This window comes from Macaca fascicularis, chromosome 5 (genome assembly GCF_037993035.2).
Source record: "Macaca fascicularis isolate 582-1 chromosome 5, T2T-MFA8v1.1".
Lineage (NCBI taxonomy): Eukaryota > Metazoa > Chordata > Mammalia > Primates > Cercopithecidae > Macaca > Macaca fascicularis.
The window spans coordinates 10615087-10687175 of record NC_088379.1 but is presented as its reverse complement, the minus strand read 5'-3'; the positions used below and the strand labels follow the sequence as shown (position 1 = coordinate 10687175).

The 72089-nt window shown below is 39.9% G+C and overlaps 1 long non-coding RNA gene across 1 annotated transcript; it reads right to left on the bottom strand.

Annotated features, from left to right (window-relative positions):
* Positions 1-19777: 19777 nt before the first annotated feature.
* Positions 19778-64927, bottom strand: LOC102142744 (uncharacterized). Its single transcript, XR_012434667.1, has 5 exons — positions 63304-64927; positions 55533-55697; positions 54542-54645; positions 45870-45988; positions 19778-21054 (listed from the first exon to the last, which is right to left on the bottom strand). It is a non-coding gene; the product is annotated as an uncharacterized lncRNA (long non-coding RNA).
* Between the last annotated feature and the right edge of the window lie 7162 nt (positions 64928-72089).

Genomic DNA, 72089 nt, shown 5'->3' with positions numbered 1-72089 from the left:
TTCCCTGGGCCAGGCTAGGGCTTCATAGACACAATTTCATTCAGATCTCACAACAGCCCTGTGGGGTGGAATTTCCAATTCACACTTTGCCTGCGAGGAGTTGAGATGGGAGATGGTAAGTGATTTGCCACGTTCACAGCTAGAAAGCATTGCTTCCGAGACATGGAAGCCCACCTTCTCCCTACACAGCCCCTGTGTGTTTGTGAGCCCCTAGACACCTCCTCTTTGTCCCTTTCATCGTGCAGCAATAAAACCTGCCAAAGGATGACTTAATGCCAGTAATAACCACCTCCCCACTGCAGGGGCCTCTGCAGTTTACCCAGCTCCTTCACACTCATTTTCTTCTGCCCTCTGCGAGCCAGTTCGCACCCTCCCTGCATTTCATTTTCACAGGCATGGCAGGTACAGGATGTGATAAATACTCTGAACAAGGAAACATTTAGCCTAAGCCAACAATTATCGGCAGCATCTATGACGAATGACTTAATATAACCCTGAAAAGCACAATGTGATGACTAATTTGTGGTTAAAGGTAGTTGGAAATTTACTTCGTAAAAAATTACATGGAAGTAATGTGAAGTAACCCGATTAACTTTGAAAGAGAGAACAAAAAAAGAAAAGGTGGGGGGGCAAAAAAATACACACATAATGATTTACTCCTCTTTGCAGAGGTAGCAATAAAGATAAGAATTACAATCCCAAGAGCAGTTTGAGAGGGAGTGAACATGTTTCATTTTGCATACTGGATGCAGAACACGGATCAGAGCAGGAAATGTTTAAGTAAAAAGCTCTGGGGCTCCATGGACTTAAGCAGACCCTTTGTTTTAGATGGGAAAGGAATCTTTGGCTATCTAGTCTCTACAGTTACCTGATGAAGAAACTGAGGCATACATACAGGATCTTATTTGGGGTCCATTGAGTCAGGGCCTTCTCCTCGGCAGGGAGGAAAACGCAGCATGTTTCCAGAGAAGGATGCAAACTCGGAGGTCCTGCTGGCCTGAGCTCACTGGCTTCCTCTGGGCCACTTGGGACAAATCATCTAACCTCTTTGAGACTGACATGTTTTATAAGAAGACCATTGTAATCCCAGCACTGTGGGAGGCCGAGATGGGCGGATCACAAGGTCAGGAGATCGAGACCATCCTGGCTAACACGGTGAAACCCCGTCTTTACTAAAAATACAAAAAATTAGCCGGGCGTGGTGGCGGGCGCCTGTAGTCGCAGCTACTCGGGAGGCTGAGGCAGGAGAATGGCGTGAACCCGGGAGGCGGAGCTTGCAGTGAGCCGAGATCGTGCCACCGCACTCCAGCCTGGGCGACAGAGCGAGACTCCATCTGAACAACCAAAAAAAAAAAAAAAAAAAAAAAGAGAAAAAAAAAGAAGACCATGAATGACAATACCAACTTCCTAGTGTTGTAAGAGTTAAGTGGCTTATTGCATGTAAAATACCCAACACAATGCCTGGCATACAGTAGGTTCACCAAAAAATGTTCATTCCTTTCTTCCTCCGCCTAGTTGTTGTCTTTCCCCGTGGAAGTCATGAAAGCCATATCAAGCCTTTCTTAGTTCTCTAACCAATTCCACACCTCAGGAAAAAAAAAAAAAAAAAAAGATTGACATTAACCTCATGTTTCATTTCTTAGACTGCTGTAGCAAACTATCACAAACTCGGGGGCTGAAAAGAGTGGAAATGTTTTGTTTCACAGTTCCGGATGCCAGACGTTTGAAATCAAGGTGTCATTAGGGTTGGTTTCTTCTGGAGGAGGCAAGGGAGAATCTGTTCCATGCCTCACTCCTAGCTTCCAGTGGCTGTGAGCAATCTTGGCATTCTCTGGCTTGTCAATGCATCACTACAATCTCCACCTCCCTCACCTGACCTTCTCCTCTGTGTCTATATGTCTGTGTCTCAAATGCCCTCTCCTTTCTTTCATAAGGATACCAGCTACTGGATTTAGAGGCTATCCTAAATCCAGGACAACTTAATCCTGAGATTTTGAAATTAATCCCATCTACAAAAACACTATTTCCTTTTTTCTTCTTTTTTTTTTTCTTTTTCAGATAGAGTCTCACCCTCTGTCACCCAGGCTAGAGTGCAGTGGCACAATCTTGGCTCACTCCAACATCTGCCTCCCAGGTTCAAGCAATTCTTCTGCCTCAGCCTCCCGAGTAGCTGGGACTACAAGTGTACACCACCATGCCCGGCTAACTTTTGTATTTTTAGTAGAGACAGCGTTTCACCATATTGTCCAGGCTGGTCTCGAACTCCTGACCTCGTCATCTGCTCACCTCTGCCTCCCAAAGTGTTGGGATTACAGGCGTGAGCCACCGTGCCTGGCCCCAAAACACTATTTCTAAGTAAGTTCACATTTACAGGTACCAGGGGTTAGGACTTAGACATATCTTTTTGGGGAAGGGACACAATACAAGCTACTAAAGAGAGAAAACAACTTGTGTCTCTTGGGGACCCTCTGATTTCTCATACCTAGTACAGTGCTTGTAACCTACTAAGTTTTCATTAAATGTATGTGGAATACATGAACACTGTCACTTTAAGACTTCCCCTCTGTGATCCCACATTCTTGCCAGATGGCCCCTCCAACCCTGAGAGCTGCAGCTTTCCCAACCACCTGATCATCCCACTGTCTGTACTATCATCGAAGCTCCACAGGAAGCCAGGCCCCTGGAAGGCACAGCTCAGCAGGACTGTGTGACTGTCCCCAGACAAGCTGCATGGCAAGGTGCCTACATGCTGTTCAGAAAAGCAGAGCAGGCCTTGTTTCTGCTGAGCTCCATGGTGACAAATGTCAGTGACAATGCTGTCTGCTTAGGTGACCTTCCTTCCCACAGGGACATTGGACATAGTACATTCATGATTACTAATGCCTCTGCCTCTCTACACCTTAACTTTGCTTATGAGTGTTCTTACTCTCCTGAATCTTTTTCTCCCTCCCCTTCCTATGGTGTCTTTATCCCAACTATCAAATTCATCCCACTCTAAATACCTTCCTTAACAATAACTCCCCAAATAACCCAATCTACTTTCTAGCTAAATATATACTTTCCTAAAGTTCCTATTTATTCTTTAAAAGATTTAACACAATAGTAAATAATGACGAGTTTAATTACTTGTATAATGCTCGGCTTCCTGAACTATCTATAAGTTACATGAGGCAGATCTTTGTCCATTGTATAAATAGAATGCATCTCCAATGCCTGGAACTAGAAGATGCTGAATGTGTGGAATCGACCACTTGAATCTGCATGCCACACTTTTTGTCTTAGCCTTTAGTCCTCTCATTCACACTTCAATTTTCCAATTCCCCCTTCATTCACTGTAAAGTATGTTCATGAGCTACATTATTGTACACAACAAACTTGGTTTCCCAATATCCAGTTCATCATTAAGTCCTATTCATGGAACTATCAAATAGCCATTGGCTTCATCTTTCCACACTAGTAGGTGGATCCTTCCTCCCTGTATTTGTTTGCTACAGCTGCCATAACAAAGAGAAGTGGCTTTAACAACGTAACGTGGCCCTAACAAAGATGGTGGCTTTAACAACATAACTTGTTTTCTGGAGGCTAGAAGTCTGAGGTCAAGGTGTAGGCAGGTTTGCTTTCTTCTGAGGCCTTTCTCCTTGGCTTCTAGATAAATGTATTCTCTCTGTGTCTTTATAATGTCTTCCATCTGTGTATATCCATGTCCTAATCTGATCTTCTCACAAGGAAACCAGCCATATTAGATTAGGGAGCACACTAATGACCTCATTTTAACTTAATTCCCTCTTTAGAAGCACTATCTCCAAATACAGTCACATTCTGTAGTACTGGAGGCTAGGACTCAAGATACAAATCCTGGTGGGTGACAAATTCATCCCTTCAGACTTCAGTTCAAACAGTACTTCCTTGGAGAGGTTTGCACTGATATTTCAAATGAGGTCAGACTTCCCCATTACAGCCTCTTATAGCAGCCTACACTGTAAATTCATGGCATTTACCATAGTGATAATTTCATATGTGTGTGTATGCAAATATTCTATTTATGTGTATCCCTCTACTAGATTATAAACTCCATGAGGGCAATGGTTGTGTCTGGTTTTTCTTGTCATTAATAGGTCCAGTGCCCAACATTATCACTTCTTACCATTCACTCTTTATTATCTTCATCCTTTCAATTTCTAGGATGCCACAGTTCCTTTTTTTCTCTTTCTACTCCTCAAGACTGTTCAGGATTCTTCACTCTCCTCCTGCTTTTGACCTACCTCTTGGATATTGTTTCTTTGAGATTCTATCTTGATCACTTTCTCTTCTTGCTCAATGAGCTCTATCTGGGAAATTGTCAACACTCTCAAGGCTTTAGTAAATATCCTGTTCTCTTATGACTTCCAAATTTCTTTTTCTAGTGTGGTTCTGCCTTCATTGATTCATTCCTGTATTCCCTACTACCTACAAGTTATTTTAACCTTACCCACGCCTCAAAAACATGTTCAACAAAGCAATTACATTTACCTTTAAATCTACTCTACCTCTATTTCTTGGCTTACTGAATGGCATCAATGTACACCCAGTTGCTCCAACAATAATATATAGTACAGGATCCCATTACAAATGTAACAGATAAGAATATAAAGATTATCCAATCCAATTTCTCTCCAACATCTCAAACTCAACTCCGTTGACTCCTGTGTATTCCTTGGTTCATTTCTTAAATCAGACACTTACTATTTCTCTGTAGCCACAAGAATATTTAACTAATAAAAATCCAAATCACTTTTCTGCCTAAAACCTTCTCTTGGGACCCCATCCCAACAGGATACACATCTGTCTGTTTAGCCTGACTCACAGAACCCTACATGAGCCAAAACACACTTATCTCTTTACACTGATTTCTTACTAACTTTCCGATTTTTCTGCATATCCTGTTGTTTGGCTAGCCTAATTTCTCATCTGCCTTTGAAAAGGCCAGACTTCTCCACATTCCTGTATATACCTCTCAGACCTCACTTTAGAAGTGTGGATTTGCGGAGGAAGCCATTAGCTGTCACTCTTCTTGAGAATATCTCAGCTGCAGAAAACTGCCTTGCCCAAGGTCACACCTCCTTCCACGGACAGCCTGCATTCATTGCTGATCAACAATTCTAATGGGCCTTTTCAGCTCCAGAGCTCCTTTTAGTGTTGGCTAAAGACTTTTATGGGGCTGTATTGCTGCTCACTTTCTCCCTCTGCATATTCCTACTTCTGTACTTTTCTCCACAGGTGTGGATCCCAAGGGAACTCCTGGATAAAACTTCTACTCTCTAATCTCCATCTCAAAGTCAGCTTCCTTGGGAACCAATCTGTGACAATGGATATTTGCAGATGTACCCTCTGCTTGAATAGCACTTCTGAACATTCTTTTCCTGCCCAAATTCTTTGCATTCGTCACATCCCAAGTCATATGTCACGTAGGTACTGCTGACAAAGTGAGTCACATTCTATTCTCTCCCACTACAGCACGTTTCACTTTTCCCTGATTCCAACACATATTACACTGCATTATAATTATTACTCAGATATTTTCATTTTCTTCTCTAGTAATTTTATACTCTTTAAGAATGTGGTATTAATTATCCATTGCCGTGTAAAGAATTGCCACAATCTTGTTGGCTTAATACAAATAACACTATTTAATATTCTTTTGCAGCTCTGTAGGTCAGATATTTGGGGGAGCTTAACTAGCCTTTTTGCTCAGGGTCTCCAAAGACTTAAATCAAGATGTCAGTCAGCCTGGCTCTTCACTAGAGGTTTTGGGAAGAATCCACTTCCAACTCATGTAAGTTGTTGGCATAATCTAGTTCCTTTTGGTTGTAGGACTGATTTCCCTATTTCCCCACAGCTATCAGTGGAAGTCAGTCTTGGGTCCTAAAAGCTGTCTGCTCTCCTTCTCACATGGCTTCCTCCAGCTTCAAAGCAAACAATAGTGCATCTGCCCCTTCTTGTGCTTTGAAACTCTCTGGCTCCCATTTTTGTCTCCTTTTTCTTCACCAGTCAGAGAAAATTCTTTGCTTTTTAGGTCTCATGTGACTGGATCAGGTCCAGATCAGGCCCACTAAGATATTATCTATTTTATAATGTCAACTGTGTCATACAACACCATCACGGGTGTGGTATTTCACATTCACAGTCATCACTTCTAGGAAGTAGAGCATGGATTCCTGGTGGAAGTTCTTACGACCGCCTACTGCAGATAGAAAGAGCATCTTATTCACAGAGTATGTTCGTCAGTGCTCAGCAGAGCTTCTTATATAAAAAATATTGATGCTCATGTCCACTCTTAGGTTTAACTGACTTCAGTTTCCATGAATATGACACTATTAACTCTCTGGTCTTAGTTGCATGCATAGCCAAAAAGCAAAACAAAACAAAGCAAATAAGCCACAACAAAAAGCACCTCAAATTGCAAATAAGGAAATAAAATAACAGTAAGGAAGCAGAAACTAGACTGAAGGGCTCTTGTGATGAGCATTGACCCACAGGAGAAAAGATAAAAAATAAAAGGGAATTGTCATGAAAAGAAAGAAAACCCTGTTGAATAATCTAAGTGCAGTTTTTCAGTTTTGCATATTTTATAGTTGAGTCTATCAATCTCCAAGGTCAAAAAGTGACCAAAGTTGTTTTACTATTAAAATGCCTTGATAAGATTAATTTTAAACAGCAGTCTGGTTTGGAGCAGCAGAAATGCAATGCTCACTAGTTTGCCCCTAGAGTGTACTGTGATGAGCTGGCACTTTTGATTTGGGGATGGAGTCATTCACTTGATTCTATTTATGTATTTGTTTATGTAAATCATTGCAGTGTTTTCAGGATTGCTTTCTGTCTACATATATGCCAATGACTCTAATACTTTTTGGTAATTACAGCTTCCTCCCTTTCTCCTGCTGATTGCAGCCATTGCTTCCCTTTGTGCTTAGATGCACAAAGTGATGACAAAGGTGGACAATTGTTTCTGGCTACAGTTCACTGAATAAAACTCTTCCAATTGATTCAGAGCGCTGATGTCAAGCAAGAACCTATACTTCTTGACACTGCATTTTTTCCCAGTGAATAATAAATCACTGTGCTTCCACCAACAGATTCTTTCCCTCTGCCTTTCTCTTTTTCTCTACCATTAGTCATGCTGGTAGAGCTCACCGCCTGCCATTTGGCATGCCTCTGCAAGTGCTCTTACCCATGTAGAGGTGGGTTTGGTTTCACTGAAGTTGGGGACATTGCTGTGCTTACTTGGGTCTGAAACCCACCAGCTGTAATCTTTTTAAAAGTATTTTTTGACTGTTCATACTTATTACAATCTGTTTTATTCTTGGTGCAAATTTTTCAAGCATTTCTATTATTACATTTTTGAACTTCAGGTAACAGAAATATGCTTCAGAATAAAAGATACAAGTAGAAAATATACAGTGGGTAATCTTGAAGGGAGAACTAGTGTTAGCTAATTGACTTGTGTATGATTCATATACCATAGCTCCTTTAAATAGCCCAAGAAATCTAATAGTGAAAAGTATGCCTTGTGCTCTTTAAATAGGTGGAAAAGTTAGACTAAGAAAACAGAAGCAACTTGCCTAGGTTGCTAACCCACTAAGTGAAAGATCTTAGACTCGAAATAATGAGTGTCTGATTGTAATGCCCTCAACATTTTCCCATTTATGTTTCAACTTCCTACTTGATTATGCTATTTTATTTCATCTATGTATTCAACATTCAAAGAATCCCTACTATGACCCCGACACTGTGCTGGCAGCAAAGTATTCACACAGGCAAAGACACAGTACTGTCCCACAGATGCTCATAGACTACCATAATCAATGTCCATGCAAATAAATAATTATGATGCAACTTCTTCAAAGTATTGTAATAAAAATAGTTTTGATGTAGGTCTATCTAGAGCTACTCTTCCAATGCAGTAGCCACTACTCCTGTGTGGTTATTTACATTTCAATTTGAAAAAATTGAAAGTATTTTATAAATAAATGTAAGAATTCACCTTCTCAGTTGCAGTAACCACATTTCAAGGGTTTGATATTCACATATGGTTTGTGGCTACTGGATTGGACAACACAGAACATTTCTATCACTGCATAAAGTTCTTTTGTACAAGGCTAGTCCAGATGATGAGTTAGAAAAAACCTTACAGAAAGTAGCTCTTGAGCTGAGACTTGAAGACTAAATTAGAGTTTCCAGGCAAACCAGCAGAGCCAGGAGATTCCAGGCTGAGGAAAGAAAATGTGCCAAGGCAAGGAGATAGCACAAGAAGGTACAGACTGTCCAGAAAGATGCAAACAAATCAGATCAATTTAAAATTTTTGAAGGGTGAGCTGGCATAGGCAGCACAACATGGATTGACTGGAAGATGGGGGACTCTTCACTAATAATTTCCTAGGTCACTGTATGGGATATGTATGTCATAGGATGGAGTGCAGATTTTCTCTTATAGACCAATAGTTTTCCAGCCTTTTTAGTTATATAACCTTTTGTTTTACTTATCTAATAATATATCATTAGGAACTTCTATACAACAGGCAGATACAAATAGAAATGCTCAGTTCAAACAGGGCAGAAGTCTTTCCACTCAGGAACTTGTGGACCTCGGAGACACCCTCATTCCACCCTAGTGTTCTGAAAAGCTAGTGGGGACTCTAGAGCCACTGGAGAATTTTGACCATGAGGCAGGTGATCTGAAGCTGTGTATTTGGAAGCTCATTCTGCTCCAATGTGACAGACTGCTGGATGGAGATAGGACAGAAGTAGGGATGGATGAGTACAAAAGCAGGAAATAGATGAAGAAAAAGATAGTTAAGTATTGTTTTTAAATAGGGGGAGAAAGGACAATGTAAGGATCTGAAAGAATCTGGAATACAAGGCAAAGAACAAACATTCACTAACAGTCTTCTTTTTTTTTTTTTCATGGGCAATTTGGCAGCTGTTGGTATCATTTTTTACGATGTGGGATTCTAGAGGGACATTTTACTTATTGGATGATTGGTTTAAATTCTCTATTCTTCAAAAAATAGCAGGGCAGGGAGGGTGATGGTTTACATTTAGGCCTTGAGTTACTGCTCTGTCATTCTGTCAAAGCCTGAGGGAATATCAAAAAAGCCCTTCTATTCACTTCAATGAATAATGTATGTCGTATTTCTTTATTCTTCCCCATAGCAAACACCAATCAGAAACATCAGAAACAAACAGACCACAGAAAACCAGAGTCAAAACCGGCATTTTGTCAACTGATTAGATAGCAGTTAGTTTAATGCTAACATTAATCAGGGTCTGATTACTCCATTGTGAGGAGCAAGGACTTTGTGCAAAGATTAATACACAAGATCTGGTTCAGAATATCTCTGCAGAAACCCCCATGCAGTAATTAAGAAGAACACAAAATGAAGGTTATTGATCCGTTATGTTATTGAGAAACAACATAATTGATATGTTAAATCTTAATTGTTCATTCCAAAGTAAAAGAGACAGTTCTCACAGATCATTAGTAACAAGGTTTTTTTTTTTTTTTCCTCTGTTGTTTTTATCATTTAAAACAAAATATTGAGTTCGTATGTTACCCTACTTCAAATAAGCATTGATTTAATTGTCAAGAAATCTTCATTTGTAAGTATTTAAAATTATCATTCTTTGGACAAATCTGAGGCAATAGAATTCAGACTTTGGAGTCAGACAGATTCTACTCATCTGGCTTTGGGGAATCAAGTATGTCATTCAACCTGTCTGGGCCTCAGAAATCTCTTTTATAAAGTGGCAGTGATAACGGCCTCCTCACCAATTTGTTAGAGGGATTCAGGGAGAAAGTCAGTGTCTCAGAGCCAGTCTAGCACACTGCCTAGCAGCGAAGACAATGGATCAAAACTGCTGTCTTTCAAACCCAGCTTTGCCACTGATTAGCTGTGCAATCTTAGAAACATTACTTAACCTCTCTCTGTGCCAATGTCCACGTCTCTAAAGAGGAATAATAGTAATAGGCATTTCTGACAGTGTTCTTGTGAGGATTAAATAAATGAAGTGTTTGGAAGGTGGTCATGAAAATTATGAACACTAGATAACTGTTCATGTATTGCTATTATTTGGAAGTGTTTAGGAACATAGCTGATTCTTAATAGATATCAATTGCAGCATTTCCCCCTTTACAGCTGGATGGTCAATGATTTAAACCAGAGCCCTTGCCTTTTTTTGTATATATGTGGAAATGAACAGGAAAGGAGACAAATTAAAGCAAGGTCTCGTGTCTGTTTGCCTTGTGCAATGGTGTAATCTCAGCTCACTGCAACCTCCGCCTCCCAGGTTCAAGCAATTCTCCTGCCTCAACCTCCCAAGTAGCTGGGATTACAGGCAGCTGCCACCATGCCCAGCTAATTCTTTTTTTTTTTTTTTTTTTTTTTTGTATTTTTAGTAGAGACGGCATTTCACCACATTGGCCAGGCTGGTCTTGAACTCCTGACCTCAGGTGATCCACCCACCTCAGCCTCCCAAAGTGCTGGGATTACAGGTGTGAGCCACGGCGCCCGGTCTACCTTGTTCATTTTACATGGAGCTTCCAGGAAGCATCCTTTTGCCTAATTTCTTAATGTGAAAAGATAACATAGGAAATATGAAGAAAGCTTAATGGAGAAAGACAAAGATAAATAATTGAGAAATAAAGACTCAAGGAGAAATAGATTGCTCTAATCAGGAAACAGATTCCAATTCATATCTTGACAAAAATTTGAGGGCAACTTGCCTTCAAAAAATCAGAATAGGATGTTGGAAAAAAGAAACTGTAAGATAACAAGACATCTTGGGGGTTAAAAAATACTACATGTAAAATTAAAGGGAAAAAATACATGGGCTAAAGGTAAAGTCAAAGAAATTGCACAGAACTTAGAAACAAAAAGATAGAGAAGAATGTAAGAGAAGAGACAAATCCAGTGGTCCCAACATTGAATAAAAGGAATCCTGGACAAGAGTAATAGGGACAAGGCAGGGAAGGATATTACCAAAGATATAATACAAGAAAAGTGTCTAGAATTGAAGAAAATGGAAATCTTCAAATAGAAAATGTCCCAACCACAAGATACAGCCATACTTCCACTAGAATAGTTAATATTTAAAAATAAATATGGAAAAATGGAAAATACTAACTGCTGATGAATATTCAGACAAACTTACACTTTCATGCACTGCAAGTAGAAATATGAAACAATATAGCCTCTTTGGAAAAAATAATTGTCAATACCTTATAAACATAAACAAGCGATTACCAGATGACCCTAGAGTCTCACTCCTAGTTATTTGCTCAAGAAAAGTCAAAATATCTGGCCACACAAACACCTGTAAATAAAAGTTTATAGCATCTTTATATGATATCAAGAAGCAACTCAAAGGACTATCAAATCATCAGCTGGTGATTGGATAAACAAATTTGGGTACATACCAACAACAGAATACTACAGTAATAATAAGAAACAAGCCATTGATATATTCAACAACATGAATAAATCTCGAAAGTATTATGTGACAGACGTGAGACACCAAGGTCTATATACTGTTTGAGTCTATTTATGTGACGTTCTGGCAAAGACAAAATAAAGAGATGGAAATAAGGTCAGTGGTTGTCAGAAATTGGAGATGAGGAGTTGAGATCAATTAAGAAGGAGCAAGAGGGAACTACTGGTGTTGCTAGAAATATTCTGTTTCATCAGATGATGATGAATACATGATAGTATACCTTTGTGAAAACTTAAACTGTACTTCAAATGAGTAGATTCAATTATTTGTTAACCCTTCAGCAAATATGATGTCAGTAAAAAGGAAAAGGCCCACTACGTGCCAAACAAGATGATTTTTTGAAAGCTCTCATTAGATATGTCATTTAAAAAATTCAGGCCAGGTGCAGTGGCTTACGTCTATAATACCAGCACTTTGAGAGACTGAGGCGGGCGGATTACCTGAGGTCAGGAATTCGAGACCATCCTGGCCAATATGTTGAAACCCTGTCTCTACTAAAAACACAAAAATTAGCTGGGCATGGTGGTGGATGCCTGTAATCCCAGCTGCTCTGGAGGCTAGCACAGAAGAATTGCTTGAACCCAGGAGGCGGAGGTTGCAGTGAGCTGAGATGGCACCACTGCACTCCAGCCTGGGTGACAGGGCGAGACCCCATGTCAAAAAAAAAAAAAAAAAAATTAGAACACTAATGATCAAACAAAGGACCCATAGTCTTCTGGAGAGGTCAGGATATCTTCAAATACATCAGGAACACTGGATGCCCGAAAACAACAGAATGGATTTCTGAGATGTAAGGGCAAAACAGTTTCCAACCCAGAATTTTATACACAGCCAAATTGTCAGGGCAGATAAGAATGAAGTTTATTTCTCACATACACTGTTAGGAAGTTCCTTGAGAACGTACTCTAGCATACAAGAAAATAAAAACAAGAAAACATGACCACCAGAAAGTGGTAAAACCAACACAGGGCAGTAGAAATGGGAAGTCTAGAGAATATTGTTAACAAAGCCATTTTACAGGGCAAATAGTCTGTATTGGGTTAAAAGAATGAAAAGAATGATCACCCCCTAAAAAGGCATAAATCAGAGCAGATAGTAAGGTTGGAAATGTAGAAAGAAGGGGCATAAGTAGGCTGGGCGCAGTGGCTCTGGCCTGTAAACCCAGCGCTTTGGGAGGCCGAGGTAGGCGGATCACTTGAGGTCAGGAGTTTGAGACCAGCCTGGCTAACATGGCAAAACACCGTCTCTAATAAAAATACTATATATATATATATATATATATATATATATATATATATATAGCCAGGCGTGGTGGCGAGCAGCTATAATCCCAACAACCCAGGAGGCTGAGGTACAAGAATTGCCTCAACCCCAGGATGCAGAGGTTGCAGTGAGCCGAGATTGTGTAACTGCCCTCCAGCCTGGGTGACAGAGCAAGAGTCTCTCTCTCTCTCTCTCTCTCTCTCAGAAAGCACAATTTGCAAGAAAATTTTAAAAAAAGAAAAGAAAACCTTGCAAGAAAACAAAACTGAATAAGAAAATTGTGATCCATATTTGAAGCTATCATTGAAATATTGGAAGAGAAACTCAGCAGGCTTCAGGAAGCACATTCCAGCGGGTTTCAAGCACACCTCCATGTCTATATCTGAGCATAATGTCGGGGGACAGGCAGGGTCAAAGAGGTTTCCCTTCATACTGGCAAACACAGAACGATGCTGACATCACTACATGCAAATCACACAGATTCGCTGAGAAAACTCACTGAAGTTGAAAATGAAACAGCAGAATTACATATTTGTGAAAAAAATCAAATTTGAGCATTTGGTGTAAAGAATTGATCGGATGTGTAAGATTTAATGTTTTCCTTTTATTATCAAAATGTAAATCCGGCACATAAAATTAACAAGTAATTGTGTGGAATTAAAACAGATTTGTTGGATATGATATAAACTCTAAGCATAAACATTTACCTGTTTCCCCACTATCTTCATCATTCAAGTGAAATTGTTAGCAGGAAGATATGCCAGGTTTATCTCTGGGACTGAACTATCAGCCTCCCCAGCCCTCCCTACCTCTGTATACAACACTGTACCTCTTAGTGTTACGGAGTTTGAGATGACTCTCTTAACAGGATCTTCATTTACTGATATTACTCGCTGACAGCTGGCTCTGATTCTGTGAATACATAATGTTCTTAAAAAATTGCTAGCTGGGCTTCAAGATATTATATTATCCTACCAGAATAAATATTATTTTAAGATCAGAGGAAGGTTCTTGTTCTTTATTAAATTCCTTATTAAACATTTAGTGTTCATAAATTTGTTTAATATAGTTGCTGCCTCAGCATTCATTTTTAGGCCTGATGTAATTTATTTGAAACCCAGGCATGCCATGTCACCATGTAACCTCTGACCTAGTTATAATTTCCCCTCCCCTATGTGACTGATAGATTCTGCTTGTTCCTCATCCCAGTGATGCAAAAACCCTGCATACCCACAGCTGCTGACTATGAGCAATCTAATTGTGAACCTCAGAGTCACGTAAATAAGTTCCTCCTTTCACACATATTCTCTTTAAACTAGCCAGTCCACAACCTCGTTGGAAAAACCTAAGGGATAATGCCAATAGACCTTAATGGGGGCATAGTCCCACAGGTTGGGTCCTGTGCTGGTCCCCTGCTGGTTGAGCTTTTCACCTTCTCTGAACTTCCCATCAGCACCCGTAACCTCTCTGGGACATGTACAAAATATATACTCTTTCTATTTCATGCATTTTGGCTTCACTTTCTCATTATATCTCACCTGAAACACACACTCAAACCTAACATTTCCCCTATCATGGCTCTCCTGGAGAGTTGCTATCTTGACTTGGGGGTCACTCTCAAGAGAGAGCCCTCAAGACCAAACTCCAAAATATCATTACAACACTATTCTATTGGAAAGCAAAATTCTGATCGACTTAAGTAGCCTTGGTGGTCTATGGTAACTTTCCCGTACATCTGGATCAAATACATTATGTCCCTCGATCCACTTGAATAGTATGTATCCAAATATTCATCTCAGGTAAGAAAAATGGAGGTGAAATGTGCTTAAAGTTCCCCAGTTCACTTATACAGTGGTATATCAGTCATTCAGCAATGCTTTATCAAGCATCTAACGTGTCAGTCACAGTGCTACATAATGGAGACATGATAGTGAACAGCTCATTATGTGATCAGATTTTGTTGATGAAAACTCATAGTTGGCTACAAGACAAATACATTAGAGGGCCAAATGGCAGCTATTAGAAGGCAATTGGATGTTTAATTGAGAGAGAATGGAAATGTGTAAAATCAACACGACTTGATGCTTGGGGAGAGGAAGAAGGAGGTATCAAAGACGTCTCCCACATTTCTAAATTCTTATTTGGATGATGTTCTAAGGACAGCTTCTGATAACAATCATGTTGGGGTACTGAAAATAATTTTTTTTCAGGAAATCCCTGGAAAGCCTCTCATTAGGATGGGGAATTGCCGCAAGCACTTGGCTTATCTCAAGAGTTTGCATGCTCGTAAATTCATTCAACTCCAAGACTCACTAATTACACCCTCATATTTTAAGCTTATTATGGAAGAAATTCAAACCACATGGGCGTCTGTCTACAAGCCAAAATTTGCTCAAGATAAGCCAATAGTAATAACTTAACTTCAGGCCTCGTGGCTCTTGAACATATTTAAACCTTGATGACTTAAGAGAGAAGGAGGCTAATAAATAGCTCAGAGTTCTTTCCAGATGGAAAACAAAGATTTCCCTTTTCCTGATTTCCCCTTAAACTTGTCATTATTTGGCAGAAATGGTCAAAATAAATGCACCATGCTGCAAAGCAGCCAACACATAAGAGACCAGATAGCAGCAAGACGAATCCACTTGTCTAGGCAGACATATGCTCTGAGCACAGATGTTCAAGAAATGAAGGGTGTGCACTTGTGATAATGTATTGCATCATTTCTTTGACCCCAAGATAAAAGCAAACAAAAGAAGCAAAATGTGCCACTCATCAAGCTATAAAAATGAAACCTGCCACACGAGCTCTGATCTATCGCATGAATTCTCCTTACCAGAAAGATGGAGTATTTTCATCAGAATGCCAGCTATTCATTCCTTCTTCTGCCTACACATCTTTTTGAAAGAGGAATGTGGCCAGGGAATAGGAAAGAAAGGGTTTTAATTTAATTTAATTTAGCTAATCCATCAGACCACATTTACAGACCTATACCAACCTCCCTAAAGCCTGGGAAAGAGGGAACACCAACCAGCCTCTATTGCAACAACTTTGGATGTATCCCTTTACTTTCTGCTCATAGCAGCTCTACAGGGGTGCAGTTATCTTTCTTATATTCAGATGAAGGAGTTTACCAAGGTCATGTAACTTACCCAAGGACACATAGCTAGGATCGAAATCCAAATCTAACTCTGAAGTTCATATGGTCCTCTAATTCTCATTCATTCTCAGAAGTAGACAGTCTATAAAATACAAAGCTGTATGGTTATAGTATATGTAAATAAACAATGTAAAATGATACAATGTAGCTCACATTTAAATACTGGGTCAGGTAATGCTTTGCATCATACTATAGGGTTTCATAGGTGAAAACACAGGAATGTGAAGGGGGAGATGTACGTGTTTTGGTATCAGACCACAGTCTGTCACAGCTCTCACTCTTGCATGCTGTGCTACCCAGAGCAAATCTCCTAAGCTCATAGCTGCAGGTTCCTTATCTAAAAGATGTAGTTTTCTCATCTCATAGAGTTTTTGTGAGGATTAAATGAGATGATGTGGTTAAATTACCTGACAATATGTCTGGTACACAGTATCTGTCCCCAAAATGCCAACTTCATGTTACTTCAAGTTAGAGACACTGTGCCATAGACAAATAAAAGAGAGATTCATTAACCAAGTTAACATTCGAATGGCAAGTTTCAAAAGTTCTCATGATGAATGTATTTATAAACCAACCTATAGGTATGTATATGTCATACATATTTGAGTTTTTGTATTTGTTAAAAAATAGTTCCTTTTGAAACCTTGTGATAATTACATCTATCAGAGACCTACTTACCCAGTCCTCTGCTAGGGAAAAAAAATGTAATTTCTTATTAATGTCACCAACACAATGGTTGAAGCACGCATGTACATTTGCAGCCCAGCTCCCATGAAGATGAGTGTAAATGCAGCAATTAGTAGCATGTTGCACTAGGCTTCAAAATCTTACCTGCCATTCTTATGAGCACAAGACCAATACTCAGACACAGTTGTGCAGAGAACAAGGTCATCTCTGGTTAAATAAAAATTAGTTTCCATTAAAAAGGTGAGAAACTGTAATTATATAAAATTTACAATACGTAGGAAAAAGTACAAAATGATTCCCCAAAGATATTGCCTCTCTATAATGGTTGCTATGCAGAGATTGTTTATATTATTATAATTTTATTAAATGGACCCTGCCATTTTACTCAGCGTTTTCCTTCAACATCACAAGGTAATTTTTAGCAGAATGGTTGAGTCTGTGAAGACAGACTGTGATATCCAGGCTTCTCTACTAACCAGCTCTGTGTCCATGAGCTGATCACTCAGCTTCTTTAAGCCTCAAGCCTTCTCATAGGAAGTGAGGATAATAACAGTAACTACCTAATTATAGGGCTGTGTGAGGATAAAGTGAGATGATCCATGTAAAACTCTCAGAGTGCTGGGTAGAGAGTAAGAAATCAATAAGATTAGTATTATTTATAACTGGTAAGATGTTTTCAACTGAAAATGACACAAAAAAATTTCAATTGACTTCAGCAAATGGAAGCACATTTACTTTCAAAATGGTAGCCTAGACATAGACCTGACCAGAGGCTCAATCACTGGGGAAACTCTTGCTCTGATACAAGTTACGCACGTGGAGTGACAGGACAGCTGCAGGGATGCCAGTGCTAGCCCATTGCTTCACGGCTCCAAGGCGGCCTAGAGTGAGAACTTACTGCCCTCAGTGCCAGTTCACAAGTCCCAGGATTTTCATGATTGGATGGACCTGGGCCATTTACTTATCCAAAACAATGACTGTTGCTGAAGATATTTGCTGCTTTGATTGGCTGGTTGTGGTAGACTAAGTAATGATACCCCAAAGGTATGAATGTCCTATTCCCCAGAATCTGTTACCTTATGACAAAAGGGATTTTGCAGATATTATTATATTAAGGATTTTGAGATGGAACTATTATCCAATGTGACTACAAGGGTTCTTATAGCAGAAAAGCAAAAGAGTTAGAGGTCGCAGTACAAAAAGCACTGTGACAGTGGAATCTGAGATTGGAGTGATGTGGCCACAAACCCAGGGCTGCCAGAAGCTTGTGCAGGCTGGAAGTGGCAAGGAACATATTCTCCTTCCAGAGTCTCCAAAAGGAACTAGCCCTGCCTGCTGATGTTTCGATTTTAGTCTCATGAAAACCGCTTTGTACTTCTGACCTCCAGAACTGTAAATCACTAAATTTGTGTTAATTTGCCACAGCTGCAGCAAGAAAGCTAATACACCAGTCTGTGTCACAGTTTTCACCCACACTGTGCTCAGACTACATGATTGAAAATGAAGGAGACATGAATGCCCAGGAGGAAAACAGAAATTCTGTTATTAGAAGAGAATGAATACTGGGGGCAAAAGTCCACAATGTTCAACCTATCAATATTGGTTTTGTTGCGGCTACTTTTTGCTGTTTTTTTTTTTAATTTTTTTTTTTTTTTGTAAATTCTGCATATACACCATTATGGTAGCTGAATGAATTCTTGAGTAGCTTTGCCATAGTGTGTTTACTTATTCTTCTGCACTTACACGTTGGATCCTTGAAAGGAGTTGTCTTTCTTTGTTCACCCTGGACATGCATGATGTGGGGATAATAACACAGTGCGGAGAGATCAGCATAATAAGAGAGTGGTATGTGATTTTCCTATTGATCACTTCACAAAGAAGGTATATGCCAGTAGTAAAGAACTCGATCTTACAAATGCAAAACAGTGAATTATGACATATTAAATGCTAAATTTTCCTCTTTCACTTGTTCATCTTGAGGACCTCACTTTTCCTCCTTTGACTCTTGAATTCATAGTCTATGAAGCAGCTGGAGTTGAACAAATGGAGTGAGCTCAAAGCTGTCTTCTAGCTCCATTATTACATGGAACTAGATTGCAAGGGAAGCACATGGTCTACTTTGGGGCACAGGGAGATTTTGCGGAGGTGTGTTGAAGGGTTCTGGACTCAGGCATAATAAGACAATATTACAAAGAGAGATGATTAAGAGATCAGAAGGACTAAACCGCAGGGCCAGCGGCACTACCACCTAGACTTCTCTTCTGTGTGATGTAGCAACAGTGGAATTGAATTCTTGGCCAGTATAGTAGAGGAAGTTTTCAGTGAGAAAATGGTCTGGAGAAAACTGTTATTTTTCTGGAGTAGTAGTGATAGTGGTATATTAAAATTGCAAACAGAATAGTCTCAGAGCTTTTCTGATCCAAATTCATTCTGATAGTCTCTTATAAAGGGGTTTTGATAATCTGACAAAAACTTCACGGGCGATTTTGATTATCCCCATTTCCCGAGGTCATGTGGCCCAGAGAGCCCCATCTCTGCCTGTTGAAAACCGGCGTCCAGCTTACATTTAACTTCCTTTGTGGTTCTCCATCTTGATTCTGAATACCAGTCTCTGAACCGATTTTTCATATGTAGGGACCCGGTGGACAATGGAGAAAGGAGAAGAACTACCCCTGTCACCCCACTTTTCATCTATGGCCTTTTTGGGGACCAGAGCACAGGCAGAGCTCTATGATTATCTATAATTAAGATCACTTTTCCATCCCTGAAGCAACCTCAGACTGAGCGGCTTAGGCTACAGAGGCTGTCTGAAGTCTCAGAGGTACAATTTCAACTTCTCCAGTAAAATACATTGAAGAGAGAAGTCAAATTCTGCAACTCAAACCTGCTGTCTCTCATAGTGAGATTCTGGCCACTACAAAATATGGCAAAATTCAGGAACTCAATTTTCTCTGACATCCCAGCATCAGGTCCTGACAGGACAAGCTGTTTAATTATCTGTCTGGCAAAGCGGGACAAATATTTTTGTTGAGTTAGTGATGGTCAGTGGTGGTAGATGCTTTATCTACAGAAATGTCTATCATCTAGTCTCATTTTGGGCTGTTGACCAGCTATTTTCTAGGCTGCTGTAAAAATAAAACCATCTTTATTTTTTGTGGTACTATTTTTACTATTTATTAACCAAACCAAGCATGCAAATCACTGGAGATTTAGTGATTCAGCAAATGATAATAGAACCCTAAATAACAAGAGTGATGGGGGCACAGTAAATCTCTGCTTTATCTAAGACATTCACTTTTGAAACAAGAAATGATTTAAAAATTAGAAGACTGTGGCATGATTTTTACAAGAAAAGGAATAATTAGAAGAGCTATATTTATTACTCCATGTCAAGAATTATGCTACGTATTTCACATTCATTGTATTATTTAATCTTCACAACAAAACTTAGAACTATGTAGATTTTATGGAATTGGAAAAATGAAGGAAAAAAGCCAGAGTTCATTCAGTAAAATGATTTTTACTACCTATTCTAGTTTATATATGAAAAGTAAAAAGCCTCCCTCTGCCTTTTCTGGTACAACCATGACCTGTCTCTCGGTTTAAAGAATATTTGCATTCCCAAGCAAATATTCTAGGCTTCTTTCGTGACAGAGTTGAGGAAATGATGGTGTCTAGAATAGAGACTTAGTCATAACCACAAATCACTGTCTACCCAGCCACATGCTTCTCTGGTACATTTGGATTGTGTGATTTTGGACTTATTTTTCCCCACTGACAGAAACCTACATCAAATTGACAAAAGCCAGTGGTATTGTTAAGACCATAACGCCAATGAATAAAGAACTTAGTGAAAGCATCTTGGGGCACTTGACAGCTGAATCACCCAACAGGAAATATGCAGAGCTCTGTTGGCTTTTAAAAAATTGGAACAAGGGGTTTAGAAATGGTGTCAGGATACCTACTCTATCTCTATCTTTCCTTGGTTCTTCGGTCTCTACATCATACTCTATGGTCTGGCTTACTCCATGTAGCAGAAAACTTGTCTTCCCATGCCTGGAGAAAAACTGACTCACATGCATTCTGGTCTCAGGTTTAGAAATTGGCTCACCTTATGTTGGGTGCCCATCATCTAAAGTCAGAGAAATAGCTCTGTAAGATCGGGGTACCTCCAACACAAACAACACAAATGAAGTAGAAAGATAAAATGTTCCAGAATAGGGGGACTGCTGATCCAACAACACCTTTGACATGCTGTGGGAGGGCACTATGGAGGTTCACAGCCAAGAGGTGAGGGAGAAGCTTCTGGTAAGTCGAATGCAAACATTCCGGTGCTGCATTTTCAAACTCGAAGTAGGTTATTGTCAAGACCTCCGAGCTTGCATGCATTCATTTATTCATTTCTTAGACATTTCCTGGTGCTGAAATAGAAGGAAAAACAATAATAAGATATGATTTCTATCCTCAGCATTTACTGCCTCCCTGGAGAAATAGACAACTATACTAATGATGTCAGCATTGTGAGCCCAATGTATTAACGAAGGCTCACGAAGGGTGGTGTTTTTCATGCTGTATGTTGAGACCCACTGGCAGGTCATTAAATCAATTTACTGGGCTGCAGACAGCATGTTTTAAAGGAATAAAATAGGCCAGAATATATCAGGGTGCGTTGTACTGCAGTGAAGATACAAGAGTTTGGTAAAACAATTGTGTTCTGATTGCACAGGAGGCTCTGTATATGCGGGTTTGTGTACCAGGTCATGTTGTAAAAGGCGTTTCTGACTTCAGGTCATCATCAAAAATCTTCAAATGTCATCAGTATAGTGTGAGTAGGAGCACAGAGGAGAGACATCTAGATGAGATTAGTAGGAGGTAGGAGAGGAAATGTTTTCAAAGAAGAGAGCTCTCATGCTGAAACTTGGGCAGTCATTCCAAGAGAAAGAACAGCTTGTGAAAAAGGCCCTGAAGAGTGAGAAAGGAGGGAAGATTGATAAAGACCTGTGGCTGGAGAGTAGCAGAAGGAGCCTGCAATGGGTCAGGCATAGGGCTTGAGTCCCTCAGTCTGCCCATGCAGGAGGAAGGACTGATGCTGAAGAATAGGGAAGTGGGGCACATACTTATCATGAAAGGTAGAACGTGATAAGGATAATTAGGATAAAATGCTATGCAGCTTTAGAGTAGTCCAAGAATACCTACCGTTCCTTAGAGAACCAGAGATAGCTTTATTGAGGAGGGAACATTTGTGAGTTATCTGCAAATACTTTGAGTTTGGCTCAGGAATCAACTATGTAGTGTTGGTGTGGCTGCTATGGTGAGTCAGGTAAGTAGGAGAGGCAGACATTCCAATAAAGTTTTAGAACAAAAGAAAAGGGGGAGCTATCAAATTGGTACACAGCTACCCAAACCAATTGTAGTGCTTCTTTAACGGAGTTCTAGGTACAATGTCAAATAAAGTTTAATTCACTATTTGACATTGTCCTACATGCACAGTGGAGGACCACATCCACAATCCGGCTGCCAGAACTTATATCCCCCTACTTTCTCTGTGAATTCAGCCTAGTTGCCTAGTCTCTCTGTGCTGGGGCATCCATATGGCCACAAGTGGTATCTGTAGCAGCCAATGAAGTGTGCTGTTCAGATTTTCATTTAAGAACAAACTTGCCTTTTAGTTGCAAGCAGGGCCATTTGCAACCAGGCTTCAGCTGCAGAGTGTTTGGAGTCTACTGCAGAGTTCGAGCTGACACGAAGATTTGTCAGAAGCCCCAAATCAGTGACAGAGCACAGCAAGAGCATTAGGGATTGGCCATGTTTATCCAAAGTGGAGCTCTGCAAAAATGCCACCTTTTTCCTTGGGTTGCCCAAAATCTTATCAGAGCCGTATCAAAATTGGAGGCTAACTCTACCAATCCTGCCTCCTGCAGACTCTTCTGTTTCAAGCTATCAGATCTGCTTTGTGGTCTGAAGCCTTTCCTCATGCAACTCCACTTCCTTCCCCTTTGTCTGTCACAGGCAAAATGTCCCAAGAAGCCTCTTGCCCTCCTAACAGTGTCTGAGCATCTGCTTCCCTGAATGAACACAATACCTAAATGTTGGGCAGCCCCAGGTCTCAGTCCTTGAACTGCTACTCTTTCAACTCTCGTTTCCTGGATGAGTCAGCTCAGTTTCTAGGGTTTTTAATACCATTCTTACATTGAGCATTGCCAAATTTGTGTCTCCAGCCTAAGCAGTCGGCTGAACTCCAGACACATATATCCAACCCGTATTTACCACCTCCACTGGATATTTAATAGGAAACTCAGACCTAATGAGTCCAAGTCCAATCTCTTGTTCTTTTCTCCCAAATATGTCCTTCCTTCAATCTTAAGCATTTTAGTAAATAGCAACTCCATATTCCTGGTTGCTCAGGGCAAAAATTCTGGTGTCATCCTTGATTTCTCTTGTTCTCTCATAACCCACATCCAATCCATCAGCAAATCCTGTGAGCTCCACATAAAAATACATACTGAACCTGAGCAGTTCTCATCATCTCCACCAATAAAATACTGTTTCAAGCCACCATGCCCTCTTACCTGGATTATTGTAATAGCTTCCTATTGAAACTTCTTAGTTCTTCCCTTTTCCCACTCAAGCTATCCTCTTTACAGAAGCCAGAATATCCTTTTAAAATGTATACCATATCATTTTCTGCACAAAATCTTCCAACAACATCTGTCACTCAAAATAAAGCCTTAATCCTCAAAATAGCCAACAAGGTCTTATATGATCTGGCCCCTTCTTCACAATTGCTTTTTGTTCACTCACTGATTTTAACCACACTGGTTTCATTGCTATTCCCTAACTACTCCAATATGCTCCTATGTCAGAATTTTGCACATGCTACTGTCTTTGCCTACAATATTCTTCCCTAAGATATCTGAATGGTTCTCCATCCTACCTCCTTCAGAATTCTGCTCACATGCACCCTATAAGTGAAGCCTTCTGCTGTGGTCTGAATATCTGCATCCCCCCAAAATGCCTATGCTGAAATCTAATCCCCGAAGTGATGGTATTAGGAGGTGGGAATTTTAAGAGGTGATTAGTAGGTCATGAGGGTGGAGCCCTCATGAATGAGATTAGTGCCCTTATAAAAGAGGCCCCAGAGAGCTGCTTTGTTCCTTCCACCATGTGAGGACAGTGACTATGCCACCATGTGGCAGTGAGAAGGCACTAGCTATGATCAGAAAGCGAGTCCCTCACCAGACTTCGAATCTGCTGGCACCTTCATCTTGGAATCTCCAGCCTCCAGAACAGTGAGAAATAAATGTCTGTTGTGTGTAAGCCACATGATTTATGGGTTATAATAGCCCAAACAGACTAAGACACTTTCCCTGAACTCTGTGCAATATTGCACTTCCTAGAACTCTTTTTCTCTTCTCTACTGACACTTGTTTATAACATTCTTAACATCTAATAAAATTGGCATGTTCAGTTTTTCTCATTTCTCTCCTCTTCTCTACTAGAATGTAATTTCCAGTATAATTTATACGTATTTTATTCCCTATTGTATCCCTGATGCTGAGTTCAATATCTTACACATGGTATGAAGCCAGTAAATGTCAGGTATATAAATTAATAAATTAGGATAATAAGAGTGCCAACCTGGTATATGGGTCATGACTCTCAGATAGTTGATGCAAATTACTTAACACAGTGCCTGGCACATAGTAAGTACTCAACAACTATGAGCTTGTGTTAACCTTAGTAATTATTCCTCGTCATGAATATATGTAAAGTAGACATTTAAATGGTAATGTCCATTCTCTGGACAAAACTTGACAGCAATGATTTGGGGTAGGGGCCCCAGAGTCCAGGCATCTCTCTATGAAATAATTTGTTCAAATTCTTTTACAGAAAACCTTAGGAGGAAGCAACCCATGCAGATGAAAGTAACTAAACTTAATCTACAAAATTAGAACTCTAAGTAGTTTACCATTTTTTGGCGGGGGGGACAGAGTCTCGTTTTGTCGCCCAGGCTGGAGTGCAGTGGTGCAATCTCGGCTCACTGCAAGCTCTGCCTCCCGGGTTCACGCCATTCTCCTGCCTCAGCCTCCTGAGTAGCTGGGACTACAGGCGTGTGCCACCACGCCCGGATAATTTTTTTCTTTTTTTTTTTTTTTTTAGTACAGATGGGGTTTCACCGTGGTCTCCATCTCCTGACCTTGTGATCTGCCCCCCTTGGCCTCCCAAAGTGCTGGGATTAAAGGTGTGAGTCACCACGCCCGGCCAGTTTACCATATTTTTAACAAATGCATTGTACTATACTACTGTACAGTAGATTTCTAGTGTAAATGCCAATCTCTTCCTCAATAGTGTGAGAAACTTTCGCCAGAGGTAATTGAAAGACAAGACTCTGGTTTGGTTTGCCTGGATTTCTCCTCTTTCATTGCCTAAGACTGACAACTGTGACTACTTTTTTTTTAACAGATGTTTTCAGAGTGTCTATTATGTCAATACAACGTCCTAAGCAAGGGAAATTTAACAGCTAACAAGATGATAGGCTTGGTTCCTACCTTCATAAAGCTTATAGTTTATCAGAGAAGAGGGGCAATTAAAAAGAGTCAACAAGCGCTATAATAGTGAAAGTTCAGGATGCACGTGAGAGAAACTAACTTAGCTGGAAGCTGGGAAGAAAGACGGGAGAATATTTGTCTTTGTTTCCCAGCAGAAGTGACATTGGAGAAGAGTGTGAAGTTACCCTGGTAAAATTTTTTACTAGAAGTTATTTTAATATTAGTAATACATGCTGCACCCTGGTTCGATAAGGAGCTTGAGTTATTCACAGAGTTTTTCCTTTCATCTTCACAGGTGTACTTTGGAGCAAACTTGCATGCAATTATTGATTACCACTTTGAATTGTAATTAATTAGAGCTATTAAAAACATATATACATAAATATACATATGCATATATATATATACACACACACACACAAACATATGTGTGTTTGAGCGTATTTGTAAGCCGTTATAATTTATCCATATAAAATTGTTTACTTTTATTTTAGGTTCGGGTGTACAAGTAAAGGTTTGTTATACAGGTAAACTCATGTCATGGGGGTTTGTTGTACAGATTATTTAATCACCCGGGTATTAAGCCTAGTACCCAATAGTTATTTTTTCTGCTCCTCTCCTTTCTCCCACCGTCTCCACTCAAGTAGACCCTAGTGTCTGTTGTTCCATTCTTTGTATTCATGAGTTCCTACCATTTAGCTTTGAATTATAAGTGAGAACATGTAGTATTTGGTTTTCTGTTCCTGCATGCATTTGCTGAGGATAATAGCCTCCAGCTCCATTCATGTTTCCACAAAAGATATAATCTCATTCTTTTTTAATGGCTGCATAGTATTCCATAGTGTATGTGTACCAAATTTTATTTATCCAATTTGTTACTGATGGATAAACAATAGGTTGATTCCATGTCTTTGCTATTGTGAAAAGTGCTGCAAAAACATTTGTGTGGATGTCTTTATGGTAGAATGATTTGTATTTCTCTGGGTATAGACCCAGTAATGAGATTGCTGGGTAAAATGGTAGTTCTGCTTTTAGTTCTTTGAGTAATCACCATACTGCTTTCCACAATGGTTGAACTAATTTACACTCCACCAAGAGTGTATGCATGTTTTTTTCCACAAACTTGTCAGCATCTGTTATTTTTTGACTTTTTAATAACAGCCATTCTGACTGGTGTGAGATGGTATCTCACTGTGGTTTCGATTTGAGTTTATCTTATGATCAGTGATATTGAGCTTTTTTCATATGCTTGTTGGCCACATGTGTGTCTTCTTTTGAAAAGTGTCCGTTCATGTCACTTGTTCACTTTTTAATGGGGTTGTTAGTTTTTCTCTTGTAAATTTTTTAAAGTTTCTTACAGATGCTGAATATTAGACCTTTATCAGATGCATAGTTTGCAAAAATTTTCTCCCATTCTGTAGATTGTCTGTTTGCTCTGTGGATAGTTTCTTTTGCTGTGAAGAAATACTTAAGTTTAATTACATGCCATTTGTCAATATTTGCTTTTGTTGTAATTGCTTTTGGTGTCTTTGTCATGAAATCTTTGCTGACTCCTATGTCCAGGATGGTATTACTTGCATTGTCTTCCAGGATTTTTACAGTTTTGGCTTTTATATTTAACTTTTTAGCACAACACGAGTTGATTTTTGTATGTGGTATAAGTAAGGGGTACAGTTTCAATCTTCTGCATATGGCTAGTCAGTTATCTCAGCAACATTTATCGAATAGGGAGTCTTTTCCCCCACTGCTTGTTTTTGTCAGCTTTGTCAAAGACCAGGTGGTCGTAGGTGTGCAGCCTTGTGTCTGGGTTCTATATTCTGCTCTACTGGTTTATGTGCCTGTTTGTGTACCAGTGATATTTTTTTTTTTTTAAGAAAACTCCTGGCAAAGGAGTTACTTTGGTAAACTTCAGGTGGCTTCAGGCAGATGAGAAATATGTAAAAGGGCTTGGAGCCTTGAGAAAACATGAGGCCTCCAAGTCTTAAAAGTTCTGATAGGCATTCTTGAAGGCAAAAAAAGGCTCATTAGTTGTGTTGCATGAACAGCTAATCCATAATGAGAAGAGTTTCTCAGAATCCTATTACTAATTGCAGAACATCCTCAATTTGTCTTTAATAAGTGTTCAAAGTTAACTTCGAATATCAATAAAGAAGTGTTTATTTTTTGACAGTATACTCTAAAAATGTCTGCTAATCACTTTTAAACCCCAGCTAAAATTATTTATCTGTCTTCATGGCCATACAACTCTGCCTCATTCAAGTCCATAGTTGGCCTTGAGTTTGAAAATTGACCTTGTTTCTAGGCTGCAGTATGTGCTTATTCTTCCTTCTCTTTATGGGAAAAGTTACTTGCTAGTGGAGGTGGAACTGAACATAGATTCTGAAATAGACACAATATGAGAAACTTGATACTTCCTTCCACTACCAAGCCCAAGCAAGGGATGCCGTACAAGGCATTAGGTAACCTCCTTAATCTCAGGAAATACACAGTAAAAAGGAAGTGATAAGGCCTATGTTTGAGTCAGTTCATGCTGCTATAACAGAATGCCATAGATAAAGTGCCTTAAGCAATAGACATTTATTTAGCACAGTTCAGGAGGCTGGGGTTCTGAGATCAGCATGGATGCTTTCCTCTTGGTTTACAGATGGCCGTGTTCTCACTGTCATGAGGACATGTCAAAGAGGAAGACTTCTGGTCCTTTTTAGCCACTTAAAAGGGCATTAGTCCCATACATCTGGGCTCTAGTCTCATGATCTAATTACTCCTCAAAACTCCACCTCTAAATATGATTGCATTGAAGATTTAGGCTTCAGTATATAAATTTTGGGAAAACACAAGCATTCAGTGCATGGCAGAATATAAATATCAAAATAAAATTTTAAAAATAGTAAAAATTACAAACTTCCTGAAATGATGAGGGAATTGCCCAAAGAATGTAATAGGAAATCAAGAGAGAGAACATGAGAGTCTGAAAGAGCACCTCAGAGGAAGAACAGTTTAACCTGGGTCATGAGTAAGTAATAGGATCCTGATAGATGTGTAACAGCTGGATAATCCAACATAGAGAGAGGAAAGGTGCCAGGGTGAGAACACAGAGGTGAGAAAGAAAATATAATTAAAGAGGTACAGAGAAGCCTGTGATTAGTGTTCTGGGGATCAGAAGAGACCCTTGTACCCTTCTCTATGCTGGCATAATATATATTCTCATTCATTCCTTCAAATATGGAATGATTATTAAATGTCTAGGTTTTTTTTTCAAACTTTTAGTATAAGATTTTAAATCAAACTAAGAAAAATATATTTAAAGAAGAAATGCATGAATTACAATAATAAGCTATTTTTTAAATAGTTTCAGCTATTTAAGTTTGAAGCTCAAGAAATTACATGTTTAAGTGCCTAAGTAGTCTTCAGTTGACTTTTAATTAACCTCTTTTGCCATTTCTCATCCAGGGAAATTGGAAAATATTTTATAGTCAAATAAAAACTTGCTTTATAAAATAATTAAGCAAATTTGAGCCACTACGATAATCTTTCAAAACATCTGATATTTGTAGCTGAATCCGGTTAAATTGTATTTATTCTTTATCAGTCTTAGTTATCTTGGCATTGCTCTCGTATTAATAAGATTCAGACAAAGCCTAGCCTTGCAGTGTAAAAGTGATAGAGAAAATCATTTTCCCTAGTCAAGTTGAATCTCATTTGTTGTGATTTCTTTCCTTCAGATTCTGATGTTTGCAGGTGCTTTTTGTGGAACATTATTTAAAACATGTCCTCCTGAGTGTACAACAACCACTTCATGAGGATTATTCTTCTTCTACCCTGTTTGCTTGCAGTGGAAGTTTCATTCATTCAGCTTAAACTAAATTTCAATAAAGAAAAGGAAGAGGTTCATTTTTAACACTTCCCCCCTTAAAAAATAATAACAAGACTATGTTTAATTTGCCTAAAAATAGATATAGAGGTCATGGCATTCAGTTTTCACTTTGATGATTGTAAGGAGAGGCATCTAGCCTCCTTGATGTCCCAAATCATGAGTTTCTTACACCACCCATGTTAACTTGTCACCTAAAAGGATTAACCGTTCTATTAGAGTGGGCTAGGTTGTCCTGCAGTAACAAATAAACTTTATAATCATGGTGGCTTAGCCCAACAGAAGTTGATTTCTTTCACACACAAAGTCTAATGCAGTTGGCCTAGGATCCTGGGATGACTCTCCATCCAGTGACTCAAGGATCCAGGCTTTCTTCACCTTATAATATAGCCCCTTAACCTGTCACTTCTAAGGTTGCTTCAGCACAGGGATAGAGAGAGGAAAGAAGCAAACCAGACTGTAATTGCCTCAGCCTGGAAGAAACATGTGTCATTGTGCTTACAATTCATTAGCCAGAAAGAGTCACTTGGCCTCAACCTCATTGCAAGGAAGAGCGAGAAATGAAGGGGAGTACATGGAATGTGAGGTGAGCAACAACCATCCCTGTCTCAATTACATAGTTAATTACATTTGACTCTATGCTAAGTCAAATACAGAAGTTCGTGGAAAACATGGAATTTTTATCACATCGAAATCACTGCCAAAAACCAAAGTGTACATGATTTGGAGACAGAGTATTTTTACCGCCCGGTTTGCCATATTTCAGGAATAAGTCCATTGGCAGGTCCCACAGACACTCTGAGCCTCAATATCTTCATCTGTAAAGTGGAGAGAATGCTGGTATAAGTCAGTTGAGAGGACTATAAGTAATGACTGCAAAGCATCTAATTAAGGGCCTGCTAAGTGTTAGGTATCCAGTTTTAAAACTGGCAATTATAATTATTGTATCTTAATGACAATAAAATGGAGATATCATTATTATCATGGAAAATAATTAATTAGTTTTGTTATATTTAATTTATCAAGAATAATGCAATAAATTTTCAAATAAAAGCCTCCATGAGACTTCCTAGCTGAGTTCAGAAGCAGTTTTGACCCTGCATTTAATTTACTGTTAGCAGCAAATATGGTATATTATTACCTTCAGAATTTCTCATTTCAGATGAAAAAAAAAATGAGCTGTTAAAGTAATTGTAAAAATTTTAAAGGGGCCTCAGTGAAAGCAGAGAGGTGAGTTTCCATGGCGATATCTGAACAGTGTAAGAGAACGGAAAAAGGGAAGGGGGGCATTTAATGAGCAGTTACATGATGTTAAACGGTGTGCTTGGCACTTTGCATCCAACGTCAACCTAAACACAGGAAAATGATATGACATCAGTATGATTGTCACAGGTTTATGGAAGAGCAAACATACTCAAAGGAAGAGACTCTCCTAGCGGACCACCTAGATTGTGGCCCCAGTGCTGTATGACCTGCCTTTGCCTGTAGCTGGTGCCCAGACTCTCCTGACACCAACGAATCTCCTGTAATTCATCTTCTTTCTAGCCCTTCATGCTCAAGGTCTCTCATTTCCCTGGGTTTAGGGTCTGATTTGTTCCCAGCCTTTCTCAGCACTCCTATAGGCGTAACATACAAACCCCTGTCTCCAGCATGGCCTCTCACCAGGACACAAGGTTCCTACTTCTTTGTGGTAACAGGAAAAAATGTCCTCAGATACATTGTCTTGGCTCTTTAGAGATAGTTCCTTCTTAGAGTAGAAAACCTATGACAAAAGTGGAGGTGGTAGATTTGTGAACTCACAGTGCTCCAATCATCCTAGGAAGGGTTGGTTGGGCAAGAATTCTCCATGGGTACCAAATCTCTGGGGAATTTTGAGAATGGAATACTCGTATAGTCTCAAAAGGTCCTCCACCGACTGCATAGTGGTTGAAAAGGGGAAAAGTAGTAACTACACAGTGGCATAAAGAGACGGCACTTTGACAGTGTGATCAAAATTAACATTAGCAATAAGGAACAGATGGATGTCACATGCCTCTAGATGTGTGCATGGAGAGGGAACACCATCACTTATGAGTATCCCCATTGGGATGCATAACCTGAATCTGATCATAAAAAAGCTTCAGACAAACCCACATTAAAGAATATGCTACCAGGGTCCTGTGTTTATTAAAAATGTCGGTGTCATGAAAGTGAGAAATACTGAAGAAACTTCTGAATTAAAGGGAATTCAACAGACACAGTTGCTAAATGGACCAGATCCCGTTTTGAAGGGAAGAGGACTTGCGCATTATTAGGACGATGACAAATATGGCATATAAAAATGTAGATTAGATGAAAATATTATAACAATGTTAAATTTCCTAAATGAAATACCATTGTGGTTAAATTATTTAAAAGAATATTCTTAGAGAATACACATGGAAATATAAAAAATAAAAGAACAAGATGTAGCTAATCTACTTTCAAATGGTATAGAAAACAATAATTTTAGAATGCATATTTCACACGCATACGTGTATGTGTATGTATGTATGTGTGCATTACTATATTTAACAATATTTGAAAGAGAGAAAAGGAAAAAAAATAGAGGATGATGAAGCAAATGTGGCAAAATGTTAAAACGTGGCGAATCTGAAAAAAAGCATATGCAGAAGTTCTCTAGAGGCTGTTTTTTTCCAGCAATTCAATGAGCTTTAGGAGTTTAAACAAATTGAAGTTTCTATTAATAGCTAGCAATTACTGTGTGGCCATGCTTTGCTATGGATTGTCCTAGGCAGATCACTGGCATTCTTTCTAAGCTTTTTCGTAGCTGTAGGTGTGGAAATTGCGTTTTCATTTTATTTTTAGATATGAGGAAACTGAAACAGGATATGCACCCCACAGGAAGTGTCAGGGTCATGGATTTGAATTCAGACCTGGCTCACGTCTTTGCACAACAGAATGAGACGGTGCATGTGACGCCAGGCAGGAAGAGGTAAGGTTCCAGCCTTTAGGGGCTCATACCCCATAGGGAGAGTAGAGAGGGAAGACAGACAAGTAGTTGGGTACACAGTGTGGTGTGGTAAGCACAGTTAAATTTTTTTTTTTTTTTTGAGATGGAGTCTCACTCTGTCACCCAGGCCGGAGTGCAGTGGCACGATCTCAGCTCACTGCAACCTCCACCTCCCGAGTTCAAGCAGTTCTTCTGCTTCAGCCTCCCACATAGCTGGGACTATAGGTGTGCACCACCACACCCGGCTAATTTTTGTATTTTTAGTAGAGATGGGGTTTCACCATGTTGGCCAGGCTGGTCTCGAATTCCTGACCTCAAGTGATCCCCCTGCCTTGGGCTTCACAGTTAAATTCTTCTAACCTGAATTTCTAGAACACCTACTGGGGGCTGTTGTCATGCCAGTCTCTTCTGCCACTAGAGACACATGTCCTGTCCTCCTAGAACTTACACTGAAGTGGATGTGACTGATGTTACAGTGCATAACTGCTGTGGTAGCACATAATAGGGAAATCTATCCAGACTATGAGGCTAAGGTTGGCTTCTTAGAGGGGATGTGAGTGTTGCCTTACTTAAGTTCAGAGGTGGAACAGCCTGTGAAATTCCATTCATCCCTGAGTTCTAAAGACTTGGCATATAGGAAATTCACAAGCTGTTGACTCTGGAAAAGTGAGATACATGTTTTCTCTACTCTGCAGAGTCTATACTATTCTTGAATGAATCAATGAGTGAATGAGTTCCCTTCTGTGATTCGTAAGGAACCCAGGGCAATGAGGTCTTCCAGGATGTCAGCCTCTCTGTCATCCTTCCAGGTCACAAGAAAGAGCCAGCAGGTTTCAGCAAGCCGTTCCCTGGCTGATCTGGTGGTGAGAAGAATTTGGGGGTGGCGGCATGGTGACTAACCACAGCCAGGGCGATTCCTGCACTCCCTGGCTTCCGTGTTTAGCTTTCAGATTAGAGGAAATGCTTCATCAGGAAAAGCTGCTTTGTTCTCTCTCGTTCTCTTTTATTTTTTTCCGAGTTATTCATCACTTTTTCAGTCCCTTATTCTTGGAGGAGAAAACAAAGCCATCTTGTTGAAGCTCTACCTTAGGTATTATTCTTGCCAATGCCTTGCAAAGCTAGCAGCCCAAATGCTTTGCAGGTCAGATACAAGGGCCCATTACCATCAAAGATTAAAATCAGCATAGCTGCAAAACATGAGGCTCTTGGTTTTATTCAGTGCTTTTCTTACATGGTCTCATTGCATTCACAGAGTAGTGTTACAGGAGGTTAGAGACCCTTGGAGATAAAACACAGGGATTTCAACTTTTTGGTGATGCCCCACGAACCTGGGAAGGAGCCTCCGGGCCTGCCCTCTGGGAACAGGGGCTTCCTCCGGGGATGGGAAGCCCATCTGGCTCATCTCTCTGCCCTTGGCTTAGCTGACCATGCAACTGCAGCTGCTTGCTTGGGTTTGTTTCCTGCATGACAGTTTCAGTTACCTTTCACTCGAGAAATAGATCTCCCCGCTAAAAGAAAAAAAAAAAGAAAAAGAAAATGTTTGAAGACTATGGATCAGTTTCAATACCTTCATATTGTTGATTAAAAAACACAGGCCCATGTTGCACTGGCCGTCCCTTTGCATCTCACTCTGCGCCTCAGTGAGCTTTCTCAGCTGTGCTACGCCAATGGGCATTTGCAGACCTCTTTTCCATCTTTCAAATTGTTGGCATCTCTCAACTATTCACATTTGTGGATTAATTTGTTAAATAATACATATATATACACACATACACATATACATATACACACACACAGAAATAGACAGAGAGAAAAGGGTTTTGCCTCATTGAGGGACTCCTCTCATTGCCTGAAATATTCACCAGAGACTTGGAGCTCCAAGGACTTGAGGAAGGCACCACAGTGAGTGGTGGAGTCGAAAACTGGAGGATTTGGTTGAATATTTCTATCACTAGCGCCTGGACTCTTTCCCTTCCCCTGCCAACCAAACATCCAAGCATCTGTCCTTTCTACTATGTCAGGAAAAGGGATTTTATTTTGTGGAGACTTGAAACAGGAATTCTCTACCCTACTTAGAAAGAATAAGATTAAGTAAAGCTTCAATATCCCAAGGGAAATAAAGAAGTTATTGAAAATAAAAAATTAGAACCAAATACCATTGAAAGCCTAATTAGAGAAGAGCATTAACACTTCTCTCCTTAAGGAAACATTGTTAACTGTTTTTTCAATTTGTATACCTTTTTTCCCCAACAAAAAGTGTGCAATTGTTGTTAATAATAAAAGACATGATAATTAAAAAACAAAAAAGCAAAAAACAAACAAGCAAACAAAAAAAGCACAGGCTCAGAAAGGGACAATCACTTGCCTAAAATCTCAAATCCACTTAGTCCTTAGAGGCAAAGAAGGAACTAAGTGTTAGTCTTGGGTATCACATCAGTTTCTTCTCCAGGGTATGCAATTGCGGTATCTGGCTCAGGTGACCACAGTGAATGTAAAAACCCAATGATTGACCCAAGAGGAAAGAAAAACAATTTTAAAAAGTCCTGACAGCTGCATTTCTGGAATGTCCCCACCCCTTCCTCACACACCTGTGGCTGCCTGAGCTTCTGACACTGAGTGGTTATGGGAGGCCTGGTGTTTCCTTATGGCACTGCCACTGGTGCTGATGAACCAGTTGAGGCAGTCACTTTTACCTCCCTGAGCCTCACTTTCCTCCACCGGAAACTGATTTAGGGGACAATAGTTCAGCACTGTCTCTTCTGGCTTCTATGTTCTTCTGGTTAAGAAAAAACTAACAACGTTTCCCCTTGTCCGGACTTCGCAAAAGATTGAACATGAGGCTTCACTGATATCCTTGATGGAAACATTTTCTTTCCAATGTAAAATGATAAAGCCTGGTCATGTGCAAGTTGCTCCCAGCTGCTGTGCCAGGGAGAGAAGGGAGGCATGCAATCAGCTTCCAGATAACGGAGACAAGCTGCAGCGCTCAGGGCCCAACTGAGAAACATATAAAGAGTGATTATATAATGAGTGTGTGTGTATATATATGTATTTACATATATATATATATATATATACACATAGAGAGAGAGAGAGAGAGAGAGAGAGAGATTGTTCTATCTACAGAAAAGAAAGATTTTTCTGTAGAAGATAGTTATCCCCTGAGAACCAGGAAAGCTGTTGATACAATTCACAGAAGTCAAAAAAGTCTCCAAACTACATGAAGTTCCCTTAAAAAGGTAGGCTTGGGTTTCCCTGGTCTATGTATTTTGATTTGCATTTCTCTGATGGTGAGTGATGATAAGCATTTTTTCATGTGTCTGTCGGCTGTATGAATGTCTTCTTTTGAGAAGTGTCTGTTCATATGCTTTTCCCACTGTTTGACGGGGTTGTTAGCTTTTTTTTCTTGTAAATTTGACTGAGTTCTTTGTAGGTTCTGGATATTAGCCCTTTGTCAGATAAGTAGATTGCAAAAATTTTCTCCCATTCTGTAGGTTGCCTGTTCACTCTGATGGTACTTTCTTTTGCTGTGCAGAAGCTCTCTAGTTTAATTAGATCCCATTTGTCTATTTTGGCTTTTGCTGCCATTGATTTTGGTGTTTTAGACATGAAGTCCTTGCCCATGCCTATGTCCTGAATGGTATTACCTAGGTTTCCTTCTAGGGTTTTTATGGTTTTAGGTCTAACATTTAAGTGTCTAATCCATCTTGAATTAATTTTTGTATAAGGAGTAAGGAAAGGATCCAGTTTCAGCTTTCTACTTATGACTAGCCAATTTTCCCAGCACGATTTATTAAATAGGGAATCCTTTCCCCATTTCTTGTTTTTGTCAGGTTTGTCAAAGATCAGATGACTGTAGATGTGTGGTATTATTTCTGAGGGCTCTGTTCTGTTCCATTGGTCTATATCTCTGTTTTGGTACCAGTACCATGCTGTTTTAGTTACTGTGGCCTTGTAGTGTAGTTTGAAGTCAGGTAGCATGCTGCCTCCAGCTTTGTTCTTTTGGCTTAGGATTGTCTTGGCAATGCGGGGTCTTTTTTGGTTCCCTATGAACTTTAAAGCAATGTACTTTAAAAGTCACTTTTTTCTCTCATAGAGAAAAAGGATGTTGTCTTACGGCTTCTCCACCTGTGCCTTTTTTTTTTTTTTTTGAGATGGAGTCTTGTTCTGTCACCCAGGCTGGATCCCAGCTCACTGAAACCTCTGCCTCCTGGGTTTAAGCAATTCCCCTGCCTTAGCCTCCCAAATAGCTGGGATTACAGGCACACACTACCATGCGTAGCTAATTTTTGTATTTTTTTAGTAGAGACAGGATTTCACCATGTTGGCCAGGCTGGCCTCGAACTCTTGACCTCAAGTGATCCGCCAACCTCGGCCTCCCAAAGTGTAGGGATTAATGGTGTAAGCCACCGCGCCCAGCTGGAATGGTTTTCATACTGTCTGCCTCTTCCTTCCTTCTTCCCTTTCACCCAGTAGTCTCTCTCTCCCAAAACAATACAACTTTTTCCTGCTTAATCCCTACTGAGAACACCAAGTACATTTATGTAAAAAATAATGACAATAGTAAAATTCCCGAAAACCATAAAAGCAGTTAAAAACAAAAGTTTGAAGTGTTCTGGCGGAGCAAGATGGCCGAATAGGAACAGCTCCAGTCTCCAACTCCCAGCGCGAGCGACACAGAAGACCGGTGATTTCTGCATTTTCAACTGAGGTACTGGGTTCATCTCACTGGGGAGTGCCGGACGATCGGTGCTGGTCAGCTGCTGCAGCCCGACCAGCGAGAGCTGAAGCAGGGCGAGGCATTGCCTCACCTGGGAAGCGCAAGGGGGAAGGGAATCCCTTTTCCTAGCCAGGGGAACTGAGACACACAACACCTGGAAAATCGGGTAACTCCCACCCCAATACTGCGCTTTAAGCCAACAGGCACACCAGGAGATCATATCCCACACCTGGCCGGGAGGGTCCCACACCCACAGAGCCTCCCTCATTGCTAGCACAGCAGTCTGTGATCTACCGGCAAGGCAGCAGCGAGGCTGGGGGAGGGGCGCCCGCCATTGCTGAGGCTTAAGTAGGCAAACAAAGCTGCTGAGAAGCTCGAAGTGGGTGGAGCTCACAGCAGCTCAAGGAAACCTGCCTGTCTCTGTAGACTCCACCTCTGGGGACAGGGCAATAACAAACATAGCCGAAACCTCTGCAGACGCAAAGGACTCTGTCTGACAGCTTTGAAGAGAGCAGTGGATCTCCCAACACGGAGGTTGAGATCTGAGAAGGGACAGACTTCCTGCTCAAGTGGGTCCCTGACCCCTGAGTAGCCTAACTGGGAGACATCCCCCACTAGGGGCAGTCTGACACCCCACACCTCACAGGGTGTAGTACACCCCTGAGAGGAAGCTTCCAAAGCAAGAATCAGACAGGTACACTCGCTGTTCAGAAATATTCTATCTTCTGCAGCCTCTGCTGCTGATACCCAGGCAAACAGGGTCTGGAGTGGACCTCAAGTAATCTCCAACAGACCTACAGCTGAGGGTCCTGACTGTTAGAAGGAAAACTATCAAACAGGAAGGATACCTACACCAAAACCCCATCAGTACATCACCATCATCAAAGACCAGAGGCAGATAAAACCACAAAGATGGGGAAAAAGCAGGGCAGAAAAGCTGGAAATTCCAAAAATAAGAGTGCATCTCCCCCGGCAAAGGAGCGCAGCTCATCGCCAGCAACAGATCAAAGCTGGACGGAGAATGACTTTGACGAGATGAGAGAAGAAGGCTTCAGTCCATCAAATTTCTCAGAGCTAAAGGAGGAATTACGTACCCAGCGCAAAGAAACTAAAAATCTTGAAAAAAAAGTGGAAGAATTGATGGCTAGAGTAATTAATGCAGAGAAGGTCATAAACGAAATGAAAGAGATGAAAACCATGACACGAGAAATACGTGACAAATGCACAAGCTTCAGTAACCGACTCGATCAACTGGAAGAAAGAGTATCTGCGATTGAGGATCAAATGAATGAAATGAAGCGAGAAGAGAAACCAAAAGAAAAAAGAAGAAAAAGAAATGAACAAAGCCTGCAAGAAGTATGGGATTATGTAAAAAGACCAAATCTACGTCTGATTGGGGTGCCTGAAAGTGAGGGGGAAAATGGAACCAAGTTGGAAAACACTCTTCAGGATATCATCCAGGAGAACTTCCCCAACCTAGTAGGGCAGGCCAACATTCAAATCCAGGAAATACAGAGAACGCCACAAAGATACTCCTCGAGAAGAGCAACTCCAAGACACATAATTGCCAGATTCACCAAAGTTGAAATGAAGGAAAAAATCTTAAGGGCAGCCAGAGAGAAAGGTCGGGTTACCCACAAAGGGAAGCCCATAAGACTAACAGCAGATCTCTCAGCAGAAACTCTCCAAGCCAGAAGAGAGTGGGGGCCAATATTCAACATTCTTAAAGAAAAGAATTTTAAACCCAGAATTTCATATCCAGCCAAACTAAGTTTCATAAGTGAAGGAGAAATAAAATCCTTTACAGATAAGCAAATGCTTAGAGATTTTGTCACCACTAGGCCTGCCTTACAAGAGACCCTGAAGGAAGCACTAAACATGGAAAGGAACAACTGGTACCAGCCATTGCAAAAACATGCCAAAATGTAAAGACCATCGAGGCTAGGAAGAAACTGCATCAACTAACGAGCAAAATAACCAGTTAATATCATAATGGCAGGATCAAGTTCACACATAACAATCTTAACCTTAAATGTAAATGGACTAAATGCTCCAATTAAAAGACACAGACTGGCAAACTGGATAAAGAGTCAAGACCCATCAGTCTGCTGTATTCAGGAGACCCATCTCACACGCAGAGACATACATAGGCTCAAAATAAAGGGATGGAGGAAGATTTACCAAGCAAATGGAGAACAAAAAAAAGCGGGGGTTGCAATACTAGTCTCTGATAAAACAGACTTTAAACCATCAAAGATCAAAAGAGACAAAGAAGGCCATTACATAATGGTAAAGGGATCAATTCAACAGGAAGAGCTAACTATCCTAAATATATATGCACCCAATACAGGAGCACCCAGATTCATCAAGCAAGTCCTTAGAGACTTACAAAGAGACTTAGACTCCCATACAATAATAATGGGAGACTTCAACACTCCACTGTCAACATTAGACAGATCAACGAGACAGAAAGTTAACAAGGATATCCAGGAATTGAACTCATCTCTGCAGCAAGCAGACCTAATAGACATCTATAGAACTCTCCACCCCAAATCAACAGAATATACATTCTTCTCAGCACCACATCGTACTTACTCCAAAATCGACCACGTAATTGGAAGTAAAGCACTCCTCAGCAAATGTACAAGAACAGAAATTATAACAAACTGTCTCTCAGACCACAGTGCAATCAAACTAGAACTCAGGACTAAGAAACTCAATCAAAACCGCTCAACTATATGGAAACTGAACAACCTGCTCCTGAATGACTACTGGGTACATAACGAAATGAAGGCAGAAATAAAGATGTTCTTTGAAACCAATGAGAACAAAGATACAACATACCAGAATCTCTGGGACACATTTAAAGCAGTGTGTAGAGGGAAATTTATAGCACTAAATGCCCACAAGAGAAAGCAGGAAAGATCTAAAATTGACACTCTAACATCACAATTAAAAGAACTAGAGAAGCAAGAGCAAACACATTCAAAAGCTAGCAGAAGGCTAGAAATAACTAAGATCAGAGCAGAACTGAAGGAGATAGAGACACAAAAAACTCTCCAAAAAATCAATGAATCCAGGAGTTGGTTTTTTGAAAAGATCAACAAAATTGACAGACCACTAGCAAGACTAATAAAGAAGAAAAGAGAGAGGAATCAAATCGACGCAATTAAAAATGATAAAGGGGATATCACCACCGACCCCACAGAAATACAAACTACCATCAGAGAATACTATAAACACCTCTACGCAAATAAACTGGAAAATCTAGAAGAAATGGATAATTTCCTGGACACTTACACTCTTCCAAGACTAAACCAGGAAGAAGTTGAATCCCTGAATAGACCAATAGCAGGCTCTGAAATTGAGGCAATAATTAATAGCCTACCAACCAAAAAAAGTCCAGGACCAGATGGATTCACAGCTGAATTCTACCAGAGGTACAAGGAGGAGTTGGTACCATTCCTTCTGAAACTATTCCAATCAATAGAAAAAGAGGGAATCCTCCCTAACTCATTTTATGAGGCCAACATCATCCTGATACCAAAGCCTGGCAGAGACACAACTAAAAAGGAGAATTTTAGACCAATATCCCTGATGAACATCGATGCAAAAATCCTCAATAAAATACTGGCAAACCGGATTCAGCAACACATCAAAAAGCTTATCCACCATGATCAAGTGGGCTTCATCCCTGGGATGCAAGGCTGGTTCAACATTCGCAAATCAATAAACATAATCCAGCATATAAACAGAACCAAAGACAAGAACCACATGATTATCTCAATTGATGCAGAAAAGGCTTTTGACAAAATTCAACAGCCCTTCATGCTAAAAACGCTCAATAAATTCGGTATTGATGGAACGTACCTCAAAATAATAACAGCTATTTATGACAAACCCACAGCCAATATCATACTGAATGGGCAAAAACTGGAAAAATTCCCTTTGAAAACTGGCACAAGACAGGGATGCCCTCTCTCACCACTCCTATTCAACATAGTATTGGAAGTTCTGGCTAGGGCAATTAGGCAAGAGAAAGAAATCAAGGGTATTCAGTTAGGAAAAGAAGAAGTCAAACTGTCCCTGTTTGCAGATGACATGATTGTATATTTAGAAAACCCCATCGTCTCAGCCCAAAATCTCCTTAAGCTGATAAGCAACTTCAGCAAAGTCTCAGGATACAAAATTAATGTGCAAAAATCACAAGCATTCTTATACACCAGTAACAGACAAACAGAGAGCCAAATCAGGAATGAACTTCCATTCACAATTGCTTCAAAGAGAATCAAATACCTAGGAATCCAACTTACAAGGGATGTAAAGGACCTCTTCAAGGAGAACTACAAACCACTGCTCAGTGAAATCAAAGAGGACACAAACAAATGGAAGAACATACCATGCTCATGGATAGGAAGAATCAATATCGTGAAAATGGCCATATTGCCCAAGGTAATTTATAGATTCAATGCCATCCCCATCAAGCTACCAATGAGTTTCTTCACAGAATTGGAAAAAACTGCTTTAAAGTTCATATGGAACCAAAAAAGAGCCCGCATCTCCAAGACAATCCTAAGTCAAAAGAACAAAGCTGGAGGCATCACGCTACCTGACTTCAAACTATACTACAAGGCTACAGTAACCAAAACAGCATGGTACTGGTACCAAAACAGAGATATAGACCAATGGAACAGAACAGAGCCCTCAGAAATAATACCACACATCTACAGCCATCTGATCTTTGACAAACCTGAGAGAAACAAGAAATGGGGAAAGGATTCCCTATTTAATAAATGGTGCTGGGAAAATTGGCTAGCCATAAGTAGAAAGCTGAAACTGGATCCTTTCCTTACTCCTTATACAAAAATTAATTCAAGATGGATTAGAGACTTAAATGTTAGACCTAATACCATAAAAATCCTAGAGGAAAACCTAGGTAGTACCATTCAGGACATAGGCATGGGCAAAGACTTCATGTCTAAAACACCAAAAGCAACGGCAGCAAAAGCCAAAATTGACAAATGGGATCTCATTAAATTAAAGAGCTTCTGCACAGCAAAAGAAACTACCACCAGAGTGAACAGGCAACCTACAGAATGGGAGAAAATTTTTGCAATCTACTCATCTGACAAAGGGCTAATATCCAGAACCTACAAGGAACTCAAACAAATTTACAAGAAAAAAACAAACAACCCCATCAAAAAGTGGGCAAAGGATATGAACAGACATTTCTCAAAAGAAGACATTCATACAGCCAACAGACACATGAAAAAATGCTCATCATCACTGGCCATCAGAGAAATGCAAATCAAAACCACAATGAGATACCATCTCACACCAGTTAGAATGGCGATCATTAAAAAGTCAGGAGACAACAGGTGCTGGAGAGGATGTGGAGAAATAGGAACACTTTTACACTGTTGGTGGGATTGTAAACTAGTTCAACCATTATGGAAAACAGTATGGCGATTCCTCAAGGATCTAGAACTAGATGTACCATATGACCCAGCCATCCCATTACTGGGTATATACCCAAAGGATTATAAATTATGCTGCTATAAAGACACATGCACACGTATGTTTATTGCAGCACTCTTCACAATAGCAAAGACTTGGAATCAACCCAAATGTCCATCAGTGACAGATTGGATTAAGAAAATGTGGCACATATACACCATGGAATACTATGCAGCCATCAAAAAGGATGAGTTTGCATCCTTTGTAGGGACATGGATGCAGCTGGAAACCATCATTCTTAGCAAACTATCACAAGAACAGAAAACCAAACACCGCATGTTCTCACTCATAGGTGGGAACTGAACAATGAGATCACATGGACTCAGGAAGGGGAACATCACACACCGGGGCCTATCATGGGGAGGGGGGAGGGGGGTGGGATTGCATTGGGAGTTATACCTGATGTAAACGATGAGTTGATGGGTGCAGCACACCAACATGGCACAAGTATACATATGTAACAAACCTGCACGTTATGCACATGTACCCTACAACTTAAAGTATAATAAAAAAAAAAAAAAAAAAAAGAAAAAAAAAAAAAAAAAAAAAAAAAGTTTGAAGTGTCGATGCTCCATGAAATTACACTAATGTGATGAATTCTAGTGTTGGACATCACCTTGCTCTTTCACGAGAATAAAATGCTATTGTATAAGTGGTTCATCTGTGTTTTTTAATGGTATCTATGGATCGTTTCCTTTCTGTGAAGGTACAATGTTTATTTTCATAGTCATAAAGAAAATTAAAGAATGTCTACACAAGTTTTAAAATTCAAGGCGTATGCTAATATTCCCACTTTCTTTTCCACTATGGCCAAAGAAAATTATATATATAAATTTGAGAATGTTGCTGTTGTCATTATATAATTATATATATAATGTATAATACTTCAAACTTTTGTTTTTTACTGCTTTTATGGTTTTTGGGAATTTTTACTGTTGTCATTATATAATTATATATAATATATAATAAAATTATATATAATATAATAAAACTATATATATATAATTATATATACATATTTTGTTGTTGTTGTTTGTCTTATTGCAGGTTGATAATATTGACCAATTAACCAAGTGTAGCAGTCCGTCATATTTTCCACACATATCGTAGGTTAGAGTTGACCAGTCACATTTTTCCAGTGCACTTGCTATGAAGTGTGAGTGCTCCCTCACACCTGCTGAATCTGTGAGTTTAAGCACTTTACTTCTCTGAACCTCGCTTTCTTCATATGTAAAAAAGAGATAATAGGACTTCATAAGAATGTGGGGTGGACTAAACAAGAAAACATGCAGGAGTGATGCCTTACATACAATGGGCTCTCTATCTGTGGTGATTCCCTTTCATCTCACCAGGCAGATTGGTCTGATGAGCTTTGTAGTGCGGGCGGCAAATATTGTAATTCCCGCTCTGTGGTGGAAGGGACTGAGCTCACAGATATAAATAAACTGACCAAGATCACGCAAATGGTATCAGTTTAAACCACTGTTGCTCCTTTGGGATTAATTGTGCCTCCACGAGATGTTTGGCAATGTTTGGAGATTTGGGATTGTCACAGCTGGGGAAGGGGACCATTTATACTATTGGCACCTAGTGGATAGAGCCCAGGAATACTGATAACCATCTTTCAGTGCACAGAAGAACACCCTATAGCAAGGAATTATCCAGAGTAAAATGTTAATAGTGCTCTTTCCAATTCACCTCACATTTTCCAAAATAAAGCAAAGCACCTTGTAAAATGAAAACATTATTTTTGTTATTTGAAAGACATGGTAACATAATAGAAAACTTTAAAATTTGAAGTATCTGAGTCTATTCTTAACTCTCCTACTTACTAACATTTAATCTGAAAATTTCAGGCAAAATGAACTCACCCGAGCCCTGGTTTCTCTATTTGCGCAATGTAACAGGGCATTTCAACCGTAAGAAATAATTTAAATGAATGGTTGAGTATGGTGCCAACATGTAGTAGGGTCCCAGTTCATGACGGGACAATATAATAATGACAGTAGATATGGGAGGAGATTAATGGAATAACTTTCATTTTTTTAACAAATATTGATTGAATTTCCATTATGTGCTAGGCACTGAAGATATATCTCAGTCAGTTTGGCTGCTATAATAACAATATCATTAACTGGGTAGCTTAAACAACAGAAATTTATTTCTCACACTTCTGTAGTCAAGAAGATCAATGTCAGAAGGCTGCGTGGTAGAATTTGGTGAGGGCCATCTTCCCGGTTTACAGACAGCTGTCTCCTCATTGCATCTTCATATGACGGGGGGGGGGGGTGGGGGAGAGAGAGAGAGAGAGAGAGAAAGATTGAGAGAGAGAGAGAGAGAGAGACAGAGACAGAGAGAGCAAATGAGAGAGAGAGGAAGCTCTCTCCTGTCTTTTCTTAAGAGGGCACTAATCTCATCATGAGAACTCCACCCTTGTGATTTAATTACCTTCCGAAGGCCCCACTTATAAATACTTTTCCATTGAGGTTCAGGGATTCAGTATATTAATTTGAGGGGCACACAAACATGCAGTTGATCACAAGATGCAGAAATTAACCAAACAGAAAGAGCCCTGACATCATGGAACTTATATGGTGGAGGACAGAAAATAGACAAGCAGGAAAAGTAAGAAGAGAAGTCTCTTAATATAATGCAGGTGGTGGTCCTGGAGGTCTTCTAGGAAGAGGCAACTGGAATAATGATCTGAAGGCTAAGAAAGCACAGGAGTGAAGAGGAAAATAAAGGGTATCCTTGAGAGAAGAAAGAACAAATGCACAGACACTCAGGCAAGAGGTGTTTGAAGATAGCAAGCAAGAGGGTCATGTAAACCCATGCACTGTCAATCTGAGTCTGCACTGTTTCAACCGATGATCAGTCTGATGTGCTCACTAGACTTAAGACCTCTTCAGGGTCAACATGAGAATGCCCATGTCTGGGGTACAAGGTTGTGGCTTTTCTGCAGAGAGACCATGCTTCCCCACACTGCAGCCTCTTTTACACCATGACTCTGAGAGTCTGCTGGACCACCAGCCCAATCAGAAATGTTCCATCCTCCCCTCATCTCAATGGGAGAGTTCTGGATCCCTCTAACGCTCTCCCAGGTCTGTGGAGCTGCTCATACTGCCTCAGGCCCACTGTCCAGCCCCCTCCCTCCACAGATAGTTCTACCTCATCTCTGTCCCACAGATAATTCTACCTCATCTCTGCCTATGTTGAAGGTGTCCTTGTGGAGTGCTTCTCCGGGACTGGTGGCCTGGAGAAGGATGTCATCCATTTCCCCACGTTCTGACTTCCCCAAACCTTCCTGAATCTTTTTAAAACTTCCTTGTTTCCCAGTCCACATCCCAAGCTGAGGAGAAACGAGGCCCCCATTATCTCAATTCCTGTATCTATTTCTGTCACTGAGCTCTTTTCCAAATGTTGCTGAGGCCAGAAGAAGCACATTTCAGCCTTCACTCTGTCATAGCCTGAATCTCTCCACCTCAGTCATACGGAAAGTCAGCTCCGCTGGCTTCTGGTCCCGGCTGAATCTACAGAAACTCATGAAATTATTCATCCTTTTATCAAGGCCTGACTTTAATACTCACCTCACTACACAGGGTCTGTAACAGAACTCAAAGTTAATCAGTGATTGTTGTTTCAGGCAGGACTCTGAGGTGATAAACTCTATCGTTTTGGAGTTCTCTTCAACATGGTACCAGGGTACCTGAGAAATACGAATATTAGAGAAAGCATCTGAAAAAAAAAATCAAACATTTAAGTCTATAAAGCTGCATTATCCCCAAAAGATCACTTGCATTATTAGATAGAATTGTTTGCCAGACTGGACTAAATTTAGATTTTTCTCCATCACCCAGTGAAATGGGGGCTTCCGAGAAAGACTAGAAAGAAAATAAAGATATCCTTTTCTCACATTTTAGTGTATTGTGAATGCATGTGACCCTAAAACAGAAAAAAAAAATAGTTGCATTAATGTCAATCTAGAGAGTTCCCAAATTTGAGGTAAACAGAAAAATAGAATTGTTTGCTTGTTTCCCTAAATGAAAGAGGAAAATCAAATGGGAGGAAAGAATCCTCCCAAGTCGTCTATGGGGCTTGGGCTGTATAGTCACATTCTTTGTGCCTGTCTTTTCCTTTTCTTTATGTTTGAGACTGGCCCTCAGTGCCTGTCCCAAATTCTGAGAGCTGTCCTGTTAATTGCTGACTTGTCCATTTCTTGCCAAGAAGGCTCTGGCTCTAGTAACAGCTGCTGATTCTAGTGCCCAGGCTTATGATTAGGGTTGCCAGAAAAAAAAAAAAATTGAGATAAACAAATTTTTTATGAATATGCCCAAAATATTTTATGAAGCATACAACAGAAAATTTTTGTTTACTTGAAATTTAAATTTAACTGGGCTTGTTAAGTTTTCGCTTGCTTAATCTGGCAACCCTACCCTGAGCAATAGCAAACCCAGACCCTGATCACATGCCACGTCGAAAGGGAAGAGGGTGGCCATGTCACCATCCATCCACAATGGGCCTCATTTAAGACTGAGAGACGGAATTGACTTCACCTCCAACGTTCATAGTTGTATACAGATAAATGTAAATATAATTATACTCAAAAATATATTCAAAACTGAGGTTTTGGGAGGAGAAGACTGAAAACACCCAGCCATCCTGGGTCTCACCATGGAAAGAGGAGTGCCTTCCTTCTATATAAATATAATTGAACTCGACAAGGGTCTCGTGAGTAGGTGTCATATTTATTTCACAAATGGGTAAGATTCGAGGGGTAAAAAACAGTGTATTTTAGTTAAAAGTCACTAGATTTATAGCATTTAAGATAAGTATTTGAATTTCAGGTAAACTCAGAAATGATTAGTATTTTATTTTAGTTTTTATTTATATTAATTTTATATTTCTAATTGTTGTGGGTATGCAGTAGAAGTAGATATTTATGGGGTACATGAGATTTTGGAACAGACAGGCAATGCAGAATAATTACATCAGGGTGAATTCATCACCTCAAGAATTTATCCTTTGTGTTACAATCTAATTATACTCTTTTAGTCATTTTAAAATGTACAATTAAATTATTATTGGTAATGGTCACCCTGTTGTGCTCTCGAATAATAAGTCTTATTCATTTCTTCTATTTTTTTTTACCCATTAGCCATCCCAACTCCCCCCATATCCCTTCACTGCTCTTCCCAGATTCTAGCAACCATCCTTCTACCCTCCATCTTCATGAGTTCAATTATTTTAAGTTCCCACAAGTAAGTGAGAACATGTGAAATTTGTCTTTCTGTGCCTGACTTATTTCAGTTAACATAATGACCTCTAGTTCTATCCATGTCACTGCAAATGACAGATTCTCATTCTTTTTTTTTTTTTTTTTTTTTTTTTTTTGAGAGGGAGTCTCCTTCTGTCACGCAGGCTGGAGTGCAGTGGCGATATTGGCTCACCGCAAGCTCCGCCTCTCAGGTTCATGCCATTCTCCTGCCTCAGCCTCCTGAGTAGCTGGGACTACAGGCGCCCGCCACCACCCCCAGCTAATTTTTTGTATTTTTAGTAGATACGGAGTATCACCGCATTAGCCAGGATGGTCTGGATCTCCTGATCTCATGATTTGCCAGCCTCGGCCTCCCAAAGTGCCGGGATTACAGGCGTGAACCACCGTGCCTGGCCGATTCTTACTCTTTTTTATGGCTGAATAGTACTCCATTGTGTATAAATATCATATTTTCTTTACCCATTCATCTGTTGATGGACAATCTTGGCTATCCTAAATAGTGCTGCAATAAACATGAGAGTGAAGATATTTCTTTGAGAGACTGATTTCCTTTCTTTTGGGTATATACCTAGCATGGGGCTGCTGGATCATCTAATAGCTTTATTTTTAGTTTTTTGAGGAACCTCAAAACTGTTCTCCATAGTGGTTGTACTAATTTATATTCACAGTGTATGAAGGTTCTCTGTTCTCCACATCCCTTCTACCATTTGTTATTGCCTGTCTCTTGGATAAAACCCATTTTAACTGGAGTGAGATGGTATCTCATTCTAATTTTGGCTTCCATTTCTCTGATGATCAATGGTATTGAGGATCTTTTCATTTTTCTGTTTGCCATTTGTATGTCTTCTTTTGAGAAATGTCTATCAAAATATTTTGCCCATTTTTAAATCGGATTGTTAGATTTATTTTTCCTGTAAGAGTTGTTTGAGCCCCTTATGTATTCTGGTTATTAATCCCTTGTCAGATGGATAGTTTCCAAATATTTTCTCCCATTCTGTGGGTTGTCTCTTGACTTTGTTTCCTTTGCTGTGCAGAAGCTTTTTAACTTCATGTGACTCCATATGTCCATTTTTGCTTTGGTTGCCTGTGCTTTTGGGGTATTACTCAAGAAATCTTTGCCCAATCCAATGTCCTGGAGAGATGCCCCAATGTTTTCTTTGAGTAGTTTCATAGTTGAGGTCTTATCTTTAGGTATTTAATCCATTTTGGTTAGATTTTTGTATATACCAAGAGATAAGAGTCTAGATTCATTTTTCTGCATATGGGTATTCAGTTTTCCCAGCACCACATATTGAAGGGGCTGTCCTCTTCCCAGTATATGTTCTTAGCACCTTTGTCAGTAATGAGTTCACTGTAGATGGATGGACTTGTTTGTGGATTGTCGATTCTTTTTCATTGGTCTATATATCTGTTTTTATGTCAATACCATGCTGTTGTGGTTACTACAGCTCTGTAGCATAATTTGAAGTCAGGTAATATGATTCCTCCAGTTTTGTCCTTTTGGCTCAGGATAGCTTTGGCTATTCTGGGTCTTTGATGGTTCCGTATCAATTTTAGGATTTTGTTTCTATTTCTGTGAAGAATGTCATTAGTATTTTTTTTTATAGGGATTGCATTAAATCAATAGATTGCTTTAGTAGTATGAACATTTTATCAATCCATGAAATTAGGGTATCTTAGAAATTTTATGTCCTCTTTAATTTCTTACATCAATGTTTTATAGTTTTCACTGTAAAGAGTTTCCACTTCTTTAGTTAAGCTAATTCCTAGGTATTTAATTTTATTTGTACCTATTGTAAATGAAATTCTTTTCTTGATTTATTTTTCAGATTGTTTGCTGTTGGAATATTGAAATGCCACTGATTTTTGTACGTTGATTTGGTATCCTGCAAGTCTACTAAATTTATCAGTTTTAATAGTTTTTTGGTGGTCTTTAGGTTTTTTCAAATATGAGATCATGTCATCTGCAAACTAGAATAATTTGACTTCTTTCTATTCAATTTGAATGTCCTTTACTTCTTTATCTTCTTTGATTGCTCTAGCTAGTACTTTCAGTTGTAGAGCAAGCTCAACTATGTTGAGCAACAGCAGAGAAAGTACTCCCAGGTATATTAAAGCTCCATTGTATTTTATTTGTGTCTTTTCCCTTGCTGCTTTTAAGATCCCTTTTTTTAAAAAAAATTATTGACCTTTGCGACTTTGATTATTAAATGCTTAGAGGTAGTCTTCTTTGGTTTTATATAACCTTCTTATACTTGAATGTTGATATTTTTCTCTAGGTTTAGGAAGTTCTCTGTTATTATGCCCGACTGAATAAATTTTCTCCTCTATCTCTTCCTCTACCTCCTCTTTAAGGCCAAAAAATCTCTTAGATTTGCCCTTTTGGGGCTATTGTGTAGATCTTGTAGGCCACTGGTTTTTACTCTTTTTTCTTTTGTCTCCTTTGACTCTCTATTTTCAAACGGCCTGTTTTCAAGTTCACTAATTCTTTCTTCTGCTTGATCAATTCTGCTATTAAGAGACACTGATACATTCTTCAGTATATCAATTGCATTTTTCAACTCCAGAATTTCCACTTGATTCTTTTTTGTTATCTCAATATCTTAGTTAAATTTATCTGAGAGATTTTGGAATTCTTTCTCTCTATTATATTGAGTTTCTTTTGAGTTTCCTCAAAACAGCTATTTTGAATTCTCTTTCTGAAAGGTTGCATATCTCTGTTTCTCCAGGATTGGTTCCTGGGGCATTATTTTATTTGTTTGGTAAGGTCATGTTTTCCTGGATAGCCTTGATACTTTCAGATGTTTGTCCATATCTGCAAGGAGGAGTTCAGTATTTATCGTAGTCTTTGCAGTCTTGGCTTGTTTGTACCCATCTTTCTTGGGAAGGCTTTCCAGGTATTCAAAGGGACTTGAGTGTCATGATCTAAACCATATCTCTATTAGAGGGTACCCCAAGCCCAGTAATGCAGTGTTTCTTGCAGAACCGTAGAGGTACTGCCTTGGTAGTCTTGGAAAACATCTGGAAGAATTCTCTGGATTACAATACAGATACTCTTGTTCTCTTCCCTTACTTTCTCCTAAACAGAGTCTCTCTCCTTGTGCTGGAGTTGGGGGTGGGGTGACACAAGTTCCCCTGTGGCCACCACCACTTGAATTGTGCCGAGTCAGACCTGAAGCCAGCACAGCCCTGGATCTTGCCCAAGACCTGCTGGAACCACTCCCTGACTATACAGCCTATGTTCTCTCCAGGTCCTGGGGCTCTACAATCAGCAGGTGGTGATACCAGCCATGTCTGTGTCCTTCCCTTTAGGGCAGTGAGTTACCCCAGATCCCAAGTGGGTCAAGAGATGCCATCTGGGAACCAAGGACTGGAGTAAAAACCTTAGAAATCTACCTGGTGCCCTATACTACTATGACTAAGCTGGAACTGACACCACGAGACAAAGACTTTCCCATTCTTCTCTCTCCTTTGCACAGACAGAGGAGCCTTTCCCCATGGCCGCCACCACCACAGGTGCACAAAGAGTACTGTCAGGCTACCTCTGGTGTTCACTTCAGGTCCAAGGACTCTTCACCTTGTGGTAAAGGCTGCTAGGCCTGGGACTCACCATTCAAGACAGAGGACTCCCTTCGGTAACAGGGCAGGTCCAGAAATGACTTCCAACAGCCAGGCCTGGAAGTGGGGATCTCAAGAGGCTGCTTGGTGCTCTACCCCACTTGTGGCTGAGCTAGTATCTGATTTTTGGTTCTTATGAAGGTTATTTTCTTACATAGATATTTGTCAAATTTGGTGTTCCTGCAGAGAAAACAATTGGTGGAGGATTCTATTTGGCTATCTTGCTCTGTCCCTCTTTTAGAGTCCTGATTAGTATTATTAAATTTCTGATTTTATCTTTGGGAAAGTAATATGTATACTGTGAGTTAGATGAAATAGTCCATGATTGCTGTACACAGATTATCAAATAGCACTACAGAAGATATTCAAAAGATAATGATTACTGACATTAATTTCTATGGGCAAGTTTCCCATAAAGTGATGTCTTGACTTAGGTCACAGACTTGATATATAGGACACTCTAGGTCACATGAATAGAGTTGTTTAGTAAAGTAGATTTGAAGTCATGTCTTGTTCTCAGGTAATTCCTTCAGGCTAAGAATTGGCCTCCCATACAGTCCTATTTTCAAAGGCAAATTCCACTGAATTACTCTAGTAATACCTCAAGTTATGAGCCTCTTTTAATGAATTATATTTATTGAATCAATTTTCCCATAAACAGTGAGCTCTGGGGCCAAGGACATGCTGTGGTTTTATTATAAAGGCCTTCTTTGTGGATAGACCCATGCTTTGCTCATCTCTGAGAAAATGTGGGCATAATGTTGCCTGAGGGAATATCAACAAGAGTTAAGGGAAGGACATGGGAAAACATAATGAGAAATAAATGTTTGTTGTTTATAAGCCTTCTGTTTATGGTCTTTTTGTTATAGCAGCCTGAACAGTCTAAGAGAGCTGCATTTTCTAAGGTAGTTCAAAACAGATAAGATAGTCGCAAATTATATCAATAATTATAAAATGTATATTTATATCTGTATACAACCTATCAGAAAACTGTCAATGTTATAGATTTAATCAATTTCTTCTTTATTTATGTCAGTTAATACATTTAATGTATTTTACAGATACAATGACCTCTCACACATCAAAAAAATTACTGCAAATCAATTGAAATGGTTGCATTATCAATCAACTATTAATCAGACCAAAGAACCCAGTTGAGACTTCCACAGTGAGTTAAATGCTAGCAGGTATTTATCACCTAGGTTTCTCTTACGATGAAGATCGACAGATTGTGCCAATGAGAATGTTCATAGCCATGCTTTTTTGTCCAACCTGGTGTCTCTCTCTCTCTCTCTTTCTTCACTACATGGGTGTCATGGGGTATGTTATGGGCTGACTGATGCCCTCCCAAAATCCGTATTTGAAGTTGTAATCCCCAGTACTTCAGAATGTAACCATAATTTGAAATAGAATCTTTAAAGAAGTAATTAAATTATATAATATCATTAAGATGGGCCCTAGTCTAATGACTAGTGTCTTTATAAGAAAAGAAAATTTGAACACAGACATGTACAGAGGGAAATCTCTGTGAAGACAAAGGGAGGCCAAGGCAACCTACAAGCCAAGGAGAGACACTTGAAACACATCCTTCCTCATAGTCCCCAGAAGGAACCAACCTTGCTGACACTTTGATCTCAGATTTCCAGCCTCCAGAAGTGGAGAAAATCAATTTCAATTTTTTAAACTGCCCACTGTGTGGTATTTTTGATACAGCAACCCTAGCTAACTAATATATGATGTTTAGCCTCAATGTATAACTTAAGTCATTGTGTAACTTTTGTATCTCTGTAAAATTGTTTGAGTCTTCCATAGGTTTTATTTGCTAGGAGATACAAGGCTAAGTTGATCTGTCAGTCTTCATCCTAAATTATGACCAGTCCATCATGTAGCAAACCCATTTACACTCTATCCACCTGATTCTTGTCTATGGCTCCTTGAGGTGATGGTCCCTAGCTGTTCTTAGTGTAATTTCTACCTCCTTTCAGATGCTTTTTGCTTCTCCTTCCCTAGTATGCACAGAGGTAAGTAAAAAACAAAATAAAACAAAAAACCAACTTTTTTTTTTTTATATGGAGTCTGGCTCTGTCGCCCAGACTGGAATGCAGTGGCACAATCTTGGCTCATGGCAAGCTCCACCACCCGGGTTCATGCCATTCTCCTGCCTCAGCCTCCCAAGTAGCTGGGACTACAGGTGCCCACCACCACACCCGGCTAATATTTTTTGTATTTTTAGTAGAGATGGGGTTTCACCGTGTTAGCCAGGATGATCTCGATCTCCTGACCTCGTGATCCGCCCGCCTCAACCTCCCAAAGTGCTGGGATTACAGGCGTGAGCCACCACATCCAGCCAAAAACCAACTTATTAATACCTATAAACATGTACTTGGAGAAACAAAACATATATACCAATAGTCCCCTACTAATTTTACTTAATTGGAAAATTGCATTCACCCTTTTTTGTAGCATAATTATCATCTCATACATTTTAATGAACTTATTTGTTCTTTGAATGTCATGGCTTTCTTATAGACTCAATTCATTCCAACTAGTTATAGTTTCTTTCTTTGGATGCTCAAATTGTTGCAGCTTGACTAGTGGGGGTCTTGTTAAGCTATCTCGTTTGTCCTTTCAGTACAGCTCTACACATTGCCACAATTTCCTTGTTTTCTGGCAGCCACTCCAGCTCATAATCTATCCAAATTTTGCGTCATCCCAAGACTCCCAAGGCATGGAATCAATTGTTCTCCAAGGAGCCTTGGTTCTCTGTAGTTCAAGAACTAAATAGTATTAGGGCATAAGATGTGGCCACTCACTGTCCATAAGCACTGGGGGACAGAAAGACAGAAAGAACTGAAAAAAAAAAAATGACTTCTATACAAGGTCATGAAGTTCACAACTACATTTCTAATTTAGCTTTAAGATTAATCAATCATTTTAATTTTTTCCACTCCAATATGCCTAACTTAGACTTTAACCCATCACCCAAACTGTAATTGTGCCCCATTTTATTTTTAGTTTCTTTTTATGTCTCATTGACCAATGTGACTTTGTAATCATTTTATTGACCCTAAAGAATTCAAAGTACCTCATAAATGGCCTCTATTTATTCTCCCTCACCTGTCACTATATCTATGAAGCAATTCATCCCCTTATATACATGTCATGAGCATCAACACATTCCAATTTCATGGAGTTATGTTTTACAAGCTTATGGCTCAATTTTCTAAAGACGCAATTAACAGGCTGAGTGACCTTTACCTTCATCTATAATCTTAAAAAAATACTAAGTATGAAAAAGAAAAAGGTCTTGAATGTTATGATTCAGGATCGTGAAAAGTCCAAGATCAAATCTGCTTTGTTACTTACAGTGTCTTCACAGGATGAATATGGAGGGAAAGATGAGGTAATTGTTCTATAAGAAACAGGACACCAAACCTCACTCAGTCAGGTTTTTTCTTCCCCATCTGAACCTGAAGATTAAAAGAGTTAAACTGCATAAAAGCACTTGATAAATTTAAACCGTGTATAAGTTGTCAGAATTTTTATTACAAATTACCAACCATTATACTGATTGAATTAATTCAAGCATTAAGCTGTTAAGATGATCATATAAGTGCAGTCGGCAAGTCCTCACAAACTGTATATCCTGGATTTCCAGTTTAGTGCTTTATTCACCACATTATGCAGCATTTCAAATATGAAAATGAATTCCATGGATGAGAAGCAACCATTCAGCCATGGGCCAGGCTATCATCTTTGCCTGCACACCTCTCTGGAAGAGATTCAACCGGAAAGGCCCCACTTACCTGAGATAAAGGCCAGTCCAGGAAGGACTGTGGTGCCAGGTGCTTAACCCATAAACAGTACAGCACATGGCTGCATTAAGGTTGTAAGGCACACAAGGCTTCCTGGCCTATTTTATTCATTACAGTTTCCAGGGATAACACTCCAAACTCTGATTCAGAGGTATACCTTTGTTTTCATTCCAACATAGCCAAAGAAAGAAAGCTCATGATACAGCAGTTTAATTACAGTATGCAAATTTTTATGCTTCCATTTCCTTTTGTGTTATACAGGTCATACTTTATTTACAGGGAAGGAGAATACAGCTCAGGAAAGAGAGAGTAATCAAAGGGGGAGGATGAAAACAAACAAAGGATGCAGTCTGTACTCAATCACAGCGATGTGGTTGGAAGGGTGATAAGGGATAAAGGGACATGAACTTGCAGTCACAATTGCCATTATGTGACATCACTGATCAAACCTTTGCTTAAGCTATGTCTCTTTGGCTCAAGAATAAAGAGCATGCACTGCAAATAATAAATGATTCCTGTAAATTTACTTTTAGTTTACATACATTAAAGTGTCCTCTTCCTCTCCTCTTCCTCTTCCTCCTCCTCCTCCTCCTTCTTCTTCTCCTTGTCCTCCTCCTCCTCCTTCTTCTCCTTCTTCTTCTCTTCCTTCTTCTCTTCCTTCTTCTTCCTTATTCTTCTTGAGGCAGGGTCTTTCTTTGTCACTGGGACTGGAATACAATGGCATGTTCTCAGCTCACTGCAACCTCCACCTCCTGGGCTCAAGCCATTCTCCCACCCCAGTAGTTGGGACTAACAGGTGTGTGACTTTATGCCTGGCTAATTTTGCATTTTTTGTAGAGACAGGGTTTCCCCATGTTGCCCAGGCTGGTCTCAAACTCCTATGCTCTAACCATCCTCCATCCTCACCTTCCCTAAGTGCTGGGATTACAGGCGTGAGCCACCATGCCCAGCCTCCTTTTTCTGATACACAGTTTTTGTTTATTTGTTTGAAACAGGATCTCACTCTGTTGCTCAAGCTGGAGTGTAGTGGCCACAATCATGGCTCGCTATAGTCTCACATTCCTGGGCTCAAGTGATTCTCTTGACTTAGCTTCCCATGTAGCTTGGACTACAGGTGTGTGCCAATCATAGTTAGCCATGGCTGGCTAATTTTTTGCTTGTTTGTTTGTTTGTTTGTTTGTATTTTAGCTGGGATGAGGTCTTGTTATGTTGCATAAGATGATTTCTAACTGGGCTCAAGGAATCCTCCCACCTCAGTCCCCAAAGTGCTGGGATCACAGGCATGAGCCACTGCACCCAGACTGTTTTATGAGGTTTGGCAAATGCCTAGAGTCATGTAGCTACTTTCTCAATCAGGATACAGAGTAACTCCAGTGATACACAACAAAGACTATTTCTTTATGTTCAAATACGCCATCTCCACCTATCCTGAATCTCTGGCAACTACTGTCAGCTCTTTATGCCCATAGTGTTATCTTTTCCAGAATGTCATACAAATGTGTAGCTTTATTCATTTAGTATAATGTGTAATGTATTGTGAATTCCTCCACATTTTTGTGTATATCTGTAATTTGTTCTTTTTTATAGTCCTATAGCATTGTATTATATGGATACACCAGTGTTTGTTCATGCATTAGTCAAAGAACATTTGGGTTGTTTTCATGTTTCTGTGACTACCAATGAAACTGCTATAAACATTTATGAGCTTTTGTATGACATAAATTCACTTCGCTTGAATAAATACCTATGAGTAGGATTGTGGAATCATATGATGAGCATGAGTTTACATTTATAAGAAATTACCAAACTATATTATTAAAAAGTCAAGGGCCAGGAGCAGTGGCTTATGCCTATAATCCCAGCACTTTGGGAGGCCGAGCTGGATGGATCATCTGAGGTCAGGAGTTCGAGACCAGCCCGGCCAATGTGGTGAAACCCATCTCTACTAAAAATACAAAAATTAGCAGGGCATGGTGGCATGTGCCTGTAATCCCAGCTACTCAGGAGGCTGAGGCATGAGAATCGCTTGAACCTGGGAGGCAGAGCTTGCAGTGAGCCAAGATCATGCCACTGTACTCTAGCCTGGGTGACAGAGTGAGACTCTGTCTCAAAAAAATTAAAAGGTCAAAAAATGACAGAAGCTGGCAAGGTTATGCAGAAAAGCAAACACATATATACGGCTGGTGGGTGTGTAAATTTGCTCAACCATTGTGGAAAGCAGTGTGGTAATTCCTCAAAGAGCTAAAAACAGAACATTCCACCCAGCAATCCTATTACTGGGTATATACCCAAAAGAATATAAATCATTCTATTGAAAAGAACATATGTATGTTCATAGCAGCACTATGCACAATAGCAACATGGAATCAACCTACATACCTATCATTGGTAGACTGGATAAAGAAAATGTGGTATGTATATATATATACACACCACATTTATACACACACACACACACACACACATACACACACACAACATGGAATACTATGCAGTCATAAAAAAAGAATGAGATCATGTCCTTTGCAGGAACATGGATGGAGCTAGAGGCTCTAGAAGCTATTATCCTTAGCAAACAAATGCAAGAATAGAAAGCCAAATACAGTATGTTCTTACTTATAAGTGGGAGTTAAATGATGAGAACACATGGACACAAAGAAGGGAACAGACACCGGGTTCCACTTGAGGGTGTAGGGTAGGAGTAGGGAGAGGATCAGATAAAATGACTGCTGTGTACTAGACTTAGTACCTGGGTGATGAAATAATCTGCACAAGAAACCCCCACGACATAAGTCTATCTATACAATAAACCTACACACGTAATCCCGAACCTAAAATAAAAGTTTTAAAAAAAGAAACTGCCAAACTGTTTTCCAAAGTGACTATACAATTTTGCAATTTCACCTGCAATGTATGAGAGTACTAGACTAGTAGAGAGTCTACAACCTCAATATCTCTTAATATTGCTAGGTATTATTGTTGTGGTTAATAGTATTATTATTGCAATTCTAATAGTTGTGGAGTGTCATCTTATTTTTGTTTTAATTTGCATTCACCTAATGACTAATGATGTACATATTTTCACTTGCTTTTGCCATCATATGTTTTCTTCAGTGAAATATCTGTTCAAACCTTTTCTCTAATTTTAAATAATTTTTCTTTCTACTGAATTTATTAATTTCTAAGCTTATGTTTTTTTGTTTTTGTTTTTGTTTTTTTTTGAGATGGAGTCTCGCTCTGTTGCCAGGCTGAAGTGCAGTGACGTGATCTTGGTTCACTGCAACCTCCGCCTCCCGGGTTCATGCAATTCTCCTGCCTTAGCCTCCCAAGTAGCTGAGAATACAGGCGTGTGGCAGCACACCCAGGTAATTTTTGTACTTTTAGTAGAGATGGGGTTTCACCATCTTGGCCAGGATGGCCTTGATCTCTTGACCTGATGATCCGCCCACCTTGGACTCTTAAAGGGCTTAGGATTACACTGTGCTCAGTCTGATGTTTTATTAAGTAAAAGCTACTATGATTGTAGTCAGAATCATAATACATAGAATTTGAGTTAATGATAGCAATATGAAGCTAGATTTTAAGAAGTCAAAAGGCTTACGCTTCTAGATCACAGCTTCTCAGAGTTTAGTGTGCAAGCAAGTCACATAGGGATCTTGTTCAAAATGTGGGTTCTGATTCGTCAGGTCTGGGTGGAGCCTGAGAATGTGATTTCTAATACAGCCCCAGGTGAAGCCAATGTTTCTAGTTGATGCAACACATTTTGAGTAACAAGAGACTACAGAAATCTGGAATCTGGTTCAAATTACCTTTTTAGAATCCCAAAGCTGAACAACACTCAGCATGTAATTATGTTTTCCTTTTTTTTGGAAGAAATAGAAACATGTAATTAACAAATACATCAAGATAGTTTTAGCTCCTTGAAGACATAGTGCAAACCTCTAGAACTTGAATAGGTATGTCACAAAGTCCCTGTAACAAAAACCTGTCCAAAAATTATGTTGTCATGTTTAATTGGTTAAAAAAAAAATCATGGGGGGCTCCTTTCATTGATCTCAATCCAATGAGAAAATAATTCTGTTCATCGCTCACTGGAATGATTTTTTTAACCCCAAAATATTTTAATGTAGTCATTGGTTACAGTCAAAACTTCCTGTGTCCTTCTCCTATAAACATTGGTGTGGGAGCGGATGAGTGGTGTTCAAATGGCCTAGGACCTTACCTAAATAGCATCATATACAGAGGATTGTAAATAATGTGAGTACTATATAAATGTTGCTTCACATTGCATAAGATATAAAATAAAGTGACCGTAGAAAAATCCTTTTATTTTGCAAGTCTTATTAGAGCCTGGAATTTTTGTCTCCGATTTTGGCAATGCAAACACTGGTCTTTAAGAAGGTAATTTGTATTTTAAGGAGTAAGCAATATGATCCATTGAGATTCAGGAAGAAACTATTAGAGTTTCTATTTTCACACATTTTTAAATTGAAAAAATAAGAAAATTATATTACACCAATGTTTACTACATCACTTGACACATGGACCTTCATTTAGTCTCTATGTCATAGACTTACCTTGAAGAATTTCATTTTGGATATAAGTTTGAAATATTTTGGGGACATCCAAACAAGGACGTCAAGGAAGCAGCTAGACAAGTGATTACAAGGGAGAGATGGGCAGATCCATAAACCAAAAAGGTGTCTGAATATAGAGGGAAGCAGATGGGACGCCTTTGGTGACAAAAGCAAGTGTAACTAGGAGGAGAGTGTAACATTTAGAGTTTTGGTACAAGAGGAAGAAACGAACAAGAACTGAGAAGGAGGCAAGGGTCAAGGGTGGCAACAGAAGCAAGCAGGTTTCCAGGAAAAAATGATAGCGTGTCAAGAAAGACTGATTAACCACATTAAATACTGCTAGAGGGTTGAGGAAAATGAGGGCACGATGTGCCTACTGGATTTGGTTACACGAACACTATGGTGACCTCAGTAAGACAGCAGCTATCTCAGAAGATCCCGTGAAAACTGGAAGCTGTGGGTCCATGTTTAAGCAAGGACATTCTCTCCTTTGGTTGTTAACAAAAGTTGATTTTATCCTGGTGTAAAGAAATACACACATCTTGTTTTAGTGTGCTCAATGTGAACATTTTTGAAAATCTAAGAAATGCAAAAGTCGACAAACAAAATATTTTTAAATCAATCACTAAGAATCCTATTATCTAAAAGCAATCCCTGTAATAGTGCTGTGTCTCACTTCTGTGCTTCCTCACTTGATACGTTTTTATTCTTTTAACTTATTCTGTGTAATTGTGATTATATTTTATGCAGCATTTTATGCACTGACTTTTTCACTTCACTTTTTAATAAACATTTTCCAAGTTTTAAATGCTTTGTAAGCATAATATACCATAAAGTGAGCATACCATGGAGATATTCATCCCATTTAGGTGGTTTCCAATTTGAAGGCTGTTATAAATAAAGCTGAAATGAGCATTTTTCTGTATAATCCTTTTCCCCAATTTTTCTAGATTATTTTCTTACAGAGAAATATCTGCAGGGAATTTTATGAGTTAAATGTTAGAAGGACCCTCAAACTCTAAGGGCCTATTTTAAATGAACACCTGTGTGCTATGGATTGAAAAGAGGAACCCCAAATCAATGCTAAAGTAAGATGATAAACTCTCAGTGGTTTTAATTCATTAACTCCCATGGACACACCTCATCCCAATTTCCTTTCTCACAATTTAGAATCTTACTTTTCCACTTCCTCCTCCGAGTTCATCTGGAACTTTCCTAATATTGAGCAGAAGAACATAACTGCCAGTAAAATGAGAGGGAGAAAGGAGAATAAGAGGCAACGAGAGAGAAGAGAAAAAGAGGGAATGGGAGGAGGAAGAGCAAAAAGAGGGAAAGAGAGGAACATAAGGCCACTTGGTGCATTAATTGATATGATTTGACTGTGTCCCCACCCAAATCTCACCTTGAATTGTAATAATCCCCATGTAGGGCATGGCTCAGTGGAGATAACTGAATCATGGAGTGGTTTCTCCCACAGTGTTTTCATGATAGTGAACAAGTCTCACGAGATCTGATGGTTTTATAAGGGGTTTTTCCCCATTTTGTTCAGCACTTCTCTTATCTGCTGCCATGCAAGACATGGCTCTGCTTCTCCTTTGCCTTCTGACATGATTGTGAGGCTTCCCCAGCCACATAGAACTGTGAGTCCATTAAGCCTCTTTCCTTTATAAATTACCCAGTCTCAGATATGTCTTTCTTAGCAGCATGAGACCAAACTAATACATTAATTTTTTAAAAGCCTTTGAGTTTTGTGTAATTTATATTTTTCTCCAAACACTTCCATTTTTTTAAGGCTGGAGCATTGTCATAGAAGACACATCGACACATCAATTTTAAGTTATTTGACAACCAAACTCCTTTTTCTGTTACCCCACTTTCTCCCTTTCGAGAAACTCCTCTTAGTGAAGTCTTCGTGAAACGCTCCTGTCTATAACTTAAAAAGAAAAAGCAAAAGCAGCTCTTCCTACCCTGTCCTGGGTCAACAGGAAGCTGGCACGTGAATTGGGCTTATCCAGTTGTTAATTAATTATGGGGTTTGTATCCTGAGATAGTGGCCCAATAATGCGGAGGCCTCAGCAGCCAGCTCATGCTTCTGTTGTGACCCCTGCTGCAATCTTCGATGATCAGCTCCCCTGTTGATTACCCATTCCTAAGTCTGGTCCTCCTGCTTCTTGTTCCTTCTATAGATCCCCAAGAACCTTTCCAATAATCTGTCTTTTTACCGAGTCCATCTTTGTTGCTTGTAAAGAAGCCTCTATCTGAATCAGGCAGGCAGAACAGGGCCTCATTTAGAAATTTGGACTTTAGAGCAATGGGAAACCACTGCACGAGTAAAAACTTTCTGCACAGGACTGATTGCACAGGGGGAAAACAGAGACATGGAGGATGAGGGGAGTTAGTAAAAAAAAAAAAAAAAAAAAAGGAAAGAACAGAGAGAGAGAAATGGGAAGAAGTAGAGGTCACACATGTGGAATTGCCCGGGAGGGCGGGGAGCAGCCAGAAGGCTTCAGAGAGGGGCCGACACATCGAGATCAAGAACATTCAAGGACATTCTCACTTGAGCATCACACACAGACTCGGGGGACCAGGAAGTGAAGACAAGGACTGAGAGACTGTAAAAACGGCATGTTTCTGAAAGCAATGGCAAGGGCAAATGAGGATGCCGGGAGAGACATGTTATGCCTTTCCTGAGCGACTTTGCAGGGCTTCATGTAGCTCACTTCAGGGCAACAGAAAGAAAGAGCAGTTTGGTAATAATATGTCCTTCTGGCAGCCTCTGACTCCGCAATACTCATCTCCAACATATTCGACACAAAAAGGCCACCCCAGCATAGAGCCATCTCTCCTTGTTACCTTCTAGAAGAGAGTTCCTTAAACTTCACTGAGAAGATTCACTTGCAACTGTGGTTAAAAATTTAGCTTCCCGGCCGGGCGCCGTGGCTAATGCCTGTAATCCAGCACTTTGTGAAGCCGAGGTGGGTAGATCATGAATTCAGGAGTTCAAGACCAGCCTGGCCAAGATGGTGAAAACCTATCTCTACTAAAAATACAAAAATTAGCCAGGTGTGGTGGTGGGCACCTGTAATCCCAGCTACTCAGGAAGCTGAGGCAGAGAATTGCATGAACCTGGGAGATGGAGGTTGCAGTGAGCCAAGATCTGACTACAGGGCTCAAGCCTGGGCAACAGAGTGAGACTCTGTCTCAAAAAAAAAAAAAAAAAAAAAAAAAATAGCTTCCCAGTTTTTGCCCCTGGAGATTCCGATACAGAGGGTCAGGGTGGGATCTGAGAAAAATTTTTTAACAAGTTCTATCACATAATGCTTGTCATCATAAAAGTGTGGAAAACACTACTATATAATTAGTTACTTGATGCAGGTGTGTAATAGATACCTAGCAGGGTCTATCAGGTGTCTATTGGAGCAGGGGCTACAGGAGAGGATTGGTTTAAAGTAAAAATGATGCTTTCCCTGCCATGGGAAGAATTACAGTCTTGTGGGATGGACACAACTATTCGTAACTAATTTGGATACAAGCCAAACTACAAGCACAGGAGTGACCGTCCAGTTAAGGGGCTATAGAAGACAGAAGACAGCATTGAAGGGGTCGATGGCAAATTGTGGAGACTTGATGAGAAAGGAGGCCTTTGACATAGGGCCTAAATGGACTTGGAGTAAAAATAAAAATCAATCCCTTTGAGGCCGGCACTGGAAAGAGAATATCCTGGAGGAAGAAGCACCTGGTTCTGGAGCTCCGACCTTGTTTTCAGATCCTCTCTTGCTTTGCCTCCTTCTCTGGTTCCACTATCACCATCCTGCTGGCCTCAGAGGGCAGCAATCTTCAAACACTCTGGCCCAGACAGAAAAAAACAAAACAAAAACCCTTTCCATGAACTCTGCATTGTCCAGCTGAGGCTGAGGTAAGGCTGAAATTAAAAATAATGAAAATCAATAGGCCCTTTGCTAAATGCTGAAGAGCAGAAACAAGGAAATAAACAGTCCCATAAAATCAAAACTTCATCTAAGAGGCCCACTCCACCCACATGGGACCCCTAAGGAAAGGGAATTATTCCTGACTCCTTCTCTTCCTATGTCCTGATCTCCCTTGACTTGGCAGGTGCTATTTTCATCTTTGTCTGTCATTTGGACTCCTAAAAGTCTAGACAAGGAGAAGGAGAATCATTCTCCTTGGATCCAGCGTCTGCCCTCCCAGGCCCAGCCTCCTGAGTTAGAACTCACCTCTCCCCCAAGTAACTGAGAGCGACTGACTTTCCTTTCTGAGCTTCAATTTCTTTATGGCCTTTCAAAGAACACCATGGCGACTTTGTCTGAAATCAGGGCTGGATGCTATCATTCATGAACTGCATAAATTCTGTCTAGGCATTTAACCTTTCTGAGTTACTATTTTTCTGTAAGTAAAATTAAAGGTTTATATTAGAGTTTAGCTCAGTCCCATTTCTGATCTGTCTATAATTCTAGGGACATCCACGGGCATGACTGAAATTGTTCATAGTATATATTATGCCTCAGTAGTAACGCCTTAAATGAAATAGCCTGAACCTAAAAGCTCAAGTCTAAGAGGAGGGCTCACATACCTAAACTCCAACATCCCTCTTCTTTTAGAGAGCACAGCCAGTGTGTGGGAAGGGAGCTTTTGGATTCTCTACTTCTCTATGTATAGTATTTAAAATGCATTAGGAGTGAGGGACTCCAGAAGACCTTTCTCTCTCTGGCAAACTTAGCTGCATGCAAAAATAGCATACTGGACAAACAGAAAAAGTGAGTCATCAGCTTCTCCTTCAGGCCCCCGCATCCAGTGTCTGAACCATTAGAAATGAAAAGCAGGATTCAAACTAGCCTCATGGCATCAAGCAACTTTCTAGGATCTACAAACCATAGTACTTACGACTTCCTTTTCATACATAATATGTGCACGGGGCTTTAGTATGATGATGATGATGATAATGCTCAAAGATGAAAAGAACTACAATGGAAATAACAAAATGGCTTGAGGTGTCTTCCTTGGCATCCCCCAAATCTATCCTTTTGCTGAAGTTCACACTACCCAATACACGTTTTTTTAATCATTAAAGGAGCATAGAGCATTAGATTCTACTTTAACAGGAGGTCTATGAGAACTGGACCTAGAAAATATAGAAAAAACAGAAGCTGGATAAAAATACTTCCCAGTGAGAGCACGGAAGTGACCAAAACTGGGAAACCATGCTCCAATGATGAATCAAAGTTAGAAGGCTTGGAGGGCAGGAAGCAAATATTCACAGCTGGGTATGGAACCAAGAAGTCCAAAAGGAAGGCACAGAGGAGAACTGGCAAATTGGAGAAGATGGGTGAGCAGAAAGTTAGTCTGGGGAAATACTAGAAAACAGCTCTACTGGCTAGGCACCGTGGCTCACACCTGTAATCCCAACCCTTTGGGAGGCCGAGATGGGCGCATCACCTGAGGTCAAGAGTTTGAGACCAGCCTGACCAACATGGAGAAACCCTGTCTCTACTAAAAATACAATATTAGCTGGGCGTGGTGGTGCATGCCTGTAATCCCAACTACTCAGGAGGCTGAGGCAGGAGAATCACTTGAACCCGGGAGGCTGAGGTTGCAGTGAGCTAAGATAGCTCCATTGCACTCCAACCTGGGCAACAAGAGTGAAACTCCTTCCCCCCCGCCCCCCTAAAAAAAAGAAAAAAGAAAAAGCAGCTCTACTACTACTACTACTACTACTACTACTACTACTACTACTGATAAGCGGCCTTTTAACATTCTCATGGTGTAGGCCATGGAAACTGTCAGGAGTTCTATAAGTCAATGCAACCTTTCAAAAAGAGACAGCAGGTTAGTGGGCATTTTTTTTTTAAAATTCTTTGGCTACATGATGTCATAGGCTTCCAGTTGAATTTGGTTTCTACCACTTAATTGCATATTGCTGATAAATAATTTACAACAAAGTTAGCAGCATAAAACACCACACATATATTATATCACAGTTTCCATGGATCAGGAGTCAGGCCTAGCTTTGTTGAATCCTCTGCCTCAGAATCTCATCTGGAAGCTGCAATCAAGGCTTCAGCCAGTGCTACAGCCTCACTTCAAGGCTGGACTGGGAACACATCCTTTTCCAGGCCCATTTGGTTGTTGATGGCATCCTGTTTCTGGCAAGCTGTCAGGTAGAGGGCCTTGGCTTCTTACTGGCTGTCGGCTAGAAGTTGCCCTCAGTTTCTGACTATGTGGCCTCTCCCGGGGACAGCTTACAGCCTGGAAGCTTGCTCCTCACAGCCAGCAGGAGAGCAATGTTACAATCACATCAAATATAACCATGTACCTGCAATCACATATATCCCATCTGCTTTGCCATATTCCATTGGTTAGAAGCAAGTTACAGGACATGTCCATACTCAGGCCAAGGGGATTATCAAAGAGCATGATTACTGGGAGACAGGGGTCATGGGGAGCACCTTAGAGTCAGTCTGTATGTCAGACATAGAGTTTCTTGTTGGTGTGTGCTATTGATGCTGCTCTTCTGTTCTCCTTGAGAAACCAAGCAAAGACAGCACAGTACTAGAAATGAGCTACCTCTCATAGTGAAGTATAGGCTGCCGAACCTGAAAATGGAGCTCTCTAGTCATACCAGGGTTAATGAGACACAGTTGTTTCTCCTTTCTGTAGACTACCTGCTGCATTTCCTTTCCCAGAAACCAAAGCCTTCATTTCCCCAAACACTGTAGACAGAAATCACTAACTAGATTAAATGAGGGGAGTAAGCAAACAGGGAATAGTATAAAGATCTACATTTGGGTTCCCTAAACCACCTGCACAAGTTGCAGCAGAGCTTGGCAAAAAAGCCTCGTGGAAAAGACAAGGGATTTGGTTGACTTGACATGTGTCAGCAGCATGATGCGGCTGCCAAGACCAGTGAAGGCAACTGGAGGCTGTGTTAGACTCAGTATAATTGGTGTAGACAGAGGGAGGAGACACGCCTTCCTCACTCTGTACTACTCTGACCACACATGGAGAATGATGCTAATGGCAGATCTCATGTGCTAAGAGAGACACGCATCAAGAGCACTTGCAAAGAGGACCCCCAGGAAACCAAGGACATTAAAACCATGGGAGATAATAAAATGGATAAGGACTGGGAATACCTATTCTGCAAAGACAAAATCCTAAGCTGAATAGTAGCATGGCTGTCAGGCACTAGAGGGCTGTTGTATGGATGAGATATTAGATGGTTTTATATGAGCCTAAGGGATATAACTAAAGCCCATAGTGGAAGTACGGGAGGATTCAATTTCTGCTCAGCGTAAGAAACATTCTCCAGTCAGCACAATTGCCATAGCAGATAATATATGCTTCTTATTGGAGGTCTTCACTGAGTCATTCACTTATTCCACAAACATTTATTAGCTCCCAAACTGCCAAGCTCCAAACTATGCAGACACCCAACAGAAAAGATGCATTTCCTGAATGCACCTTGAATAAGACAAGCAAACAATTTCAATACAAGACTAAAAATGCTAAATGCTGAAGTAACCAACAACCCCCAAACCTCAGATATTTCTTTCTTGCTCATGTCACATGTAGGAAGCCACAGCTCAGGTCCCATGGTTCTATGTGCCTTCTCATTCTGGGGACCGAACTGCAGAAAATTGGCACAGGAAAAGAGCAATGAAGCTGGTGAAAACTTATAATGCCTTTGAAAATGTCCTCTCGGAAGGGGCTAATCTGCTCACCCTCCATTGACTGAAGAATGTCACTTGGCCAAGCCTGGCACCAGTGACAGAAAAGCACAGGCGGCCACTGAAAGTCATATAGCAAGATGCAGGTATGTCTCTTCCTCTATGGAGACGCAGGGAGCAGATGATCAGGAAAAAATGAACTAATCAACTCTAATGCCTTTGGAGACATGCTGGGGTAGGTGAAAGAAAAATCTAGTCCTTTTCCCCAGAAGAAATCAGAGATTGTGTGGAAAAGATAACACTTCAGAAGGATCTTCGAAGATGGTGGCCGTTCTTCACAGGCTAGGACTATCACTGTCAGTTTCTAAAGTCACTATATTCACACATATATGCATTATGCAGAATCATACATTTCAATGTGAATGTTTATGAATGAGTTAGCACTGGTCTAAGCAGGATAGTTTTATTGGCTGGAGAGAAAGGTGAAAGAGTGAACAATCGAACTTTCCACTTGGGGAGAGAAATCTACAGAAATTTAAATGAGGTAAATGAAATTTTACAGTTGAGAAATTATAGCTGTGAAGATCTAGGTTAATCTGGGGACGAAAGTGGGTGAATCAAGAGAAAAATATAAGAAGCTGGATTTAATTAAGAAACCTAGAAGGAAGATATTAAGAGCTGTTGTCCATGAGGAATAATACATGAAAGATTTTTCTGTCATTTTTGGTTTCAAAGGCCTAAATTATGGTTTTTCCATCCTCCCCACAAAACTGTATCTGTGAAAATTCCGCAGATAGAAGAATAACCATGCTGATTAAAGTTTGTTTATTTCTTTATAGGAAATTTTTATTGTCTGGCTACTGGGAGCAAAACAATTTTCACTAGGGTAGAAGATAAAAATTGTCCCTTTTTTCTTAACTGTGGCCAGTGAACCAAGGGAATTTGGATGAGACAAGAATGGGCACTTGGCCTAAAACACTTAATTGCTCACATTGTGCACCCTTTAATTTTTAATACATTTTATTTCTGCATTCAGGGAGTAGTTTTTACTTTGTTTTGTTGTTGTTGTTGTCTTCCTCTTTCCCCTGCTGCAAAGCTATTCTTCTAGAACTTTTGCAATGAACACGCTAAATGCCAACTGTACCATGCAGTGCCTGTGAGAATAAGTGCTTCCCTATTCGTTTTCAGCTTGAAAACTGCCTTCTTCTTCTACAAGGAAAAAATACAATTTTAAAAATTAGTGTTCGGATCCTAACAAAATTATCACAGTATTTCCCACTAAAGCTAGTACTGGGGCACAATTAGGGGCCAGCATAGTGAGTTTCAGTACTTGTGAATTGGTAAAGTTGTTGTGCAAGGCAAAATATGTTGAATGGAAGTTAGAAGGCCTCTTTGGATTTCTGTGTCCACAGTTGCTAGCAATGTACTTTCGGCTAATCACAATAACACTGAACACTTACTCTGTGCCACATTTGACTTGAAGCTTTTATGGGTACTAACTCATACACTCCTCATAACAATATTATATGTGGGGAGCATTATTGTTTCTATTTTACACATTAAAAAATTGAGTCACAGCCACCTATCCCAAATATATAGAGACTTTTTAGAAATCAGTAACAAAAATACAAACAAGTCAATAGGAAACAATAGACGAAAGACAAAAATAGGCAAGTCATGAAAGAAGAGATCTGAACAGCCATTAAACACTGTAACTAATTAAAAGTAAACTAAACTAAAAGTATAGCTAAGTAAAAGTGTTCAACTTCATTTGTCATCACAAAATCCAGTGAAAACCAAAATGACACACTACTACCCACTCAAAAAAAATGGCTAATATTGCAAAGACTGATTCTATCAAAACCTTTGAAAAAAAAGCAGAGAAACATGACTGGTAGGGTATGAGTTGACCTCACTTCTTTGGAAAGCAGTTCAACATTAACCACTTAAGTTGGGCATGTGAAAGTCCTGTGATATGACAATCTTACTCTTAGGTTTACACCAAACATATGCTTGAAATCGCGTACCAAAAAGCATGTATATGAGTATATTAGTCAGGGTTCTCTGGAGGAACAGAACAAACGGTATATATGTATATATGAAAGAGAGTTTATTAGGAAGAATTGGCTCACACGATCACAAGGCAAAGTCCACGATATGACTTCTGCAAGCTGAGGAAGAAAGAAGCCAACAGTGGCTCAGTCTGAGTCCAAAAGCCTCAAAACCAAAGAAGGTGACAGTGCAGTTTTCAATCTGAGGCCAAAGGTCCAAAAGCCCCCAGCAAAATCATTGCTGTAAATCCAAGACTCCAACAGCAGAAGAACTTGGAGTCTGATGTCCAAGGGCAAAAACCATCCAGCACAGGAGAAAGATGAAAGCCAGAGGACTCAGCAAGCCAACTTATCCCACGTTCTTCCACCTACTTTGTTTTTGTCTGAGAGAGGACTGCTGGCAGTGGATTGGATTGTTCCCACCCACATTGAGGAACATGAGGTCTTCCTCTCCCAGTCCACTGACTCAAATGTCAATCTCCTCTGGCAACACTTTCATAGACATACCCAGAAACAATGACCAGCCATCTAGGCACCCCTCAATCTAATCAAGTTGACACCTAATATTAACCATCACAAAGAATGTGCATGAAACGATGATTTGTGAAAGTCCTACTTGGAAACAGCACAAATACCCTCAACAGAAGGATGACTAAGAATATTGAGTATATTCATACAATATGACATTATTCAGCAATGAAAATGAGCCTTAGCCCATGCAACAACATGGATGAACTTCATCACAACGTCAAAAAAAGGACTGAGATACAGAAGGATGCTATATGACGGTAGTGAAATAAAGTGTCAAAGATTGAAAAAGTAAGCTCTAGTTTTAAAATTCAGGATAGTGGTGACTTTGGGGAAAGAGGAATATTATTTCTATTTTTTGTAAATTTCCCAATCAGCTATAGTGAACAGGTAGTAATATACAATGAAACAAATGCAAAAGTAAATTTTAAAAATTCAGCTTCACCCTTGAGTGCTGACATGTGGAGGCTGAAAAGCAATGCAGAGTCTTCTCGGGTATCATCTGGGCCTGCAAATGCTTCTTTCTCCCGTCGTGCTTTCAGCAAGTTCAGTGGAGAATTGTGCTGTTCGAAACTTCTCCATTGAAACTAAACCTGTGCTTCCTGGATGCGTGTACAGATCCCATTTCCTTTCTGAAGCTTCCCCTTTTCTGATCAGCCAGCTAGAAGCAGAACTCCCTTAAGCCCTTCCATTAAAGCCATGTTATTTCCATAAGTATGTCAAACATTTTGAGAGTTGGTACCCATTTCTAGAACACAGTAGTATCCATTTCCTGACTGTTTAAACGATTTAATAATTGGTAAGTGCTCAAAATTTGATTTGGAGTTATTTTACTTTCTTTATTCCCTATTATAACATATAATATAAAAGATAATGTAAAAGTCACACAAAAAATGATGAGAAAATGTTCTAAAACATGACTTCAGGATGCTGTTTCAAATGTTAAAAAATAACATTTTTTCTTTACTTTAAAACAAATTTTAACATTTTAGTATTTATGAAATGAAGATTATCTCAAGATTGATGGCGTTTTAGCACTGTTGTTGGTCAAGCAGTCTACATGATGTTGATGTCACTGCCTGACATTGATGGCCTTGCTCCTATTGGTAGGCAGACTTAAGCTGGCCTCCAGTGATCCTAACCTCCTGGTATTTATGCTCTTGAGTAAACTCTTCCCTCGAGTATGAGATGAACCTAGTAACTTGGTTTTTTGTTTGTCTGTTTTTTGAGACAGAGTCTCACTCTGTCGCCCAGGCTGGAGTGCAGTGGTGCAGTCGGCTCACGGCAACCTCCGTCACCCGGGTATTAGTGCTTCTCCTGCCTTAGCCTCCTGAGTAGCTGGGATTACAAGCCTGCGCCACCCACTCGGCTTTGTGTTTTTAGTAGAGACAGTGTTTTGCCATGTTGGCCAAACTGGGCTCGAACTCCTGACCTCAAGTGATCTGCCTGTCTCGGCCTCCCAAAATGCTGGGATTACAGACATGAGCTACCACACCCGGCCCTAGAAAGTTGTTTCTAACAAACAGAATATAGCAAATATAACAGGCTATCACTTCTAAGATTAGATTACAAAAAGACTATGGCTTCTATCTTGGGCATTCTCTTTTGCTATCTTACCTGCTCACTTTGATGAAGCCCCTATGAACAGAAGCCACACGACGAGATGCTAAGGGAACCTCTGCAACAGCCAGCAAGAAACTCAGTCCAACAAACTGCATAAAAATACATTCTACCAAAAGCCACACTAGTTAGCTTGGAGGCAGATCCTTCCCTGGCGAGCCCTGACATGACTGTAGTCCTGGCTACCACCTTGATTATAGCCTGGGACACCAGGAGCCAGAGGACTCAGCTAAGCTATGCCAAGACTCCTGACCCAAAGAAGCTGTGAAAGAATGAATATGTGTTGCTTGAAGGCATGAACTTTGGAGGTAATTTGTTATTCAGAAAAAGTTAACTAACACTCATGCTACCATTACTTCAATTGAGAAATCAGTGTTATTTGAAGTACGTATGGTGAGTATAACTGCTCTTTAAAACATCATTTAAAATGCACTATGATTTCACCTTGGAATGAAAAGGTAGCATATATGAAAGTAAACAAAAACCAGAAACAGAATACTGGGGTATACTTGTAGCTTTATAAAGTCAATGTCCTTATTTCTAGGAATAACCAGGAAGTATATATTCTCTTGCAAAGCAACAACCAAATCTTTGTGGGACTGTATTAGTTTGCTAGGGCTACCATAAACACAGTATCA